This window comes from Platichthys flesus, chromosome 18 (genome assembly GCF_949316205.1).
Source record: "Platichthys flesus chromosome 18, fPlaFle2.1, whole genome shotgun sequence".
Classification (NCBI taxonomy): Eukaryota; Metazoa; Chordata; class Actinopteri; order Pleuronectiformes; family Pleuronectidae; genus Platichthys; species Platichthys flesus.
Window position 1 is genome coordinate 2096794 of NC_084962.1, and position 60948 is coordinate 2157741.

General features: G+C 42.1%; 1 protein-coding gene across 1 annotated transcript; it reads right to left on the reverse strand.

Moving 5' to 3' along the window:
- Positions 1-44464: 44464 nt before the first annotated feature.
- Positions 44465-60157, reverse strand: frk (fyn-related Src family tyrosine kinase). The gene is made up of 8 exons (XM_062411436.1): positions 59548-60157; positions 56992-57113; positions 53871-54034; positions 53560-53728; positions 52517-52675; positions 48426-48607; positions 47872-48037; positions 44465-47714 (listed from the first exon to the last, which is right to left on the reverse strand). The coding sequence occupies exons 1-8, from the start codon at positions 59934-59936 to the stop codon at positions 47506-47508; spliced, it is 1560 nt and encodes a 519-aa protein (XP_062267420.1). The 5' UTR covers positions 59937-60157; the 3' UTR covers positions 44465-47505.
- Positions 60158-60948: the final 791 nt, after the last annotated feature.

Sequence of the window (60948 nt, forward strand, 5' to 3'; positions counted from 1 at the left end):
TAATGAGAAAGGCGGGCCTAACCGCAGTCTCGAGCAGGATTGGTCAACTGAGCTACACACACACAGCCCCTGCGCTCCGTCACACACTCGCTCAGAGACACGGGCAGTGACTGAGATTGAGCTCTTCACCGTGTAACAGCCAGTTAGTGACTCTGTGGAACAGTGGAAACAGTGAAAACACAGAGAGAGAGAGCCACATGTGAGGGATCCCTCTCCCAGGACGGACAGAAGTGCAATAGATGCCACGTGCAGGAGAACATCATCAATAATCAAAGTCTCTAGCAGCATTTTTGTGCTCCTTCTGTACTAGGACTGATTTAAATTATGCACAACACTCCCAGACTCCTTTTAGAGTGCATGCATGATCATGCGTGGGCATGGACACGTTCTCTCCATCAGCGATCCCTGTACCCCACTCTTGTCTACTAATGAATACCGGTGGAATGAGGCGCTGTTATGGAATTACACTTTAATGATGTTTGCTGATTTAACGACGATAATTCATTCGAGCAGTGTAATCTCCATCTCCCAAAAATCCTTCCCCTGCGAAAAAAAACACGACCTGTCAGCATCCCACCGCCGCCTGCCACAATATAGACAGAAATGGTGGCCTACTCCCCAGACAAAGCTCTCTCCCTAAATGAAGCCAAAGCATACACGGAGGCAGCTCTGTCCCCAGATTCTCTACTGCTTGAGGTGTTGCCCATTACCCGATGTCAATATAAGTATTTTATTTACACTTCTCTACCCAGAGCTCCTGATACAGCCAGCTAAGTGCATCCCGAAGCACCTCTTGGGTTTGAGTGTTGCACACAAATCCACATTTAAATGAGGTGTCATCAAGCTTTAACTGTAGCCACATGTTGTATATTAACTGCCAGACTAACTGTTGTATGAAACACAAATGCATTCATTAAAGGTTATGGGAGGGAAGCAAGTTGTTGACTTTAGGGAGATATAAAGGAGGGTTAGATGACAGGCAGCATGGTTGTAAGCTAGGGTCTACTTTAATAAAATGCCCTTACCGACCCAAAATTCTCAATGACAAATATTTGTAATACTTTAAGGTAATTGAGCAAAAACAAGATAATTATTCCCATGTTGGAGATATTTATTGCTCCAAAGGCCAATTTTCATGTGAGATTCTTTCTCTGATAAATTTCGAATTGGAATAACTTTTTAATTTATTAAAGTAGAGGAGCTTGTTAGGTCCTTAATTAAAAGTGGAGGAATTGACTAATTTAATTGCTCTTGTGACTATTACACTGTTATATATGTGTAATTGGCATTTTTTATAGTTGATCGAAGTGAAGGGATCGGTGTGTTTGACTTCAGGCAGCAATGTGAAGCGCTGAATTAACGTGATTCATGCTGGTCCTAACACAATGCATGCTGGCTAGAATTCTTGTCCGAGTTCATCCAGCGCTGCTAAATGTTAACAGGTCACACGATCATTGTGGAAGCGTGCCGACAGTGCAGTTGCTCTCCTCCAGCTGCAGCACCTCTGTGACATGAGTCTAATGTTTTTAAGAACTTCTAATAATTATATATATATATATATAGGATTGTGGGAATTTTGTATTTCTAATCTGGTGATTTATACAGAACGAAGACATGCTCTCTGTTTATATCTCTCAGAAGAGGATGTGATTTATTCAATTTCCTGTGTATCTAGACGTCACAGGTCAGTTTACACTATATTTAATTAAGTTTAACTCAGCTGAAAGAAATTTCTAGGTTCATTGTAAAAACATGAGGATTTCCTAAACATCTGTTTAATCTGCAACGAAAAAAACAAAAATCGGTCTTCTCACTGATGCCACGAGAAGTAAAAAGTGTCAGACTGCATCATATCAAGTCATCAGATCAAGTCGGACACAGTCAGACCAAATCAGGCTAAATCCATCTCGAACGTGCATATTGTTAAGCTGCTGGATAGTTTAATCCATTAAACTCCTCATTTTAACCCTACAATTGTAAAGTATCTATAGCCATCCAGTATCTACATTTTCCTCATAAATATAGTGGAAAAACATAATTTAGAAATTCTATTTCGAAAGTTGATAACTGATTGGTTAGGGTTCATGCCCTGAGCTGTAGGTCTCTAGTTCGGCTCCCAGCCGCCTGGACTGTTTACTGCATTATTTCTTTCCCTTCTCCCTAGGTTTTATTCAATTGAAGTACCTTACATTTGGGCTTTAACGTAGGGTTGGTTATTTTTTTAAGAAACACTTTTTATCTTAATTGTTGAAATCCTCCTCATGTCCCGATAGCAGTCAATTAATAAGGTCAGCTGAAAAAGCTAAGAAAAGAAAACCTGGTGTCCGTGCTCTTCACAGGGTTATAACAAAAACGTCCAGTCATTTCTTTCGTAGTGGACATCCAGCCTGTTCCCTCACTGCGTATCACCACTGACGCAGAGACCGGTCACGGTGAAGTGGTCTTCAAGCAGTTGTCAGTCAGTGCACGTTCACATGTTTTGAGGGCCTAGCTTTGGATGAATGGAAAGCACGAGATGTATGAGTTGCATTTTTTGTTTTAATGCAGCTTGCCTTGCTGGCTTTTCTTGGATTACCAACCCTAGCTTAAAGTGCAGTGCTTTGGTATATGTACTCTGTGGAAGAAGGATTTTGATCAGAGGAATCTCAATAAATACAGGCCTTGACTATTTATTGTATCTTATTTTTATCAGCTTACATAATCCCTTTAAAGAATTAATTGTGATAAAAGGATTGATATAGCAGCATTCCTGGCAGTGAAACAGTGACTGCAGTAGTCCATGCACCGTGAATATAGCATATGCATACTGATTCCTGGTGTCCTGTTTTCAATTTGCATTTACAATGCAGCCGTCAAGTAGATGGTCACCCAGGAAAGTGAAATATTTGCCCCTCATCCATGCAATTGACATTGAGAGCGGCAGGCAGAGGCAAGTGGAAACAAACACTGCAAATGAGTCAGTCACATGGTAAGAACGACCTTGCTTTATGACTTAAGTGCTTCCCACCTTCTCCTGTATGATCTGCCACTTCCATCTATCAATCTAATGATGTGGCAAAGGCCCAGGTTAATCAAGCGCAATTACTTTTGCTCTCGTTTATGACTGACAGTGATGCAGCACTGGACCGGCTTCAGTGTCAGGATGTTGAACAAACATAAAGAAGATACAGAAACATTTGTAAAGACTTATCTTCTCCTTTTCCGACCTGGAAAATTAATTGCGGTTCTGTACCAAAGGATATTTGAACTGATTGTTTTGCTCTGATGTAGCTTCTTAAAGTCACTCAGCTGTCAGCAGTCACCTGCTGTTTAACTGCAACATCACAACACATTGCAATGAGGCTACAACTACTGTCAGTGTTACCGCTGGCAACTTTTCTGCATAGCGGCTGGCCACACCAATATCCTACAGCCATGGCCACAAAAAAAACAATCAACTTATCCAATGTCATGGTGACCGCCATCCTCCTCGCCCCTGGTGCAGTGAATGCATTATGGAGTTCATTTGGTTAATGGTACTAATAGTCTCTATTGCACTGTCATTTAACAGTGTAAAGCTTAGGTAGGTAAACAGAGCAGTTATTTAGTCAGGTTGGGAACGTGGGAGCTCTCCTTACTCTCACCTGTCCATGGTGTTAGTTTATCTCTGATCCCGGGTTTCTTCCCTTTCAGTAACAGCCTTTAGTACAGGGTTCCAGAGTTCAACCTCTTTGGTCACACTGATGCGCCTAACATTTAGCTGGTGTGTTTGTGTATTTTAGCGAGTCTTGACGCCTCTCATCTCCTCTCCTGTGAGTCTGGGAACAAGGTGGAACTTATACCCAGACACTGAACTCGGATGTCGGAGTTGTGAAATGCTTTTCCCTGAAATAACAAATGTCCTTTTTCCAGAAGAAATGTTCAAAAAGACTGGGTTTAGTGTTTAATAATGTATTTTAAAAGCTTCTTATATTATCTTTTGCTTAAAATCGTCATTTTAAAAGTAACTTAAGCTGTCAAATAAATTGAATGGGGTAGACTGAAGGCTGTCCAGGTGACAATTTGGGAAGGACAACAGCTGACCGTACCCCTCCTGCCACTCCCCTACAGCTTGGGTAATGAACAGGGGGGGAAACTGTATTCTGATTCTTCACTCCACTGGTCACACCGAGCATGGTTCCTTGCAAAAACTCACGGTTTGCGGCAGGGCGGCACAGACCTCCTTCAACCCTTTATTGATCAGTCTGGTGGACGTGATGTTGCTGTTGTCTCTCAGGGTGTCCATCGATGTTGCTGTCATCCTTATCATATGGCTCAGTTTGGTACAGCCAGCGGTTCTGAGGTTGGCTCTGACTGCAGTATTTCAGACCTCATTAAGTTATTAATGAACAGAGGTGCCTCAAACAGGAAAAATCCAGGTGTCACATTATTTTCATGTATGAAACGAAATGTCTGCCATGCCTCTATCACTGATTTGTAGAATGGGATCATTCCGGTGAGATCCATATCCTCAGATCGTAATAGGAAAAGATGCTTGTCATACCCTGAGCTATCAGATCTCTTCAGCAGCAGACAAACTGCATCACACCATCTTGGGCCACAGTTGTTAGTTGTCTATGTGCTGCCCGAAGTTGAAAAGCAGCAATTTTGGACTGGATGTCTACCAGTCCCTGCCCTCCTTCAACCACGGGCAGATAGAAGACTATTGCCTGAACCTAGTGTTTACCAGACCAGAAAAAGTCCAGTATGGCTCTTTGTATTTCATCCAGTAGTCCTATTGGTGGCGTCAGTGACGTAAGTCGAGGATACCAAGCTGCCGGCAACCAAAGCTCTTCTCCTATATGACAGCTGGGGTAGCAACCATTTATACAACTGAGCACACACTTTCTCCTTCACTCCGTCACAGTTTTTTGTTAGAAACCCTTCATTTCCCCAAAAGACACCCAAAACTTTTAATACCTCCTTCCCCCACTCAAGACCAGGCCAATGATGCTCCAGAACCTCCTTAGAAGACAATCCATTCCTGGTGCTCGTCCTGATGCCATCTGGTTTACGGCTTCTGTCAGCTCCTGTAGAGTTAGCTCAGAGTCAAGGGCATCTTTCTCCTCTTGGCTAAGCTGCGGTAGTCCCTGCAGCAGCTCCTCACAGCACTCCAAGCTGCAACTTTCCACACCAAACAGGTCGGTGTAAAAAACTGACGCACGGCTTATCTGCCCTGGGCTGGTGGTTATTCTGCCCCCTGTGAGTTATAAGGCAGTTGGCGCATCCATGTCTTTTAAATGAAGCAACTGAGACATTACCAGAGCTCCCTTAACCCTCTCCTGCAGGTATGATTTAAATTTCAACTTTTTTTTCTTTCAGTAACGTTTGACCTGTGGTGGTTTCTGCAACTAAGCCCTCGTCTATGTTTGTAATACTGGCCTCTAGTTCTTGAATGACTGCCTTAGATGTGGCAGTGGAGTAGGAGGTGTATTGTTGGCAAAACACGCAAATTTGTGCCTTGTCTATCTCCCACCCGAGCTTTGAAGAACTAAAATCAGTTTTTTTATTTTTCCACTGCTTCCACAAGAGCTCAAATGCTTGACAGAAAGCAGTGTCCTGCAACAGTTTGTTATTGAAACACCAGTAGGACTTTACTCTCTCCCCTGGTGAAATGACTAAGTCTATACTAACTAGATGATGGTCTGTAAAACCAACAGGGCTTATGCTGCTGTGACTAAGTCTGGATCTAAGGTTTTGTGATATGAGAAACATGTCCAGTCTGGCTGCAGTCCCACTGTTATCTCTGACCCTCAACCATGAATACTGTCCAGCTTGCGGATGCTTAATCCTCCAAGTGTCAATCAGATCTTGATGTGCAATGAGACTAGTAAGGGTCTGTGATGACTGGGGATGAGGTTCCTCACTGGCCTGGCCTGGAGTAAAGTTCAAAGTACAGTTGAAATCTCCAGAGGATAATTAACTGATCAAGATGATAATTAAGGTTCATTTTCTAGTAAATTAAAAAAGCAGACTCTCTCTGAACCTTGATTGGGGGCATATACGAAAACGTATTTCTGGCCAAACTATTAACAGCCGCCCCTTCACTACTTCTGAATGGATATGATGGTTGCATTTATTGTTGTTATGAAAAGGACAGCTACTCCTGCACAGAGGTTAGAGCCATGGCTAAGGGCATGACAACCCTGCCACGATAAACCCCAGTTTACTTCAACTCTAGGTGTTGTATGTGTCTCTTGCTAAAATAACACATTAATGGAGCTATTACTGCTCTTTTTTTACTGTCTCTTCCTCCTTTGATATTTAGCGATCCTGCTTTTAATTTCCTCACAGAAAAATCAGAGCAGAGAAATGGACAGGAAAAATACAGGAGTCAGTTAAGAAAGGTGAAACGACATGTGAGGCATGATCATATTGATGTACTCTTCATCTTCGGGTTGCTGTTTGTGCGGACACTAGAACCATTTTTGTCCAACATCTCCACATTCAAAACATTTAAGGCTCCCAGAGCTGGCGTACACCATGTAGTGACCGTCACAATTAGGGATGAGCGAGTACAGCATTATCTGTATCTGTATCTGTAAACCATATGAATTATCTGTATCCGTATCTGTACTCGGAGTGGGCGGGGCCTAACCCGGAAGTGGGTGTGATTTAACCCGGGAGTGTGTGTGTGAGTGTGTGTGTGAGTGTGCGTATGAGTGAGAGATTTTGATTTTTCACAAACACTTTATTTACATATTCTTAATTTTACAAACCACTTGTTTACAGCATTATTCAATAAATAGAAAAAGTGCTGCTGTTAAAAAAAACTCAGTCTGTTAAAAAGTGTGGAAAGGACAGCTCATTGTTGGTGACGGTGCAGAGGATGTCATTAAAACACCAAATTCTTTTAAAAGACTCGAGATCAGATACCATCGTGTAAAAACTGAACTCGAGTCGGAGTCTGGCCCGGAGGTTTACCACCCACACCGCCCCCGCTTCCAGCCCGTTCCTGTTTTCTACCATGTTCTTCCTACTAATATAAATGGCCATCTTGGCCTCACCTGAGAGGTGGTTCAGGAGCTGCCATTTATCTTTATTTGCTTTGTTGTAGGCAGCTCCCATGATAAAAACCTTCTCAGTAAAAGTAATGTTAAAATCACTAAAAACCGCAGTTAAAAGAGCGAAGAAACTTGTCAGTCTCTTGCACTCAGTAAAAACGTGATAAATAGTCTCACGCAGGTCGCAAAATGGACACTTGTTAAGAACGGTGGGATTAAGAATAGAAATAAAAGCGTTGGAAGCGACGGCGCCGTGTAAAATTCTCCACTGGAGGTCACCTGTTCTTTTCTTGAGGGGAGGTTTATATAAAATTCTCCACTGCGGGCTGGGTCCATGATCCCCCCACCTCCGTGACCACACAGTGGGGGGTCTGTTGCTCAGTCCACTTTCTGCTCAGCGTCTCTTTGTCCGCTCTGTGAATTGTTAGTTTGTGTGTGTTTATTTCAGTTAGTAGGGGGCCGGTCTTTTCTCCCAGGCCTGGGCTCAGGATAATTTCGGGGTAGGGGTCTGCAGCCTCTGGTGTGGTTTCCCCCCTCTGGTAGGCCCTCAGGAGGTCCTTTTCCCGGATGGAGAGCCTCTGGGTCCAGAGCTCCAGGATTCTCTGGGCCATCCGGGAAGACTGCAGCCCCAGCAGGGAGCCCAGGGCCTAGGTGTTGTTGAGTGCCGGCCCCACTGCATCCACCAGCTGCTGTAGGGTCACTGTTCCAGACCGGGTCAGCGCCGCCATAAGGCCGGGTGTTGTTGTGTCACTGACGTCCAGTCTGGCTCCATTCACGAGTGGTTCTCTCAACAACCAGTACAGAGAGTCTGCTTTTAGGCACCTTTTTTTGTTAAAAAGGGCCCATGATTTAAAAACACCTTGATAAAAAGGAGGCAATCCACTTAGTTTTAATAATTTAGAATCTGTTAAAAACAGAGCATCATCCAACCCCAGGTTATTGGCACGCCTAAGGATGCTGCTGGCCACATCTCTCCACACCAGATCTGCTGGACCTGTGAGGTATTTTTTAATGAATTGAAGTCTAAAAGTTGCAGTCCGGCTGGCCAGGTGGACGAGGCCTTGTCCCCCCTCCTCCCTGGCTAAAAACAGCACCCCCTGTGGCACCCAGTGTAGACCCCCCCCAGAAAAAAATCCACCATTTTCTTTTGTACATTGGAAAGCAAGCCAGGGGGGGGTTCCACACACATTAGGTGGTGCCACAGTTGGGATGCCACAAGATTATTTAAAACCAGTACCCTCCCTCTAAGAGACATTTTTGGGAGCAGCCATTTCATTTTAACAGTTTGTTTTCTATTTTTTCTGTGACGTTCTCCCAGTTCTTCTTATGTATGTCGTTGTTTCTTAAAAACACCCCGAGGTACTTTATGCCCTCCCTCTTCCATTTAAGGTTTAGGGGGAGAACTGGGAGACCGCCAGGCCACTCCCCGACCGCGAGGGCTTCGCTTTTTTTCCAATTGACCCTCGCGGCCGCTGCCACGCTAAAATCATTTAAGATTTTGGCTAAAACATCTACATCCGTCTGGTCTTTAATAAAAACAATAAGATCGTCGGCGTAAGCTGATAAAATCATGTTGCCACTAAAACCAGGATAAAACACACCTTGAATGCTAGAACGTATTCTGCGGAGGAGAGATTCTAAGGAGAGTGCGTAGAGCATCCCCGACAGAGCACAGCCCTGCCTGACCCCTCTACCTACCCTGAAAGGAGCACTCAGACTGCCGTTGATCTTTAACACGCTCTCAACGTCACTGTACAGCACCTTGATCTTAGCTATGAAGCCAGTGCTGAAACCAAACTTCCCCATTGCTTGCCACAGGAAGCTGTGTTCAACGCGGTCAAAAGCTTTTTCTTGGTCTAGGGAAATCAAGCCTATATCTACATCGAATGAACTGGAGACATCCAAAACGTCTCGAATGAGGTGGACATTGTCCACCATGGACCTGCCGGGCACACAGTAGGTCTGGTCCCTGTGAATGACCTGCTCCATAGCCTTCCCCAGCCTGGAAGCCAGTGTTTTGGACAGAAGTGTATAATCCACACAGAGCAATGACACAGGGCGCCAGTTCTTGATGTCCTGCAGGTTGCCCTTCTTCGGGAGCAGTTTGAGGACAGCCCTCCTGCAGGACACTGGCATGGAGCCAGACGCCAGACACTCATTAAAAACCTGTAAAAGATTGTGCAATAAAATGCCCCAGTAAGCTTTATAAAACTCCGGGGTCAGTCCGTCAATGCCAGGAGCCCGCCGTCCCTGCATGCCCTGCAGGGCGGTCAGCAGCTCCTGCATCCGGAGGGGGGCAGCGAGCTGTGAGTTGCACTCTTCCGAGATCTGATGTAGTTCTGTACAGAACTCCTCCCTGCCTGTGTTTTTTTCCTCAAGAGTACAGCGCTTCATAAAAACTCACAGCCCGCTCTCTTATCTGGCGTGGCTCCATCAGCTCTTCCCCTGTGTCTGAGAGCAGGGTGTGGATTACTCTCCTCTGCCCGTTCTTTTTCTCCAGACTGAAGAAGTAGCTAGTTGGAGCATCCATTTCAGCAATGTTCAGGAACCGAGACCTGACCAACGCGCCCTGTACTTTACGTTCTAGCAGGTCGGCTAAAGCCATTTTTTTTCCTTTGAGGCTTTCAATATAACCTTGATTTCCGGTGGACTCACTTAAATGTTCAAGTTCCACTCTGTCGGTCTCTAGATCTTTCATAGATCGGGTGGCGTCTCTTGTGACATTGAGGGTGTGTTGTTGACACAATAAGCGAATTTGTGTCTTACCGTGGTCCCACCACTGCCTAAGATTACTAAAATCGCCCTTCCTCTGTCTAAAAACACCCCAGAAATACGTAAAAACATCTGTAAAACTCTTATCGAATGTTAAAACAGAATTAAAATGCCAATAGGCGCTCTTGGGTAAAACATTCCTGATAAACACATGACATAAAAGCAGGGAATGATCACTAAAACCAGCCGGCATGATGGCGCAGCTTTTAAAAATGTTAAAATAATGTTTAAAACAATAAGTCCTGTCTAACCTGGCTGAGGAGATCCTACTCTCTCTGATGTGGGACCAGGCGTACTGTCTGCATTCTGGGTGCATCCTCCTCCACACGTCCACCATGCCATGAGAGCGGACCAGCTGCTTTAAGGCGTGCTGAGAGGCTGGATGAGGCTCTGCGTGGTTGCGGTCTAAAATCGCATCTTCAGTGCAGTTAAAATCCCCACCCAAGAATAAAAAATCCTCCATAGCACAATCATTAAGAACTTCACTTATTTTCAGTAAAAAAGGCTTCCTCTCTGCACCGGTTGCTGGAGCATAAACATTAATAAAAACAGCAGTTAAATGGTCAAACTTAGCTTTGGCTAAAAGAAGCCTCCCCTGGGTCACATGTTTGACCTCCAGCGAGTTTGGTTTAAAAGCCGTGGAGAAGAGGAAGCCCACTCCTGCGCTCAGGGAAATGTTGTGACTTAAAATGGCCTCCCCTCCCCACTCCCTCCTCCAGTCAGACTCATTATTAAAATCACTGTGCGTTTCTTGTAAAAACATGACATCAATTTTTTTTACTTTCATGGTTTCATAAATACAGGTTCTTTTCATTTGATCTCTTGCACCGTTCACGTTTAAAACCCCAACTTTAAAAACATCCATGTTGTTTAAAACAGAAAACAATAAATTAATTAAAACAACCATTGCTGTCCTTTCCATCACTGCTCAGTTGTTTCTTTGCTCTGAGCACCAGTTTTTTTACTCTAAAAACTTCCTGGTCTGTGAGGCCAGAATCCTTCCTCTGGCTCATGTGGAATCTGGCCGAGGAAATAAAAAGACAGAGATCTGGGAAGTGCTCCTCAAGTTTGAGTTGCTGATTTTTTGTGTGCTGTAAAAATGATTTAAATTTATCTACACTAAGGGTTTTCTTTTTTTGACTGCTGTTAAAAGGCGGACCTCCTACGTTTTACTGTTTTCTTTTCTTTTATTGCTCCTTCCTCCATCTCCTCCTCCTCCACCTGCTCACTCCACACCATCCTGCCCTCAGCTGCTTCTCCTCCTCTCCTTCCACTGTCCCCTCCCTCCTGCTCAACGCTTTTTTCTTCACCCGTGACCTCCTCCACCTGTTTACTAACCACACCACCCTCTTCCTCCCCTTTATCTCCCACCTCCTTTTCCTCTACCTCACACACAACATCCTCCACCAACACATCCCCCCCAACACCCGGTGTATTAACAAAACTCACCCTAAGTGATGGCTCGGTCACAGCCTCGCTTCTCCGCGGAGATGTTGGTGGAGAAGCGCGTGGGGCTGCCGTGGGCTGCTTTGATGTGACAGCCAGCCCCCGGCTACCGGCTCCTCGGGGAGACCGGCAAGCCCCGCGGCGGCCGTTTCCCCGGGGGGATTGGCCGGTGCAGCGGGCACAGCCCGCCGGGCAGCAGGTCCCCGCCGCTTCGGTACCGGAGGAGCAGCGGGGGCCCCCGTCCCAGCGCTCGTAGCCGCCTCAGGACCGGGCGGAGCCGGGTCGCTCCGCTTCGGACAGGCTCTCACCGTGTGTCCCTCCTCCCCGCACCCGAAACACTTCATCAACGATGAAGTGGCGAAAATCACGTAGTCGTAATCATCTACCTTTAACATGGAAGCAGAGGTTGAGCTCCTAGTTCCGGTTGTTCAGTATCGTATACAGTTGTCTGCGGTGGGACACTACGTGTTTCAGTAATGGAGACTTACATCCAGACAACAACTTCCTTATGGGGGACGCTACCTTCCCGTGCCTGGACAGCTCTCTACTGAGAAACTCATCGGTGATGAACGGAGGGACCACCTTGGTAGCGGGTTGGGACAAAGGCAGTACCTGTACAAAACAACCGTTCACGGTGATCCCTGTCTCGACCACAGAGTTCACCTTCTCCACGTGGTCCAAAAACACGACCACGGCGCTGTTCATCCGGGCCGCTGACACCACACAGCTGTGACCGACCTTCTCCCCCACAGCGAGCCCGATGCTCTCCACACTGCAGGGGAAACTCACACATATTTTAACACCGTGTTTGCGTGTAAGTGATTTAAAATTCCCACTGGCCATGTTGGCCACCACGCCACCAGCAAGACGCTGGTGAGGGGAAGCACCAGCGTTCTTCTTTTAAAAACACCACCACTACTTTGTTCAACCTGGAGGCAAAAACTAAATTATCATGTCCTACCTGTTCGCCCACACCCAGCAGGACCTCCTCCACACTAATGTCATTTTCTGGCAGGACTAACCTCACTCCCTCCCGGATTTACGGAGGAGGGACGCCATTCCGCCAGACACCACTGACAAAACTAGCGGTCTCCTGGTTGATACTCAAAACGATATTAAAGAGGAAAACGTACTTGTTCATGCAAAGGTGAGATGAGAAAGGACAAGGAAATACCTGTAAACGAATCAAACAATAAGTTGTGAGATTTTGGTCCCCCCCCCTTCATGATTACGGCCTTGATTAAGTGGTTTATAAGGACGAACAAAATCTCAGACAAACATTTAAGTTTTAGATCATGCCACAAGCATAAAACAGGTGCCCTGTTTCTATAATAATGCGGTTCTACATTTGTTAAACTACATAGGTACCTCACTTGTAATTGTCCAATGGCAAAGAGCAGCAAAGGAAACACTGGTTCATCCTTTATGAAAGGAAAGAAGATCAGAAAGGTATTAAGGTCTTTTCCCCAGCAATTAGAGAAGTAGACCAGTTCTTATTATGCCATCAACATCATCATCACCACTGGGTCTTTTCACTTTGTTAGGGACCTTCCTCAGCAAAATAGATTTTTAGCCACAGCCTTAACAGTTCTGTTTACATATAGTATAAGACACTGCATATAGCCCTGAAGCCCTGAACACACGTTAGCATGTTCCTTTATTGTTAAGCAATATCAGAGGTGACTGTTTAAACCCTGCATTGATAACATCCAGCTTGCAGCCTTTATCCCTGCATGTACTCACATACTGTGCATCTGCCACCGCCACATATAGATCAGTGGAATAGTTTACACAGTGTACACATTCTTATTCCATCTTGGCAACTCTATACTCAAGATCATAAACGTTTTGCCTGTTTTAAATAACTTCCCTGCTTTAACTTTACAATCGCTGTTGCAGCTAGATTTTTAATATAGATCAATGAGATGGATGAGTTACCTTGGATATCTATTCCTCTAACCCTTATAGAATCACCTAACCCAAAGTCTTTATTCCACTTTCACCTTTTCATCTATCCTCTCTCTCTCTTTTGTTCTCCTTCCATTGTCCATGGACAATAAGGCCTCATTAGTTAACTGGTGACCCTCCTAATTTCAGATTGTCTGCAAGCAGAGAGCACCCTGAGGCCCCCCATCAGCTCGCCAGATCATTAGCGAGAGACTCCTGCCTTCCTGCCCGTACACATCAAAACATGTCTGCCTATGTCCTTGAGCAAAGGGAGGCAAGACAAGGGAAACATAAGGCTCAATAAAATATTGCATTGCACTAAAGGCCTACCTTGAAACAGAAACACACTGAGCTGCAACCACCCGTGGCAGTTAACAGATGTTAGTACTTGTTAAATGTTGTACTCCAGACACAGGAAACATAAATGATTCCAATTCGACTTGTTTATATTATCATCTATTTAGGTCTTGTCTTTTGCAAAATTCACTTTTAAGTAGCCTGTGAAGTATTTTTTCTGTTGATGCCACCTGATTGTTGCTGATTTGGTCTTGCAACTGTTATGACAATGTTCTGACCATTATTTTCATCACCGTGGGTTTTTTATCTTTTTCCAAACAAACCTTTGTTGTTGCCAGAAACATGGAATCAATCAATTCTATTTAATGTTAACTTGAATTGAGGGCAGACAGGGGAGGAAATCGATTCTGGACTTTTTTTTCTAATGCATATGGGTGTATATATATATATATATATATATACAAGATGTACAAGAGAAGAGCCAACATGAGACCTGCAGACTGTCCACCCGCTAGAAAGACAGCATGAGTCCACATATAGATTTAGAAAAGCTGTTATAGTTTTGATGGGAGGAAAGAGTGAGTTGTGATGGTTTAACTCAGAAAAGAATTCCATGAAGGGAGGAAGTGGAGGTTGATGGTTGTGTCATCATAATATTAGAGCTCATGACAGATGTTAATCAAGGGCTGCCCTTCTGTTCCGTGGCTGGCCCCAGCTGGGAAGGCATGGCCTCCCTCAACTTTCAGCAGCTGCTTGTTTCCTGTACCTGGTGCCCACTCCACCAAACCCTGAGACACCAAGAACCCGAAGAATACATAAGCACAGACAACCTGCCAGTCACGGCAGAACTTGGCTGGCCAGACAAGCCTCATGCAAGCTTGTTTTCTTCCTTCATGATTGTAATATACGATGTCATTCGTTAAATTTATCACTAAATACCGGGGGACTTGACCAAGCTATTCTAAAAACTGATCAAATAGCCTTACATGGTAGGATTGAAGTGTTTATTACTCACTCTAGGTTAACAGCTGCTGTCCTCTTTGTATTTTTTGTTATCGAAATAGTTAGAAAGTTAGGATATTTGTTTCCATTGTTTTTTGGGGGGTTAATTGGTTGATTCATTGATTGTATTTATTTATTTGATTTTGGGCATCATCCTTCGGACCTTTCGTGTACAGTTTTCCTCACATTTTTATTTTTCTAATTCTTTAACTTTTGGGGAAATAAATAACTTATTTTAAAGCCTCCGAAGCTCCAGAGTTTTTGGGATGGTAGACATGCCAGATACCCAAATTAATGTGTAGAAGCATTACAAAAGTGGAATTTTCATAATATGTCCCCTTTAAAGTACATTGTAAGAATTTAACAACAACCAAGATGTCATAAGAAGTTAGCCATTAGCAGCAATTTAGGTTCTTATTAATCCTCCCAGTTTACTTGCTGCATTACAATGACTATCGTTAATGAATTGACCCACAGACCCATTAAAAACATTTTAAGTATGGGAATTGTTCAATGTTGTTGTAACTGCTGTAGTCTCTGGTTGTGTATTTCATTCCCACCCTCTCGACTGCCATCTGGTTACATTATAGTGTTGCTTGGCTCATTAAATTCTAAATCTGATGAGGATGATTTTATGCCCTGTGTGTTTGGAAGCCTTTGAAAAGACAGGTGTAAGCACACCCATGGAGATGTGTTTTTGTTTATGTATAAAGAATGCATTGGGGCGATGTCTTCATCAAAGTGTTGCCTGACTTCCTCTCCAGCCTCATTTTTGGATGGGGTCAGAAATGATTTCATGCTTATTTTGGCTAAGCCTCTATTCACACAATGGTTTGAAATACATCACTTTAAGCTTCTTCCAACAGGCAATGGAAAAAAGCCCCTTTTGAAATGTTTAAATGGATATAACAAATATAAATGAAGTTCATTAAAAATGGAAAGCGTGCCGGGGATTAGTGAGGGAGAGCTGCTTGGCGCTGGTGGGACTTCTCCATGAAAAACCCTGCTGCTTAGGATCCACACACAAAATTGTGTCAATGCTGTTAATTGCCCCAAAGTCTCTGTCCCAGCGTATTGCTCTTAGCTGACTCTACTCTCTGTCTAATCTGCACATGGTGTTATCAATGCCACTGCGATTTCCATTGCAAGGCAAACTACTCTGTAACTGTGTTTGAGAGGATTTTACATTCCGTTTGTTTCCCTTTCACCATCAGGCTGATTCATATTAGCTGTATGTTTGAGGAGCGGGTGTACAATCTTGTACGCAAGCAGAGTACTTGTGGACACGAGTTATATAAATGGAGAGTAGGCGTTTCCCTTAGAAAGACTGTTGATAATTTAACTCAACAGTTCAACAAATACACAAGAGCATCCGGGTTTAATATCTTGACATCAATGAATAAAAAAGGCTTCTGTGAGGTTGTTGTGACCGGGCCCCTCGAGGCACTGGCTTATTTTTGGTTTTGTTTGTAGGACTTCAGGTGTTATTAGCTATATATACTTACCTTTTTGGGTTATTAGGTAGAAATACCTACCTGTTAGTGCCTTTTTATTGTCATTAGGGCTTTAGGTGTTGTTATTCCATACATTGTAAATGTATAAATATGTTTGTGAAGGTTAAAATAATGTAGGAAAGGTCTGGCAGAAACAATATAAATATTCTGAGAAGCATAGGATAAGCTATCAGTTTATTATTTCTATGCACTAATATAAAGTGAATAATTTTGTGAAGAAAAGTTGAACTTAGTGTAAACATGTTGACATTTATCAGTGTTGTGCAATAGTAGTAGTAGATTTGACATTGGCTAATTATTAATAATCATGAAATCTGATTATTAAAATAAAGAATTATTTATTAAAATAATTAAAAATTATAAAGCTATTAAGAATAGTAAAATAATTAATTAAAAATTACAATTATCAATTAAGAATAGTACGATCTGTAATCATTGCTTATCTTCGCGGGGCACCACCCTGGTTACAGGGACCAACCAGTCAAACTATTATTATCAGTCTCAAGTGATATAAGTTATATCAATAATCTCAATATTTAATATTAATGATTATATAATAAACAATGAAGGGTTTTAAGTTCGAGCACAGGCTATAGTAATCCAGCTGCATTCACATACATATGCACAAATAATCACAGAAATACAAATACTTTAATTACAAAAGTATTTATTAAGGGAAATAAATTAATGTTATTTCAATGATTCTTCATTTTACAAACTCCAATATTTCAAGGATGGCAACAGCAGCAGCACTTATCACAATTAGAACCACACATGTGATACTGTGATATCTTTGTGTGTGTGTGTGTGGTCGTGTGTGTGTCTGCCTGTCTGTGTCTCTATGTGTGTGTGTCTAAGAAAGAGAAGGGGAAGTGGCTATGGCCTAGTGACGAGGTCATGTGGTAGCGCTGGTGTTGAAAAGAAAGTCTCTGACGCTCGGCCTGCTGAGTGAGCTTCCTGTTGCGGCCTTTCCAAGTTAAAACCAAAAATAGTCTTTCAAAATGAGCTTCGACTTAAGATAAAAGAAAATGAAAATTAAACAAACGAATGTTTGTAATTGCCCCCTTTTAGCAACTAAATCATCTGGAAGACCCGGAGGGGTCTGTTGACGTCTTCAGAGCAGGGTAAAATGGCGGAGATTATTTGGGTCTCAGCAGTTTTAAACCACCTGAGAGGTCCTCCTCCTTGAGGAGTTGGTCATGGCTATCAGCCAATTGAATTGTCAGAGCTGGACCCCAGTGGGAGGGGCTTGGCCCTCACTGGGCGTCTACAGACCCAGCAGAGGTTCCCTTGGTCCTGCGGGGGTCTTGAAACCTGCTAGGGGTTACTTGAAACTGCCAGGTAAAAGTACACACAGGTGGATCGGAATGTTCCACAAGGCCTTGATTTATACAGGCCTTTGTGTTAACCTCTGCCCTGTGTCTGGTGGCCGTCCTCTGGGCTCTGGCCCAACATCAGTTTTATTGGCATTACCTCCTTTTCTCCTAAGACCTAACAAAGACTTTACCAAAGGCTTAACAACTGTTAGGACTTTGGTTATGACTCTGATGGGGCTCGGAAGAACAAGCCCATGCTCCTAACCGGGCTGCTCGCGGTCAAGGGAAGAGTGGTGTTCTCATCCAAGTTCCCATGTACGCCCACCACCAATCTACATCCCAAAGAATAACTGAAGGTGGTGTCCCTGAGCTGCCGGCATGTTGAGGCCAACGTCAGTGTTCGCGAGGACGGAAAACCAGTCATTCTCCTGGACTACAACCGCAACAAAGGAGGTGTGGACAACCGACAAGGGGATCAGAAAGTACAGCTACAAGAGGATAACCGTGCAATGGCCCCTGTGGTGACGTTCAAAGCCTCGCAAGTTGGCCGTACCACGTGACTGAGTCAGGAGATGGTTCACGGATTTGTCATTTGATTTGAAATATAAGTGAAACGCGATGGATTCCCCCCTCACACATTTTGTGGACTTGATTGAGCGTTTGTACAGCAAATGAAGCACCAGTGAGCTTCAATGCTACATGAAGCTTTATCTCGTCATCACTAGCTTGAATGATATAACTGTGGCAAAAGCAGATAGAGAAACCAGTTGAGCTGAATCCAAATTGAATGACCACTGCCGCGTTGAGTTGATCAGCCGATGTCGGTGTCCGTGGGGACTGAGATGATAGGGGAGCCTTTGCCTCTGCTGAGTCTGGTTCTATGGCAGAGTCTTCCTGTAAGGATCAGTCGGGATTCGAACCTGGGTCTCCCGTGTAGTAGTCAGATTGCCTACCACTGAGCTACGAGGGGTGATGACCCAGATGCAGAGACAAGCACGCTGTTTCATCGTCTCATTCTTTATGAGACCATCTTTGTCATTCAACTGATGTTGCAGCTGCTCCACCTGCTCGTTCAGAGCCTGGATCTCCTTCTCCTTCACCACCTCACTGCTACTGCTTGTCACAGGCTGAGGTTGTTCCTGGTTCAGACTTGCCTCCATATTCTTAGCCTTGGCCTGACACTCAATGACCTCTGCCATGCAGTCATTGAAGGCTTCTCCACCTGCCCCTAAAGACCCTGGATGTCCTTCTCCACCTCCACCATTCTGCTCCAGCTTGTCACAGGCTGAGGTGGCTACTGGTGCGGATGTGCCTCCATACTCTTGGACTTTGCCTGACACTCAGTGAGCTCAGCCATGCAGTCAACATAGGCCCTGAAGCAAGCACGTCTTTTCGTGGTCTCATTCTTTATGAGACCATCTTTGTCATTCAACTGATGATGTAGCTTCTCCACCTGCTCCTTCAGAGCCTGGATCTCCTTCTCCACCTCCACCATTCTGCTCCAGCTTGTCACAGGCTGAGTTGGCGACTGGTGCAGATGAGCCTCCATACTGTTGGACTTGGCCAGCCATGCAGTCAATGAAGGCCCTGAAGCAAGCACGCCGTTTCGTGGTCTGATTCTTTATGAGACCAAATTTGTAATTCAACTGATGTTGCAGTTTCTCCACCTGCTCCTTCAGAGCCTGGATCTCCTTCTCTTTCTCCTTCTCCACCTCCACCTCACAGATTGTCACAGGCTGAGGTGGCTCCTTGTGCAGACTTGCCTTCATATTCTTGGCCTTGTCCTGACACTCAGTGACCTTGACCATTCAGTCAATGTAAGCCCTGAGGCGAGCATGCCGTTTCTTGATCTCCTTCGTTATGACATCATCTTTGTCTTTAATCTGGTTTTCAAGCTGCTCCACCTGCTCCTTCAGAGACAAGGTTCCATAAATAAGAGTCAGAATCTTCTTGTTGGCTCGGAGGAGTTCGGCTCTGAGGCTCATCACAATATCTGGTTTCTGCATGGTTTACAACAGAGAGCAGATATATTTGTTGATGAAGCTGTTGGAACAGTTGATGCTCTATTTTCAGAAGAATTTTTCGTTCTCGTCTGGATCTTGAAGTCAAATGACTTGTCTGCAGGTGACAGGATGAAATAGTGTGTACGATATCAGGGAAATTGATCTATTGACAAATATTCAATATAAAACAATGGACACAGAGAGAGACCAAGAGAGTGAGACATACAGCGAGAGAGAGACACTCCCCTCCTGCTATGTGTGTGTATCTGGTTGCCATGGAAACTCAACAGAATGAACCTGTTCTCTCCCCACTGGGAAGAGAGAAATCTTAACTCTGAGTGCAGAACTCAAACAACTATTATCAGAAACTGTAAGTCCAACTCATAAAGACACCGTGAGCATTCCAAGACTTTGCCGGACACACAGATATATTTTAGATTTGTGAGAGTTAAAAAAATGGGACCCTGGGAGCGAGTTATGCGAGTTGATGCTCCTTACAGAACGGTTTTCTCTGAAATAACATGAGACCCAATGGAGAGGGATTGGTTTTTCCTTAAAGGAGCTACACACCTCATGTCATCCACATGCCAGTTAGATCCCCTACCTACTGCCCTGGTCATATCCTGCCTCCCCTCACTGCTCCCTCTAATTGCTGCTATCATCCACTCCTCTCTCACTACTGGTTCATTTCCCGCACCCCTCAAAACGGCTGCTGTCTCCCCAATACTCAAAAAACCTGGTTCAGATCCCAACAACTTTAATAACCTCCGCCCCATCTCCAACCTATCTTTCATCTCCAAAATACTTGAGAAAATCGTTGCTTCTCAACTCCATTCCCATCTATCTCAAAACAGTTTATATGAACAGTTCCAATCTGGTTTCCGTCCCCGCCATAGCACTGAAACGGCCCTTCTGAAAATCACCAACGACCTCCTTATTGCAGCTGATTCCGGTTTACTATCCATCCTCATCCTCCTTGACCTGAGTGCGGCCTTCGACACAATCTCCCACACCATCCTCCTCAACAGATTATCCTCCATCGGCATCACTGGCATCCCCCTTGACTGGTTCCACTCCTATCTCTCAGACCGCACTCAGTTCATCCAACTCAAATCCTTCCGTTCCAAACCGTCCCCTGTCTCCTCTGGTGTCCCCCAGGGCTCTGTCCTGGGTCTCCTCCTTTTCATTACTTACCTCCTTCCCCTTGGCCTTATTTTCCGTAAATTCAATATTCTTTTTCATTGCTACGCGGATGACACCCAGCTCTACCTCTCCACTAAGCCCAACTCCATTCTTCCTCCCTCATCCTTGACAGATTGCCTTTCTGCACTTCATACCTGGTTCACCTCAAACTTCCTCAAACTTAACAGTGATAAAACCGAAATCCTCTTAGTTGGTACTAAATCCACTCTACTCAAAGTTGACAGTTTTTCCCTCTCAATTGACAGCTCCATAGTTTCCCCCTCCCCCCAGGTAAAGAGTCTGGGTGTCATCGTCGACGGCTCACTCTCCTTCAAATCTCATATCAACATCACAACCCGCACCACCTACTTCCATCTCCGTAACATCAATCGCCTCCGTCCCTCCCTCACCCCCCATACCACCTCTATTCTTGTACATAGCCTTGTCACCTCCCGTATCGACTACTGTAATTCTCTCCTCTTTGGTCTCCCCCAGAAATCCCTCCATAAGCTCCAACTGGTCCAGAACTCAGCTGCCCGTATCATCTCCCTCACCCCCTCTTTCCACCACATCACCCCCATCCTACAGCAACTCCACTGGCTTCCAATTCACTTCCGTATCAACTTTAAAATTCTTCTTCATACTTTTAAAGCCATCCACAACCTTGCCCCTCCTTACCTGTCTGACCTCCTTCACACTGCCACCTCCACCCGCTCCCTCAGATCCTCCTCTTCCATCCATCTAACTGTCCCCTCTGCCCGGCTTACCACCATGGGGAGCAGAGCTTTCAGCCGCTCTGCTCCCAAACTCTGGAACTCACTCCCACCTGACATCCGAAACATTGACTCCTTCCCTCAGTTCAAATCCTCTCTCAAAACCCACTTTTTCAGGATTGCATTCACACTGTAGTTGCCATGCTGTTTTTACTTGCACTTTTAATTTTAATTGTTTGCTCCTGTTTTAAATTGTAAAGCGTCCTTGAGTGACTTGAAAGGCGCTGTGAAATAAAATGTATTATTATTATTATGTAATGTGCTCTTAGCATTAGATTAAGCTCCCGTCTGTTACTCCAGTCCTGATTATTAAGGTTAAGTTGGCCTGATGTCTTCTGTTCTGTGTAGTTATTGTTTACTCCTCACTCCCTCCCTTGTGTGTGCTCCTCCCCGACTGTTTGCACCTGTTCATTACCTAGTGTCAAAGTGCATGGTGCAATATTCCCCCAACCCCATCTCAAGCTCCAGGGAATGAAGTCCTCTTCGTTACAGCTACTTAGCATCAAGTTATCACATATCACTCATTAAGATAAGCAGCAGAAATCACAAAATAAGCCAGCAACAATATTCCCACATGTAGCAGGTAACAGCGGCAACGTCATATTGTACAGGGGTTTCATTTCAAACTTAAATTATGAGCCTGAATTGTATTGTCATGCTGGGTAAATATTAGAAAGAAAGTTGTCACGAGTTGAGGAAAGGAGATGGACCCAGATGCAGAGATGTTTAACAAAAAACGTATTTAATGTAAAAGGAACTAAACTAAACTCTAACCAAAAACACAAGGAAGCTTACGAGAGGGGTTCAAAGCGAAGAGGCTCAGGACAAGGCATGACAGGAACACAGCACCATGGATAACACCGGGTAGATTAACAAACAATCCGACAAAGGGAAAGACAGATGCTTATATAAACAGGGAAGGCAGGGGTAATTGGCCACAGGTGCAACACATGAGTTAGACAATCACCAAGACAGGAAATGAAGACAGAAACAACCCACAAGGAACAGAGAATATAAAACAGGAAACAGAAACCGAGTGCACACATGAAAATAACTTAAAAACAAGAGATTTAACAGTTTTACAGAAAACACTTCACAAAATCTAAACTGTCAGATCGTAACAGAACCCCCCCCCAAGGGCCGGATACTAGACGGCCCAAAAAAATAACCACGAAACGAGACGGGCGGGAGGAGGGGGGAACCTGAGGAGGGAATCCGGGACTTAGACAGAGTCCCGGCAGAGTTCAGATGCTCGGGAGGGTGGCGCCGTGGCCGCTCAAGGGCAGAGTTCTGAGGCTCGGGAGGGTGGCGCCTTGGCCACTCAGGGACAGAGTTCTGAGGCCCCTGAGGGCGGAGCCGTGGCCGCACAGGGACAGAGTTCTGAGGCTCGGGAGGGCGGCGCCCTGGCCGCTCAGGGACAGAGTTCTGAGGCTCGGGAGGGCGGCGCCTTGGCCGCTCTGGGAAAAGCTTCAACCTCAGCCCCGGCCATGAAGGTCTCCGATGCCGGAACCAGAGTGGCGTCTGCCAGGACCCTCCAGCACGGGACAGGGACTGGAGCAGGCACCGCGAGGACCTCCGATTCCGGAACCAGAATGGCGTCTGCCGGGACCCTCCGGCGCGGGACAGGGACTGGCGCTGGGGCTGGAGCAGGTGCTGCAAGGACCTCTGACGCCTGCAGAGGAGAGACGCCCGCCGGAAGCCTCCGCCGCGGAGCAGGGACTGGAGCCGACGCCGGGGTGAGGACCTCTGACGTCAGAAGAGGAGAGACGTCAGACGGGAACCTCCGCCATGGACCAGGGACTGGAGCCAATGCCGGTGTGAGGATCTCTGACGCCAAAACACAGGGGACGTCAGCCGAGAGCCTCCGGCGCAGAGCAGGCACTGGAGCAGGGACTGAAGAAAGGGCTGGAGCCAACGCCGGTGTGAGGATCTACGACGCCGAAACTCAGGGGACGTCAGTCGAGAGCCTCCGGCGCGGAGCAGGCACTGGAGCCAATGCCGGTGTAAGGATCTCCGACGCCGAAACACAGGGGACGTCAGCCGAGAGCCTCCGGCGCGGAGCAGGCACTATAGATGTGGCGTCTGCCGGGGCCCTCCGGTGTGAGACAGGAGCTGCGACCCAGTTGGGGCTTGAGCCCAGTCAAAACTCAGTCAGGGCTGGAGGTGGCTGGGGCCTCTGATTAGACTGCTGAAGGGAGAGGCTCCTGCTGTGGATGCCCCCCCTCCACCGTCTACCCCCACACCAGAACCTTTTTGGAGGCTGCGGGGTCCTCCCAGAGCCAGACGGGGTCCCTCAAAAGGGTTTGAGCGTCCCCACTCCAGCTCCGACATCAAATCAAAATAATAAAGCCTTTAAAAAAATAAACTAACCTCTGCTGGGTCCATTGTTTGGTCGGATTGTACTGTCACGGGTTGAGGAAAGGAGATGGACCCAGACGCAGAGATGTTTAACAAAAAACGTATTTAATGTAAAAGGAACTAAACTAAACTCTAACTAACCAAAAACACAAGGAAGCGTATGAGAGGGGTTCAAAGTGAAGAGGCTCAGGACAGGAACACAGCACAGCACCATGGATGACAGAGGGTAGATGAACAAACAATCCGACAAGGACAAAGGGACAGACAGAGGCTTATATACACAGGGAAGGCAGGGGTAATTGGCCACAGGTGCAACACGGAGTTAGAAAGACAATCAACAAGACAGGAAGTGAAGACAGAAACAACCCACAATGAACAGAGAATACAAGATAAAACAGGAAACAGAAACCGAGTGCACACATGAAAACAACTTAAAAACCCAAAACAGAGATCTAACAGTTTTACAGAAAACACTTCACAAAATCTAAACTGTCAGATCGTTACAAAAGTGAGATATGACTTACCTCAGTCAATGTCAGAGTGCAATAGCAACTGTCTTAAACTTGAACAGTATTTAAGGCAATCAACAGCCAATCAGAGGTCTCAAAATTGTCCAATCAGATTCATCCTGTTGTCACGGCAACAATGGAGGTATTGAAGGAGTGTCACTGTCAATCCAAATCATCCTCTTTTTCAAATCTTAGATTCTGGTTGCTATGATGATAGAACCACCTACTGATGAGGAAGTTTGGTTTCTTAATATTATTCCATTTCCCCCAAATATGTTTTTATTCTCTTGTATACGTCATTGTGACCTGCCTGCTAATGTAATGTGACGCGGACGAGATTACGCGTCTCAGTTCTCGCGAGAACACACAGCAGTTGAATTTGAAAGTAGGCGGCTTCCCCGCGCGAAGCAGAGCAGAGGAGAAGAAAAGGAGAAGAACCTCTTTGAAAACAGAGTAAGTTCACTCCTCTCTGTGCAACACAATGTTTTCTTCAATGTTAGGATTTAAGAAGATGTGACGTCTCTCTGGGAAACCGTATCCCACACGACTGGTGTTGGGGTAGAGACCCAGAGTGATGACCATGGGGTAGAGTCCTAACAAAGACCAATGAAAACTGAGTCCTGGAGGCCATGCTGAAACCAGTTTTAGAGTTTTTCACATTCCAATCAACCCTATAAGTTGTCCTCTAAGCGGGGGAGCATTCTCCAACAGGTCCAGGAGGACCCCCCCATTGTGCTGTGGGGTAAAGTGAGAAAGTGTCTCACTTTACCCCACCATGAAGCACTAGTTAAGTTTAGTCTTAAACATATTTTAGTGTCAAATTACATTACATTACAATACATATTTTTAATGTCATTAACATTGTAATGTCATTAACATTATCCGTGGTTGGCAGCATATTGCAATCAGTGGTTGTGTCATCTCGATGCACAATAATTATAATTAATTTCCAAAAAAAGAGAAAAATAATTTGGAAATTCATTTCTCTTTGAAATTTTTATTTTTTCATTCCACGGTACCTTTGCCAAGCTGGTATACTATTGCCTTGTGTATCCATGGTTGGCTGCTTATTGCATATTAGTGGTTGTGTCATCCCAATGCACAATAATTATAATACATTTTTTAAAGAGAAAAATAATTTTGGAAATTTGTTTCTCTTTGACTCATTGTGTCTTCTCTCGACCACTGTCCTACCTAGAAAAGACAATCAACTCCACTTGCATCCTTCCTCCACTTGTTATATAAATAGCTTCCTACCTCAGCCCTGGGTCCCCACAGAGAAAAGGGTGGCCTGTCCTATGACACAGATAAGTACTATGAACCAGGGGGATCCGTCTATCTGAGACTATCTTTACATTTTAATTTTGCATATAGCCTATTACACTAGAAACAAGGTGTACAATTTAGGTGTAAGCAGAGAGTACTCTGCAGAGTTTAAGATGGACTATTTCCTTCTGTTGGAGCAACACGTATCACTGTAGCCTAAATAACCCAAAATTAGGAAATGTATATAGATCTGATCAATAGTGAGGAAGAAATAACCTTTTAAAAATTTAATTAAAATATATAATACAGTTAATTTATTGTTTTTAAATGTGCGATTAATGCCCACTTTTCTTCCTGTAATTTCCAAATCCGCCAGTGGGTTTACTCATTGTTGGTTCCAGCTTGCTGCTCCAGGCCAGGGGAGAACAGATGTTCTGGTCCTCATATTATAACATGGGAGAAAAGGCATGACGAGGCCACTCGTCTGAGAGGAAGCTGTTCCAAAAGTCAAATGATTCATCCGATCCAGCCCGAGCCATTTGTCTGTGTCAGAGTTTATGCGACACTTCCAAACACTTTGCCTAGCCCCCCAACTTTTGCTGTCTCCCACCCTTGAGAGGCAAATCAATCAAGCTTCGCCATGCAGGAAAGTGCTGAAATAAAGTGACAATGAAGTGGAATGAGTGAAAGCAGGATTGATAGCAATAAGAGGATTTGGGACAGCTTGTGAGGAATATTCTGGTGTGCTGTGTTTTGGGTATAGAGTCGCACACTCCAATCCACACTGCTGAATAGGAGGTATGCAGATAAATGGAGTCAAAGCAATGTAATCATATATTCGGGCCCATGGAAGCAGTCGCTGGCACTGGTCTGATGGACGATTGCCTATCTATATTTCTAGGAGCTAGAAAGACAAAGGTCTGCTGCATAACATAATCGATCATCTTTCCTCTGTGCTTTCAGGGCAAGATGGAGGTCCTGACAAACTCAGAATACAGACTGAAGTTTTGTTCTTAATCACAATCAGGGTCAAGATGACTTGAACTGACTTGTTTAATCTGTTTACATGTGGAGAAATATTAGACAAGCAGCAATACAATAAACAAGCCACAATATTACATTTTATTTAATCTCGGCATAGCTATTGTCCCTGCAGCACATGCATAAAAATATATCCGCTCTGTATGATAAACAGGCTGCTGCTGGCTTATTAGTTTTACATCAAAGCACAGATGGATGATGAAATAGTCGTAGGATGTGAAGATTATCACCCGTCATTCTGCCGATGACATGTCCTGTTCATTCAAGCAAAAGGAAAAAAAGAGGGCATCAACACTGAAGGGCACATTAGAAAATCTGTAGTAGTGCTTTCTTGGCCGGCTTTGTCAGTGGTCATGGCAGTCCTTGAACACCATTTGATAGACTTGGACATCTGGACCAATGTCAAAGAGGACTTGGCAACGTAGGTACTGTTCAAAGGTGAAACAAATACATTTCTGGCTGTTGTTCAGGCATCTAATTTCCTAGAGAAACACAAGCATCTGTTATCAAATCCATTTTTCAGATTGGTAGAAGCTGATGGGAACTTCAGAGAGTAAGTGCACTCTAAACTCTGCAGGGATGTTTTGTCAGGGTCTGAGATTTTAGCCAAGATTTTTTTCAGTAATGTTAATGATTACTTTGATGCCAACCAGAGCGGAGGGAGTAATATGAACTTGGAAGTGGGTGAAAGTGGGTAAGACATAGAACCGTCCACACCGTTTTCTACACCTTATGCACAATCTGTGTTTCTGACAAAAAAAAGCTCAGCAATCATCCGTCTCCTTCCCTCCGCTTACCGACTTCTATCTGCATGACTTTTGCCTATGATTTCAAATAGTTATTAGCAGACGGCTCCTCAATGTGAGCCTCTGAAAAAAAAAAAATGGATGAAACATATGGTATCACAGTGGGATTCTGGGTAATCTACCTGCTTTCATAGTGATCACTCTGCATGACAATGCCAGGAGAGTTGAGGAAGCTGAGATGAACACAATGTGTTGTTTAAACATAGCGATCGTTGATGAAAACTGTGACCTCTGACTAGGCCTGCCTGAGTCGGACAACTCTATGGACATCTGTAAACATAAAGTATACATCTTATTACCCTTTGCTATTAAAATCAATATTGTTCAATGTGAATAACATTTTAAAATGAAATCACCCTCTATCATACTGTAAAATGTTAGTTGTTAATTATTACCAAGTAGGTTATGTTTCTGTCCCTATCAATGTGGAAATCCAGTTGTTGAATAATCCTGCTGACAATGAACTTAAAAGCTAATGTAATGTGACGCGGACGAGATTACGCGTCTCAGTTCTCGCGAGAACACACAGCAGTTGAATTTGAAAGTAGGCGGCTTCCCCGCGCGAAGCAGAGCAGAGGAGAAGAAAAGGAGAAGAACCTCTTTGAAAACAGAGTAAGTTCACTCCTCTCTGTGCAACACAATGTTTTCTTCAATGTTAGGATTTAAGAAGATGTGACGTCTCTCTGGGAAACCGTATCCCACACGACTGGTGTTGGGGTAGAGACCCAGAGTGATGACCATGGGGTAGAGTCCTAACAAAGACCAATGAAAACTGAGTCCTGGAGGCCATGCTGAAACCAGTTTTAGAGTTTTTCACATTCCAATCAACCCTATAAGTTGTCCTCTAAGCGGGGGAGCATTCTCCAACAGGTCCAGGAGGACCCCCCCATTGTGCTGTGGGGTAAAGTGAGAAAGTGTCTCACTTTACCCCACCATGAAGCACTAGTTAAGTTTAGTCTTAAACATATTTTAGTGTCAAATTACATTACATTACAATACATATTTTTAATGTCATTAACATTGTAATGTCATTAACATTATCCGTGGTTGGCAGCATATTGCAATCAGTGGTTTTGAATAATCCTGCTGACAATGAACTTGGAAGAATGGGTCATGGACCAAGAACCAGTTTATTTCAAGCTCTTTAACATTGTAGGACTTGAGTTGGTTGTGTGACATTTCATAGGGAATAATTCATGGATCTTGATTAGAAGAATCAGGCATTTTTAGGGGCTGATATATATAGAAGTGTGTGCAATTTAAGTGGATTGTTGGTGTCCACTGACTGTTTTTATTAGTTATAAGTTACAAAAAGACAAACCATTGAATTGCTAAGGAATATGATACTATAAGGTAAGGCAAGGAATGGGTAATAAGCAATGAAAGGAAATGAGGGAATGCAGAGGGGAAGATAATCCAGAGTGGGGAAATCCAGGGGAGCGTGTCAGAGGAAAAAGGAGAATCTAGTGTGTCTAATTTGGTGGGCAGGCAGGGTTGGTAGAGAAATGGTCAGGTATTAAAAGCAAGACTTGTAAGGTTTAACTGAAGCACAGGGGAAGACAATGCTCTTGCAGAGGTGCTTACGTACCACTGCAGGTGAGCAGTTGATAGTCAGAGATGAGGATCAGGTGAGAGGAGCGATTGGTGGGATGGAGCAGGAACTGGTGGACAAAAAGTTGTCTGAATACAAACAAGTTGTACATTTGTTTGTAAAAAGTCTCCTGCAGAAAGGATCACACAGGCAAGGTGGAGGCTGTAAGTGAGATGAAATGTGAAGTGTCTGGGCTCTGTGTGGGTTACCTCCTGACCCCAAAAGTGGAGGTGTATGTGAATGTATTGTTCTGTGTCTCTAACATATCGTCTGATAAAGTGTGACTTATAGGCTGCATCCTAAATGTGTTGGATAGGAAATAGTATCATGAATGGTGAGGGTGTCAGTCAGCTGAGTTCTTCAAACAAACAACAAACACACAGTCAAACCAGAGTAGAGCAAAAGGTCACATGGTAAAGTGACATCAGTATCAACTTCTACAAGACATGAATAGACAAGGGGCTCACATGCTAGACAGTGGGTGCACCATAACGTTTGAGCTGTACCCTAGATTGAAATGTCTGCTGTAAGCATGAACTAAGAAGTTATTAAGTTAATTTCCATTACATGCTCAGAAACACACAAACAGTGTTTTGTGTCTTTAATGGAGACATACCTTCCAAAGTGCAGATTTATAGAAACTCAACATTCTCTGTAGCTACTTATTAACTTGGATCGTATAGGAAATTATGTCACGGCTCACTTAGTGACTGCCACTGCTGCTTTTTTTATAAACGGATTTGCAAAGAAACAACAGCAGTGGTGGCTATATATCAGTACCTCTAAATTTGGTCAATCCTAGTCTGAGTTTGATGGTAAATTTAGCAGTAGTGCACTAAATCATCAGCCTCGCTCAATATTGGACCACAGCGTTCTTCTCTAGCGGCCTGGCAAGCTGGCTACAACTTTAACTTTTTGCCATTCATCCTTCTGGTTTAAAGACGACTGCTGAGCCACTACTACCCCTGGCATGGAGATATTTAGTAAAATAAAAGTTGTGTGGATGGAGATTGTATTTATACACGGAATATTGGTGATTACAGGTTAAATCTTCCATGTTAAAACTGTAGTTAGTGTTTCAAACAATAAGTGACAGCCCCAGCTGCTGGAAATTACACTTTGCTCATTAGGGTTTTCACACTGATAACAAACAATGACACAAGACTAGAAGTATGACCTCCACACACTCGGCCTGTGGCTGTGCAGTGGCCTGTGAATCTGTGAATGGAGCAGCTGGGCAGTGTCATACTGAGGTAACAGCTCAACTCAGTGTGGACAATTTTTTTTTGATTTTATTTGGATAAAGATTTAATGACAAGTGGCATTACATAGGCTAATATAATTCCAATTAAAATGCATCGATTTTTATCTGTAATTTAAGACGTGTTTGAGAAGAATGTTTAAATAGAGAGATTTATTCTGCGGATGGGATGAATACAGAAAAAAGGTTTATTACGTTTTGGTCTAAGTTCATCAATCAAAGCATAAATCTTTAAAGCTCTTTAAGGCTTTAAATCACAAAGCATGGCAATAGTGCAGAGGGGATGTGTACACAGTCTATGGGTGTGTACCACAATTTTCAGAAGTGGTAAGTAACTAAATAGCCACATTTATGCATCAATACTCTGTACCGTGCAGGTTAAGATTTCCAGTACTTGTGATCACATATCTCTCAGACGATGTATTTTTGTATTTTGTATGGTCATGCAATACCATATCGACATGTAGAGACTACAGCATTGTTAAACACGTTGTTTTTGTGTTTATACCATTGTTAATTAATATGGTGCTTCATACATTCAAAAGATAACTTGCACGTGAACATAACCAGGCAAGACATTTTCAATGGTACGATGTGGTTGAGAGAAAGTGTTTGAGGACATGTACAGTAAATAAACCAAGAGATGAGGACGATGATAAAAATACACACTTTTAATTGAAAATTGTAAAACATGTTTCAAACTATGCTTAGCTTCGGAAAAATGCTTTCAGTTGCAATTAAATCCATTTAATATACTTGGGTCTTTATTCAGTATTCATTTATAAGGAATATCCCCTGTTGTTCAGGCACCTGGTCAATCTGCACAACTGAATTCCATCCGCTTGTCAACCCGGCAATACAAATTCTCCTGGTCAAAAGAAATATAAAACACAAAAAATGTTGAAATGATAAACGGGAGAGGTTGGTCACGTTGATTTGGCGGATTTTCTGTTCACACCGCACATGTCTGTTATCGGGGGGAAACAAGCAATAACCATCTGTGGCTACATTACCTGCATCAGGCTCGGGTTGGCTTACATTAAACTAAATGCCTTTTTGGTTCAGGTCAGGCTCGGTTAGCTATCTTTCAGGCTCTGTTGGGTTCAGACAAGTAAATTTGCAACCTTGGCTGCTCTCCCTGGACAGAGAGCTGGGTGCAGTGCACACACACCACGTGATCTGGTTGATCTCCTCTGTAGGCTTGTTTTCCACAGTTGATAAGCGACACTAAGATTAACATTCAAGCTGTAGCTTAAATCATTGAACACAGCAAATTATTATAAAATTGCAATAAGAAGAGTATGCTCTGAGAATTTTTTTTAACTTGTTCTTTAAGATAAAAACTAAAACATATTACGTTAATTTGATTCCTACTATGCAAATGTAGGGTTAAATACACTATAACAAATTTTCAGTAGTAAAGTTTGTGTAAATGTGGGTAAACTCTGTCCTGGCATAGGAACTAATCCCAGATAAGAAAACATTGGTGAATTTCAGAATCTTTGTAAGAATTGCATAAGTGGGTTTTAAGAGGAAATTTATTTTGTGTGCATTTGACTTCTGGGGCCTTCATACTACTGGCCTTCTTAGATTCAGTTAAGTATATTCTTTATTAAGCTTCTCTATCAAATTGCTATTGTATCTGCTGTCTTAGGTTAACTAGATTGATAGTTTCAACTGTTTGGTCTCACCTGGAATTGTATGAGACGGGTGCTTCTTTGTTTTTAAATTCTGTCTACTGCTTGTAGTTTCACTCAGGTGAGTGAGAGTTAAATAGGAACCAGCTAAGGTAAAAAAATTGCTTTGTTGTTATTCCAATTCTGTTAAAAAGCATAATTCTATTTTACTTTGTACCTGCTGAGGTAAATAGCCTTTGTCCAGAAACAGTTTCTGTCCAGATAGGACACTTAGCTGAGTGTCCCTGATTAAAGGGACAAGTCTCTCTTGTTATTTTAAACTGTGTTGATGATCTGCTGCTGGGCCATTAACACCACGTGGTGCCTGATTGGCTCATGAGCAGGGGGAGTGGTCAGCACAGCTGAAGCCAGCCATCGTCAACCCTGGTTTAAAACCAGGAATTGTTTGGAGCGTCAGCTTCAGCGTCTGTGAAGACTCATCGTATGGAGACTCGGAGGATAAAGACAAAGGAGTCTTTCGTTGGAGTCTTCGGGGAGGCTGAGTATAAAGCTGCATTTTTATTTTCAATATGTGTATAATTTCTGTGCGCATTTCTAATCGTAGTTACTATAGGCCTTGTACTCGCTCACACCAACACCGTAACCTTTCCTGTCTTATCTATCCAACCCGCTCTACACATACCCAACACCTTGTCACAGGGGGCCTATGGAACTGCCAGTCAGCTACCCGCAAGGCAGACTTCATCTCTGGCTTTGCTACACAGCAATCACTTGACTTCCTTGCTCTCACTGAGACCTGGATTACACCGGACAACACATCCACCCCAGCTGCCCTCTCCACTGCCTTTTCCTTCACCCACACACCAAGACCCACTGGTAGGGGTGGCGGTACAGGTTTACTCATTTCACACAAATGGAGTTTTTCTCTCTACACGCTTCCAATCTTTACTCCAACATCTTTTGAATTTCACGCTGTGACTGTTACTCAACCGGTACAATTAACTATTGTTGTCATCTACCGTCCACCAGGTTCTTTGGGAGATTTTCTGGAGGAATTAGACGTCCTCCTGTCAAACTTCCCAGAAAATGGCCCTGCACTTATCCTTCTGGGTGACTTTAACATCCAGACAGACAAGTCATCTGACCTTTTACTTTTACTGTCTTCTTTCGCTCTCTCACTCAGTCCTTCCCCGCCTACTCACAAAGCTGGTAACCACCTGGACTATATTTTCACCAGAAACTGCTCAACATCTAACCTCACTGTAACCCCACTTCATGTCTCCGACCACTTCTTTATCTCTTATTCTCTCCCATTATCTCGAACTGACAACCTTAACACATCAACAGAGTCGGTACCTGTCCGTCGCAACATTCGTTCCCTCTCTCCTTCCTCTCTAGCCTCCTCTGTTCTATCAGCCCTCCCTTCCACTGACTCTTTCTCACTCATGCATCCTAACTCTGCCACTGACATTCTCCTTTCTACTCTGTCCTCCTCTCTTGACTCTCTGTCCTCTTACGTCACGACAGGTCCGCAAGTCCCTCCCAGCTCCGTGGTTGTCTGACTCGGTACGTGCCGTCAGAGCCACTATGCGATCATCAGAAAGGAAATGGCGGAAATCTAAACACCTGGAGGACCTGCTATCTTATCAGTCTCTTCTCTCCTCTTTTTCTGCCTCCATTTCCACAGCCAAAAGCACTTTTTACCAAACTGCAATTCAAGCCTCATTTTCTAATCCCAAAAAACTCTTCTCCATCTTTTCCAACCTCCTCAACCCTCCCAGTCGCCCTCCTCCTTCCTCTCTTCTACCAAGCCACTTTGTCAACTACTTTACCAAAAAGATAGATGACATACGCTCTTCATTTTCTGATCCTCCTTCTATAACCACACTTCCAACAACTTCATCTTCGTCCCCTTCGCTCTCCTCTTTCACCCCCCTGTCTCCCAATCAAGTTCTGACCTTGGTAACCTCCGCCCGCCCGACCACCTGCCCCCTTGACCCCATCCCTTCTCACATTCTCCAGTCTATTGCCCCTGACCTTCTTCCTTTTCTTACCCATCTAATCAACACTTCCCTGTCAACTGGCTGTTTTCCTAATTCTCTGAAGGAGGCAAGAGTAAATCCTCTCCTGAAGAAACCCACCCTGGACCCGTCTGAAGTAAATAACTACAGACCTGTCTCTCTCCTTCCCTTTGTTTCCAAAATTCTTGAGCGTGCTATCTTTAATCAACTTTCCTCCTATCTTAACCACAATAATCTTCTTGACCCTCACCAGTCTGGTTTCAAGGCAGGTCACTCAACTGAGACTGCCCTCCTTGCTGTCTCTCAGCAGCTTCACACTGCTAGAGCAGCCTCTCTCTCCTCTGTCCTCATCCTTCTAGACCTCTCTGCTGCATTCGACACAGTGAACCACCAGATCCTTATTTCCTCCCTTCAGGACCTCGGTGTCTCAGGCTCTGCTCTCTCCCTGCTCTCTTCCTACCTCAATGAACGCACTTATAGGGTAACTTGGAGAGGGTCTGTGTCTGAACCTTGTTCCCTCACTACTGGGGTCCCTCAAGGTTCTGTCCTAGGTCCTCTCCTCTTCTCTTTGTACACCAACTCCCTCGGCTCTGTCATTCACTCACATGGCTTTTCCTACCATAGCTATGCTGATGACACCCAACTAATCCTGTCTTTTCCCCGATCAGAAACACAGGTAGCAGCACGAATCACTGCCTGTCTGACCAACATCTCTCAGTGGATGTCTCAACACCACCTGAAGATTAACCTTGACAAAACTGAACTTCTTTTCCTTCCAGGGAAAGACTCTCCCATCCACGACCTGACTATTAACTTTGACAACTCTGTGTTAACCCCCACTCCGACGGCTAGGAACCTGGGCGTAACACTCGACAGCCAACTCTCCCTTACTGCCAACATTTCTGCAACAAAACGGTCCTGTAGATTCATGCTGTACAACATCAGGAGAATACGCCCCCTTCTCACTCAGAAGGCGGTGCAGGTTCTGGTCCAGGCTTTGATCATCTCACGTCTAGATTACTGTAACTCGCTCCTGGCAGGTCTACCTGCTACTGCCATCCGACCTTTGCAGCTCATCCAGAATGCAGCAGCTCGACTGTTTTTTAACCAACCTAAATTCACTCACACTACTCCTCTCCTCCGCTCCCTTCACTGGTTACCAGTGGCTGCTCGCATCCGGTTCAAAACACTAGTACTTGCGTACCATGCTGTGAACGGATCCGGTCCAGTCTACATCCAGGACATGGTCAAACGTTACACCCCACCCCGTTCACTCCGCTCTGCTTCGGCCAATCAGCTCGTTGCTCCCTCACTGCGAGCTAAACAATCATCAAAAACACGACTGTTTTCCGTCCTGGCTCCTAAATGGTGGAATGAGCTCCCCATTGACATCCGGACATCAGAAAGTCTACACATCTTCCGCCGAAAACTAAAAACATACCTCTTCCGACTTTACCTTGAATGAAAAAAAAAAAAAAAAAAAAAAAAAAAAAAACACTAACAACTTTTTGAAACTAACACTTTACTAGCACTTAAATGGCACTTACTTATAGCACTTTGTAGTTTTGCTTTATTTGAAGAAATTGTATTTTCTTGATTCTTGTCGTCCTTGGTATGTACCCTCGGGTTTGAATGCACTTATTGTAAGTCGCTTTGGATAAAAGCGTCAGCTAAATGAAATGTAATGTAATTTTTAAGAATGGTCGGTGAACGAGGCCCGTTTGTGCTTAACAGTAAGCTACTAAAAATTCTAAAGTTCTTTTGTTTAAAGCTGGATTAATTTAGTTCATGACATGTTACCACAATGTAATGTTGTTACAACAAATGTGTACAAAAGTGTGCACTTGATAAATGTCAGTCTATTTACACATCTTTAAGATTTGTTCAGTTTTTTTAGCTGCTGAAAATCTAAAGACAGGCTAAATGCAGAAGATTTGAACAGTAAATGATCAGGGATCTTTTTGCCTGAGACACTATGCTTCCATGATGTACTGTCTCCTGTAATTTTCCAGATAAACCTCAGCGCAGGACACACATGTCCAGTCTTCTTCATTTCACCTTTTGATCACAGCAGGCTCCACCCTGTCCTGTGTTCCTGGTTTTGCTGTAACAAATCCCAGCACATTTTTCAGCCACTTCTGAACCCCTATAGAGTGCAGATAATTAAATATGGAGGGACTGATGTCAGGTCAGGGCCACTGTGGCTTTGTTAATGAACGCCGAGCTGCTGCTAGAAAGGAGCCATCTCTCCTTTTTCATCTTACGGCAACTGCGGCGAGGCATTTATCGCCGCTGCCAGTCGAAGTGTGATGAAGACGTGATGGTGCAGGCTTGGAACGAGGGGGCTCAGGACTCCAGGTATAGGTTCATTCATCTCTGAGAAGAAGCTACCATGCAGCCCCTCTCCCTGGGCCATTAGAGTCTGAGGGATCAGTGCGAGCGGCCGGGGAGTAGTCCATCCATCATGTCACCCACACGACAGCATGCTCCAACCCCAACAGAGCCGGCTTCCTGAACCTCACCGACCCCACGCCACAAACATAATTACACTTACTGTTGCTCTGCTTCAGCTTCCTCCCGCTAAAGCGACCCTAAGGACATGCTCATCTTTCAGCCAGCAGGGCCCCAGGCATGTTCACAGGTTGATTCCACAAGGACAAAGAAAGGAGAGTAGGACTCTTCTTCCAATCCTCAGCAATTAGAAAGATCCTTTAGTGCTTCTCAACTATTTTGTCTTTCTCTGTGGCTGTGGCTCAGGGGTAGAGCGGGTCATCAGAACATCAGCAGTTCGATCCTAGTCTTCCTCATTTTGCATGCCTTGGGCAAGATATTGCCATTGGCGTAGGAAACGTGCTGCCCATAGATGCACCTAGTCAATAACTGAATATGGCACAAACTGTACTGTAAAGCACTTTGAGTAGTCTAGAGAGCAATAGACTGGAAAAGTTCAAACATTTGAACTGATTTGAAAATTTATTTTTACTGTTTCTTTAAGCTTTAAGTCAGCCATTTTAAGGAAGACATTTGTGTGTGTGTGTGTGTGTGAAATGATCTAATCAGACAATTATGTAACAGCAGTCTAGAAGTGCAGATTCAGGTCAGGTGCTGTTTTTTTACCACATGGGGGCAGTCATTCTCCTGGCGGAAGGGGAAATCTTCAGAAGTAAGAGAAATGATTTGGAATAATCACCCTCACACACACACACACACGCGTGCACACACACAAAATCACACCTGTGCTTACAGGTGGTAAAAATATGTGCAGTTTAATAGTTGGCGACAGAAAGCACTTGCTGACTTGTTCTTTTGTCAGCTGGTGCATCTGTTTGTGCTCTGTTTCACATATTTTCTTCATCATATATTTTGTGTTTAAAAAATACTTAACTAGTTAGTAGAGGCGCTAGATCAAAGCAGGAGTAGAATAGTGCAGAGTTGAATAAAATGGAAACACTCAAAGAGAGTACAAGTACAACAAAACACCAGCCAAGGCTCAGGGTGGTATGTCAACAGATGCTCTAACATGTCAAACAAACGAGCCGTCTGTCAGGATAACTTCTTTCAAGGATCTTAGTTGCAGAACACCACCACCTCGCACAGAGCATGGCTGTACAGGTGTCAATATGCTGACATACAGTACAACATGTAAATCACACAGTTTAAATTGCACAACATTGCTGCAGACGTGCTCTGCATTCTCCAGACACACTGGGATTCAGTCGTGGTCCATCAATCGCAGACGCCTGCAGACATGTGGAGGAGAAGCACATCCGCAGTCCTGACATGTCTGTGTGAATAGGGGAATTAACTCTGTGCTCATAAATATGTTAGCTGCAGAAGGAATTACTCGTCCAATTCCAGACAGCGCTCTTTTTCAAAATCTCCTTTTCTCCATGCAAACAAGAGAAATTCTATTGCATAATTCTCACTAAACCTGTCTCATCCACTAGTTTTTCCCTTTTGAGAGGCAATCACCCGTTGTCTGCTTGTAATTTATGACCACAGGTAAATCTGCTGTGGTTTTACAGCATTACAGCGAGCATTAGAACACACTCTTGTTATTGTGACGCATTATGTTGAATAGGGAGAAACACACTTTTTAATGGAGAAGGACAGTTGCTTTTACAGGGTGGACAGGCTGAGATACTAAAAGGAAGATGGATTTCTTTTTGCACTGCTACCTATTCATTATCCAAATTATGGAGATACTTTATCTCAGTGAAATGTTTTTTAAAAGCTTTTGAATACTTTAGTGCAGCTTCTCCACTGAATTGATGTAGATGCACCAATAACCATGTGTTTCTGCACTGTGGCTTTCTGAACAACTTGATTATGTACCCGTGAGCATATGTCTATGCATGTGGTTTGCTTCCTGATATAATAAGTCCTACAGTGGCATTCACTTCCAATGTGTTTGAGTAAATACCATGCCTGAATTATGAGTCAGCGCAAAGGAGGCTTGTGTTTTCTAAATGGCTCTTTTGGGGTCAGTGACACTTGTGAGCGACTGGTTGTGACAACAGCTGAGAGAGAAAATCTGATTTTTATAGAATACGTGTGGCATCAGGTAGAGTTTAGGTTTGTTCTATTTACTCCTATTTCTATTCATTTGTGAATATATGACCGAACTTTAATGCTGACATCCTGCTTGCAACTTCTTCCTCTGTCATTCTTGTCAGAGAAGTTTCAGTCCGTCCAAAGCATTTCCAGCCTAGGACTAATTCCTTAAATAATCATAAATTTCTACGAGTGCTGTGCCCGTTCTAAACGTGCCTGTTCAGAATGGACTGTTTGCCTTTATTACTATTCACATGTGTAGCTCTGTAGCAATGTTACAGAGCTACAAATGTAACATTGTAATTGAAATCCGTTGCATTTCTGTGTTCATTCCATATTCAAAGAATATCTGCACAGCATGCAAAATTTGCACAAAAAAGCATTAATTTGCTAAATTTAATAATTGTACGATAAATAATGAGGATAAGCAATTTATGCATTTAAACTTATATTTAGGTTGGTTTTAGAATGATTCTGTGTTACACCTCTGTTTGTATGTAGTTGTTTCGGACACTGGATAGTGGGTTTGGTGCTATACCTGTTATTGGATAATTAAGGGAAGTGATTAGTGGAGTGCAGGTTTGAGGGTTTTTCTTTTGTGTTTGAATCAATTTAAAACTTTTATCTTTTAATGCTCTATGCACAGTTTGCAAAATGGCAGCCTTTCAAGAGAGGAGCTGATGCACTGTTAAGTTAATTACTTGGCGACAGAACGCTCTCGCTGACCTGACTTGCTGTTTTTTTGTGAGATTTTGGAGGTGAGCTACAAGACCTTACATCCCAGCGTAGTTGCTTTTTCTACATGTTGTCTTGCGTCCTGCTTCATTTTAAAATTATAAATTCATTATTATCACACTCCCACACCTGCTGATGAATGGCTTTTTATGGTGAATCATGGCACAGAGCGACGCAGCTTTTCAGAAATCGAAAAACCACTGAGGGGATAGCCAGTGTCCCTTGCAGGTTATAATAGGGAGGGAGAATACATCACGAATGGCTTCCATGGTTGATTTAGATACTAACTTAGCAAGAAGGCAGCAATCACGCCCAGCACCTGCATGTGGTCTTTCCCCCACAAGTCTCTGTGCCAGGTTAACATTGTTTATTGTGTCCACTTGTTATGGTACGTCCTCAAATCTGTTTTCCGACGGAGCCCTTTTAACAATGTGACGTAAGTCAATCGCACAGATTACATTTGGGAAACCGGACATTGATGCAAATTGCCTTTTAATGTCGGTCCTGCTCTCCCACAGTGTACAGGCACTTCAACAAATCCAAGTTTTAGATTAGAAACCCAACAGTTTTCACAGCTGACAAATTCTAAATACACATAGGCTTTTAAGTTGGGAAAACCTGATTAGAAATAGTAGCCTTTGTCTAGTTGAGAAGATATTACACAACACTGCTCTGCCTCCACTTGAGACATTTGTTGTGCAAAGAGCAGGCACTAATGACCAGTGATGATAAGAGAAGCCAATACTTATCGTTCTTTAACTGGTCAGCTAAAGAAGTTGATAATCAGATATGTGCAAGTGAGACGACCGCCTACTGGCTTTTGCTGCCTGCCTGCATTTTTTCTTGGTGGGTTTTTACCTGCTGTGCTTTGTCTCTTATGTTGTGTTGTTACTTATTGGAATGCATTGTACCTGTCTGAATAATAGTTGGTATATATTGCTTGTATGTGTTGACTATAACAAGTCACTTAATTTTAGGTTGTCATTTTAAAACCTGGTCAGGGACAACAGATGAAAATTAGCCTGCTGAGCTAACTCTGGCTCATTTACAGTATTTTTGCTGTCGATTAATGAGCCTTGTACCTGTCGAACAAATGAGAAATAAAAAATTGTCACGTAGTGCGTGAGGTTCTCTTTATTTGATACACGCAACAAAGAGTGAATGCCACTGTTAGAGAAAAGAATAACAGGAGGTTCTTTAAAACTATTTTATTCAATGCCAATAAAAGATCCGGAATAAAAACATAAGGTGTTAAGGTCAAATAAATAAAATACAGCCAAAAACTCAATGGACACATCAAAAAGGTTTAAAAAATGGATATTGAAAGGGCTAAAATCACAAAATTGTACCTGGTAGATATCAACCAGCTTTACTTTATCCACACACAATTGATTGTCCTCCAATGTCTCTGTGAGGTAATCATTTCTTAACTTTCCTTCACTTAGCTTTTTGAACTCAGTCTCGCACCGGTCCTCGTCTCGGCTTTGAATCTCTTTGCCGTCCCAATTCTCGGGAAAAACTTCCTCAGCGTCACAGTCTTACCTGTGCGGTGTGCCGAACTCTCCATTCTCGCTCACTATCCTTGTCTAATAATCATGCAGTGTAAAAAAAACAGCAAACTTAAAAACGACTAAGACCATGCAACACACCTAAAAAACAATAAAACCAAATGCAAGAGATATATATATAGCTCATAATAAAACCCAAACAGAAAAAACATTTAAAACATGAAAATACTGGGTCAAGTGAAAAGTGGCTTTAAAGAATGGCCATCCTCGACATACTCAGTTTAATAATTCCATCCAAAGCTGCAGGCCTTATTACGATCACTAGTCAGTATTTGCAGTGGATCGGGATGGCACAGTTGAATTTGGTCGGCCTCTTTAATTCTGCTCCCAGTTCAGCACATAGATCCAAGAGGACTGCTCTGGGGAATCTAAATCATCTGATAGACAGTCATCGTCAGGGGCCAAGAGGTCGTCATGGTCCCTGAACACCAATTCCTTCCTGATTCCCCTACTTGTCTTCTAACAGTGTCAGTGGTCAGCACTGGTTGATCTTACCCTAACAAACTAATCACAGCAATCACTGGTATCCAAACCTTCACACTGGGATATCAATTGGAAATAGAAGTTTCACATGTTAACATTATATATTTTTTTTTTCAGCGATTTTACACACAACTGTCCTCTGCCCTTAACCCTCAAAAAGAGTAATCATAAACTACTAATAAAAACACTTTTAACAGGGTAAAAAGAATGTACAAACCTCAGAGAGAGCCACATGTGAGGGATCCCTCTCCCAGGATGGACAGAAGTGCAATAGATGCCAGGTGTTAAGGAGAACATCAGAAAGATAAGTGTATTTGCAGCATTGAATAGATTGATTGTAAGTCATAAAACTATTAATAAAAATTATGCAACTCTGTAATGATATCTTCCGGTAGTATCTAAGTGTATTTGCTTAAAAGTGACGTACTGTATATATTTCACAATTTAAGGTTCTAATTGAACATTTATGTTGTCTGAGCACAAATAACACTGTTGGCTTAATGTTTACCTTAGTGGATTGATAATCCGCCTTTAATTCACCACCCAACGTCGGCAACGCCTTTGACTCTCCTGTCTCCAAAATGTTAGTATGCATGGTTAATGGAGTTAGAATACAAGTGTGCATATTCCCCATTCAAGTTTTGCATGAGATGTGGCGTACACACCAAATTGGGTCTGAAACAAACGTAAGCAACATTTATAAATGAGGCCCCTGCTCAGTGCACACATCACAGCTGGCTTTGTGGTAACGAGTCATGGTAGCTTTTCATGCACTGTTAAAGGGAAGTTCATGGAACTGAGGTTCGCCAGTGGCCTCTGCCTCCTCACGGCAGGCTCACGGCCCAGTCACACTTATGTAAATGTTTCAATAACAAACTTTTGCCTCCTGTTCACTTCCAGACACTCATTAGCTCGACAAAAAGTTCCACAAGCGATATTCACTTCGTACTCTAACGTTTGATGGCAGGCAGTAACTGTGTAAACAGATTTGATCGGCTAGCTCATGTGCTTGAGTATTTATTTCAACCTAACTTGACTGGCGGGTGTCTGTGATAGCAGTTCAGCAACTGAACCACAATGCAGCTCAGCAACACATTGTCACCAGTTTATGCTTGTGGGATGTCACGTAAGCCATTAATCCAAGCAATTTATATCATATAAAACTAGAAGATGGCACAGTTTGAAGCCCAGTTAAGCTGGAGTCTTTCTTAGTCTACTCTGTCTACCCCACAATAGGTGGAGCAGCAGGGTACAGCAGACAGAGGCAGGAAGTGATGTATTAACTTAGCTGCGGAGATCACATGCCTTTCTTTACAACACACAGACACCGTTGTCCGCTATTATAGCCACAAACTCTCCAGACATCTTTGTCAGTTTCTTCAACTCACACACACTCCCAGTGATTCCCTGCTTTGTTCTCACATCAGATTCTCCTGAATCGCTACGGACTTTATACTTCAGGGCCAATCTTACGGACATTTGTGTTCACACATGTGCCTCCTCCGGAGAAAATACAGAGTATCTGCATAGTTCAGTGCTTGTCTGAAAACAGCTTTAGGTGACTCTAAAGTGTCAATGGTTTTTTGTCCCTCAGCTTGGATTGGCTCCAGCTCAACCACAACACTCAAAGGATGAGATGTATAGATAAAAATCCTTGGGTCGTGCCCTTTAAAAAAAATAAATAACAATCTTATAGACGAAGATAAACAATGAAAACATAACAACCTTGGCAGAAGTAATAATACCCGGTAGGTAATGGGAAGCAGTGTTGATGCATCCAAGGTTTTCACATGTCAACAAAACAAAAACATGCTCAGACACCTCCCCTGTAATATTCAGAAACGAATCTTCAAGAAAAATCACTTCGATGCAAACAATGGCCTTTTCCCCTTAATTCAGCTGCTAAACTTTCAGACAGTATTACATGGCATGTTTGAATAATTCAGGACAATCAGGCACTAGAAGATACTTACACACACACAATTTGACGCCCTCTAAGATATGTGTCATTTCAGGGTAAGAATTTAGAAGGAAATTAAAATAACTTTGCAACACATGACAATCTGTTATAAATGTCCAACTCTAAGTAATTATGCAGAAACACAGCAGAGGAGCTTGAGTCCTCAGACTACAGCAGTTGGATTGGTGTAACAGGTTGAAGGTTAAACAGTCACTGGCAGCTGGGTAAGTGTTCAGACCCACTGCCCTGGGTTTATCTGGCTCTCGGGAAGACACAAGGCGTTAGTGTTAGCAGCAGAGTGCCAACACCACCCTGTGGCTAATTGTGAAATTACATCTCAACTATAAATACACATCAGATTCAGTTTTTAAGAATTAATTAAGAATTAAGATGCATTTATTAGTCCCAAACACATGCACAGACATGCAAAGGCACACTCATGCAGGTAGGGAAATTTAATCTCTGCTTTTGCAGTGAGCGACCATGTACGGCGCTCAGAGAGCAGATGTTGGGGGAGTAAGGTGCCTTGCTCATGGGCACTAGACAGGGTAGAGAGACTCTTGGATTTTTGGACAGATCAAAGACTTTTGAAAAAAAAACTTCTGATTGAGAAAAACTAGCCAAGAAAGTGTTGGGTAGTTATTAGACTATGAGCCTAAAATAAAAATGATGCAGTTTAAGGCAAACACATTTTTTCGTGTACTGAACAATTTTTTTGATTTCGGTCTATTTGGCTTTCTAGTGTCTTCTGTCACTCTAATGGAAAGAAAACTTCTAAAAATACACATTTAGATGGTGTTTGTTTAACCGTAAGTGTGTGTTTGCTAGCAAGACACATGTTAACTATTTGTGTTTGTCTATAGGCTAATTAGCTGTAAACCGGAGGCACTGGTAGCTTAGTCCTGTGATCCTCAGCTCCACACAAGCATCCCCTTCCAAAGGACTCTGAAAGCGACTCTGACACAGACTGGAACTTTAATGAGCGTTTGTCCAGATCATATACTGTATATAAAAAGGTCCTGATGTTATAACTATTCAGCGGCGCGTCACCCAACCTGAAATTTTGAGTAAATCAATATATTAGTTTGAAAGAGAAGCTGTGCACCAAAACATAAATAAAATTACAAAAAATTTAAAAGCACCCCAGAAAAAGGGCACTTTCTCTCGAGGAAGAAAACATTCAGGGGCTCAAGCCCCCTTCGATGTATATGTGTGCACATGTATGCAGCTCAATATAAAACATTGTAGCAACAAAACAAACATTTTGTCTTCACTTTGAAAGTTGCTGCCATGACTGAGATCTGCATTATCCCCTTTTTTCTTATGTAGCAATATACCTCATTCACAAAGACAGAGTTTAAAAACTCAGCTCTAATGAAATAACACAACCAAGATCGTGCTAAATATAAATCATTTATTTGTGATAAAAATAAAAAGGATAATTACATTAAAATACAGTATGATCATATATAAACACTGGCCTGGTTACAACATACAATTAAAGGGATGGCGTTCATGACACTGAAGACAAAATCATTAGAGCATGGTGATGGCTGGAACAACAACTGAAGTTAATGTGTCAGACATCGAACAACACGTTGTTCTTAGAAAGATTGTTGCCACAGATCTGAGAGCAGCTCTACATTTCAAACTGAATCAGTAAAAAAAGAGGGATAGATCCAGTGTTGCATAGTTCAGTCACTATGCCATTACACTGTAGGTCCCACATGAGTATGACTAAAAAAACATTTGACTGAGCGTGATAGATCATAAAAGCAGAAAGATTAGAGTTCTTTGGCTTAAGGTGTAGTAGCATGAGGGCACCATACACACCCTGGACTACCAAAAACTGTGGCCAAAACAGTGTCTAGGAGGAAAAAAAACAAATTGCTCAGTGCAATTAAAATAAGAACCTTTGCCACAATTTTAAAGAACATCATGTTAGGCTATCCTTAACATATTTTTAAGGGGGGGGGGGTCTGACGACAATGTTTGATGGGCAAAATATGAATTATATCAATGCATCTCCATCCAACATCTGAACTTCTAAGCAGCTCATTTACAGTAAATTATATCATCCAACTCTCACTGTTTCTTTCGCAATAAATTAACATTTGGTTACACTGTGATAAACGTGTGGCTAACTGATAGCAACCAAAACTATCAATAGGATAAACAATATTCAGCCTTACATCAAAACACATGTTGAAGGGACATGGATAGTAAGAAAATGGTTTTCGTTCTTTTAGGCATCTCATTACTGAAACATGACTGCTAGAAGGCCACTAACATGATGCTGGGGCACCCCCTACCTGACCAGAGAAGACACAACAACCTACCAATTCAGTCTCTGTGGCCACGGTTTAACAATCGAGTGCTTAGGTCAATGTCGTACAAGGAAAAACCTAACATACTTTTGTTTCAATTTTTTATGGAAAACTAAGGATTTAATTTGACATCCCTTAACATTACTTCGTTTAATGCTAAAGTTGTTCAACCTACAGATAATTCTTCAGTCTTTATCTCCCCTTTAGATTGACCTCATTGTTTCGGTCACAAGCTGTAGAGCTAAAGTGGAAAAATTAGGGAGTTAAAAGAGTCAGATAATTCTCAGGGATTTAAGTAGACCCAAAACAGAGCTAAAAGGATACAAACTCTACTGAAAATGAATGCTTATGTTGTTCTATATGCTGATTATGAAATTACTAACATGTTCTTCGCATCGCCTTTGTTTAATAATGTGCAATGGCCACAAGTAATAGAAAAAAAAAATATATAAATGCAGCTTAAAAATGTCTCAAAATGCTGAAATTACCTGTGGGAGATTTGTTTTCGCGTTGCCACTTGTGGTTTCTTACCAGGAGCATGTCGTGGTGATGGTCACAACTAATTCAGTACAGACTGAATGCTGCACTGACTCACTCTCACAAAGACGGGGCGTGGCTAGCTGGTTAGGATGCTAACTTCGATAGAAGCAAAGAAGTGATAAGAGTTAACATTGGGGTTTCTTTGGCAGTAAGGAATTAATTCTGATGCTGAACTCGTGTTGTTCCTTTTAAGCTACATCCACACTACTACTTTCTCATTTGAAAACAGCATTTTCAAAATAGTATTATCTCTGTCCTCACAAGCGTTTTGGCTCCGTATCAGCTTTAATCACTGTCGATACTAGCATACCAAAAGATACGTATCCTACCATGTAACAAGTTGTATCCTTGTAAAATCCAGAATTCAAATGCACAACAGTGTCAGCAATGCTTGTAATTTAGGATTCATGTTGTGTTCTACACTCAGTCTAGCTTAGGCTAATATTTCTTTTGGAACAGGGTCATGTGATAGGACCCTGACAAATCAGTGAAGCCTACATCGTGACCAAAATGACCCAAACAGCAACTGGTTGTTTCCAAACATCTCGGACTAAAATATAGCCCTGGAGTTTTCAAACTAAAACGGGGCTAGCATGGCTTCAAAACTTGGATGCCAGGTGTATCCATAGCAGAGTTCACGCATTTTCAAACAAAAGTGTAGTAATGTGGATGTAGCCTAATAAATTAAAGTAAAAAGCTGTTAACATTGACTATGTAGTGATATGAAAACTGCTACTAAGTTTATGCTCCAATCATTTGTCTGCATTCATTTTCCTCCACCCATGCACCTGCAGGGCTTCATAAAAACCTGCCAGTGTCCTTTAGCTTCTACTTCTCTTGTAACCAAAATAGAAGAGCTTCAAGAGAGGAAGTTATATTATGTAATGGAACAGAATGAAGCCATTTTTTGTACTTTGTCAATAAAGAGATTGGTAATGTGCTTTCATTAAGTGGGGCTGTAATTGGCTGCCAGGGCCAATTCCAGTTGCCTACATTGGAATAAAAAGATCAACTTGGTTGCACGCAATACATATGCAGCCACAAGTGAGCTGAAATGACAGCACCTGCGACTCACCTCACTATCTAAGACTCAAAGTACAACAGACTGAGTGACTATTAGTCACTCTCTCTAGTAGCTTCCAGTAAAGCTCTGCAGGCGGAAACAATGTGAGCTATGCTGAGTGCAAGACGAACAGGTTCATCCAGATGGACAGATTATGCTGCAAATGGTCTCTTCTATTTGAGGACTAACTTAGAGTTAGGCTCAATGTCTGAAAGTGCATTCCTTTGTCACGCAAAGCGAGGCCAGGAGTGTCGAAACTAAACACACTTGGAAGACACAGCTTCCTCACTGTGAGCCAGTTACAGTCACAGTATTTTAACACATGCATATCACACTTTTAGATCCCTCAACTGTGTGCAACAAGAGGAATTTTATATAATATTTCAATGAGTAACTTCATGAAACTTTTAGTGGAGCTCCAGATTTGTCTCCATACGAGTATGATTTTGTTTTGCAGCATTCAGTTTTTTGTTGACGTTTTGCTCAAATGTGTCCCAGACATGTTGGTTTGCTAATAACGGCTGGCATCGTCATACGAGGTCACATCCAGGTCGAAGTAATCCTCCAGCCTCCATTGCAAGGTCTCGAACGTGGGCCGGTCCTGTTCATTCTCCTTCCAGCAGTCCATCATGATGTCGTACATGATTTTGGGGCAGTGTGGGGGGCACTGCATCCTGTAGCCCTGGGGAATCCGCTGGACCACTTGGTAGTTGGTCATGGCTGGAACAGTAACAGAGGGACATGATCACTGATCAAACAAGAGATTTCTACACACAAGCACTAATTTTGAAACCAAAGAAATAAGAATAACACTTTTACTCTTTATGTTCAGTGAATGGTTTCTAAATGATTTATAATGAGGAGATAGAGATGGTACCTGGGTACGGCATTTGGCCAAATGTCATGATCTCATACAGCAAAACTCCAAAGGACCACACATCAGATTTTATAGTGAACTTGTTGTCATGAATAGCCTCTGGAGCGGTCCACTTCACTGGAAACTTTGTGCCCTCTCTGGCTTCGTACACATTCTCATTCTCTTTCTAGTAACGAAACAAGACACATAATACAGCTTTACATGCAATATATATCAACAATTTCACAAAGGTTAATTTAAGAGAAAAAAAAAAAATTGTAATAGAACCTGTGGTTTAGCTTTTTGCTATATATATATATATATATATATATATAGCAAAAACCTGTGGTTCTATTACAAAAAAAATTGTAATAGAACCACATTGTAATAGAACCACAGGTTCTATTAAAATTTTTTATATATATATATATATAAAAAAAAATTATATATATACAAAAAATTTTAATAGAACCTGTGGTTCTATTACAATGTAATAATCTATTACAATATATATATATATATATATATATATATATATATCTACATACAATTTAAACTTGCAAAGTCAAACCCACCATGAAGACCCTGGCGAGGCCAAAGTCGGCAATCTTGCAGAGGTTGTTCTCGCCCACCAAGACATTCCTGGCTGCCAGGTCTCTGTGGATGTAGTTCTGCAACTCCAGGAACGCCATACCTGATGCAACTTGCGCAGCCATCTCGATCTGGTCAGAGATCGCTAGCGTGGTGCCTTTATCCTCTGTAATCGAGGCAGAGACACACAAAATGAGTTTTGGCAGGAAATTTAACAAGAACTTTGTAACCTTGTTTAGATAAGTGCTATACAACTAAAGTTATTATCATTTTAATTTATATTGTTATTATTATTATTATTATTATTATTATTATTATTATTCACCCCAGAAATGTTTACCCCTGAAACTCCAAAGTAATGGGTGGACACACCCACCCCTTCATCTGCATAGTAGAAGCTGAAGTGGAGACAATGTGTTAAACTTGATAATTGTGACTCTGCACATGTCAAGTCAAGTTAATCTATATAGCACATTTCAAATCAACTGCATTTGCCCAAATTGCTGTATAATAGAAGACACAGAGACTAGCATAGAATAAATAAAAATGATATGATGAGGATTAAAAACAACTTGAAGCCTAGTCCTAGATATGTCGTCAGAAGGGGGGCACTCTATTGTAAATAGTTAACCCAAGGAACAGCCAAGAGCAGCTGATCAGAAGAACTAAGGGATCAGGAATGGAAAGGGGGAAAAAAAGCTGAGATATGTAATTAGGGACCCGATCAATTAGTAGCTTAAAAAGAAATAAAGCACCTTAAACTCAATACTATACTTAACCAGAAGCCAAAATGCACATATGCAAGTACAGATGAGATGCTGGCTCTCTTTCAGGTACCAGTTATCAGTCTAGTGGCAGCATTCTGCGACGGCTCCAGATGGGACCGCTGGCTGATGTCACCATTGAAGCAAAATTGAGCCTTTTGCAGCATGTTAGAGATGAGTTCTGAACTCTAGCTTTAAAATTCTTGCAAGAAGTGAAGTTGAATAATGAAATGATCTAAAAGACATTAAGGAGAGCTCAGTGCGGTTTGACTACATAATGTGGGCTCCGCATTTTAACTCACTGCAGTTAACACATTTGACGTGGGCTGCAGTTTGACTTCCTATGTTTCAGACTGCTTCAACTGAGATGAAGTTGAGCCTAAAAACTAACCTGACCTGGGAACTTAAGTGACAGAATTCAGGAAACACAATTTCCTGTTTTGATTATACTCGATATATTTGGTAAAAATATAAATCCCTATACCAAGGGACGTCTGTAATCTCATTCACGCTCCCTCTGTCGCTACATTGATTGTAGGGATGTCACCATATGACATTTTGGTGCAACGGTTATTATAAGAGGAAATATCGCAGTTTATAAGATTATCGATACTATAGAAGGAAACAGACCCCCAACAAGCCATATATAGCTAATAATATAGCTAATGAACTAAAATATGTATTATTATCATCAACTTTATCCAGTTAGTTTTTCTATTTAAAAGTAATTTGTGTAAGCTATTTAAGTTGCCTTATTGTGGAAGGTTCCGCTGCGGAGATCACCTGTTTTTGTTAACAGCATATCAAAACTGGTGCCTGCCCTTATTCTTTCTTAAATTTTTGCATCGGCCAAGTGTTAGACCAGTAGAGTCAAACTCAATCACAGAGAATTAAACACTGTTACTATGTCAGGGGCAAAACAGGGCCAACATTTATTAAAAGGGATAGACAGGATATTGGATAAAGTCCAAAAAGAAAACATATTTAGGTAGGCAACATCCTTTTTTTTATGTACATGTGCCAGAGCCAGATGTCTTGCATCTCATTTTGGCTGCCATTTCATTAATGTTTGGGTTTAGGTTCTGTGCTGTGGAAGCCCTCAAGATGGAGTGAAGGTGTGCATCACTGAGAAGACTGGGTTTTTGTTCATCTTCATCACACAGAAAAGCGCCTCAGTCCTCATACAGGTATGCAGTGAGCATACCTGGATATATTCACTGGAGTGACCGTCACGTTCAAGTTCATCCTAACTGATTCGTTCAGTTCATGGTTCACAATGCAGGCCAGTTCAGATAGACATATGATATTTTATCGTGGGATTGATATAACTGTACCACGGGCCAGAATTGGCCTTGTGTTTGACATGTCTGTGTTAGACACTTCAGAGGAACTCAGGACCCTCGGACACTGACATTTGCATTATGCGATTACTTATTATTAATACATTAAAAGGTCCTTAATGCACATTCATTTACATCAGATACAATAATATCCCCAGACAGTGAAAGTAAAATCTGTGCGTTCACATTGATGACTCTGAGAAAGCGTACCATGTTTGATACAAAGTTCAGAGATAAGGGTTATTAAGGTCTTATGGCCTCTGAGAGCTCAGTGTCACAGCCAACTACAATAACTAACAACCTGTTGAATGTTGGATGATTGTGTCCCTTTTATTAATTAATTACATCACTCCTGTCCTTCAGCAGCTTCATAGGCTCCCAGTCAAATATCGCGTTGTTTTTAAGAATCTGCACCTCACAAGGCGATCCATAATCTCACTCCTCCATACTTTTCCGAGCTCCTGCACATTGACACAAACTCAGGTCTCCCATCCACTTCACTGTACCACCTGCCCGCTTGAGAACCAAGGGATCTACACAGCCGCTCTGCTCCCCACCTCTGAAACTCCTTCCCACCAGACATCTGTAAAATCAACTCTCTGTCCATTTTCAAATCCTGCTTCAAAACCCATCTTTTTTAAATTTCATATTCAGTCTGATGTTTGGCATTTATAACCTACATAATGTTTTATTCAATGTTAATTTGTATTTATCTTTTTGATATAGTTTTCTTATCTGTTTTTAATCACTTTGTAAGGTGACCTTGAGTGCTGTGAAAGGCAGCTATGACTAAAATGTATTACTTTTATTATAATAATAATAATAATCAGTATTATCCTGGGTTTCTCCCACACACACACTTAATTTTGGCAGCTGCCATAGTACGTACGTAAACAGAGGCCAGGTGTTTATACTTTAGTCTTTTTATCTTTTCAAGAGAACAACACAGTCTACAATTGATTAACTGGTGAACAACTACCCCTCCCATACCTGTTTGTTCTGGCACAGAAAGCTTTATTGACACCCGATCTACGCCTCAGTTTTATCATGGATGTCTGCACGGAGTTCCTTGGAGTTTTGATAAGGCTTAAACCGATGCAAGTATGCAAGTTATATTATTTGTTATTTGACATGTCAAAATAAAATTGCTGACTCTGAATTAATCTTATGTTGATGGGGCACCACATATGCTATCCCTGTATTTATCCATCCAAGCAATTTATCTCATATAAAACTAGAAGGGCGCTCAGATAGTGCCAAGTGATAAAAATCAAAAGTGATAAAAATCAAAACATTGCAATTTAATGGGATACTGGGAACCTCTCAACATTATTTAAAGACATTTTGTGTTAGTTTTGGAATAATCCTGTAGACAGAGATGGATGGAAAGGCAGACAGAGACAAACAAACAGCAAGGTTTTCACATTGTATCAACAGAACAAATGCAAGCTCAGACACTTCCCCTGCAATACCCAGAACTGTCTCCTAAGAAATGAAATCACTTTGGTGCAAAATGTGCCCTTTGCTCCTCAACTCATTGGCTAAAATATGTATGGCTGCAAATAAAGTTTAGATTCAAAATTTAACCTGCTTCTCTTTCTCTGGTTTATATCACAGTATTGTATGGATTTAGGATTGGGCCTTGAAATAATATCAGTTATCGCAATATGAATGTCAGTAAAAGCAATATTACAAGATTTCCTGTTACATTGATATATTGAATATGCGTTGTATAAACACAGTGAAAATATATAACACATCATTGTTCCACCTCATATTGTTTAGCAGTTTGTCAAGTGTTTGTCATGAATTGACATGATCTTAGGCCGTACCGTTGAGCCCTTTACTGACCCTTGCCACAGGCACATAGACTGATTTCAAAGAGCCGCAGCAGGAGGGTCATTGGACTCTGATCCCGTTATAAAGCCGCAGTAAACATCACATGTGTATATTAAAACAGGGCCATCTTACTCTGGAGGTAATCAAGCAGGCTGCCGTTCTTCATCAGCTCTGTGATGATGTAGATGGGCTCCTCCATGGTGCAGACTGCATACAGCTGGATCAGCTTGGCATGCCGCAGCCTCTTCATGATCTGAGCCTCTCTCAGGAAGTCGTCGGGATCCATGGTACCTGGAAGGTGTTTTGTGATTTTGAGATCTTATTCTTTTTTGCAAATTTAGTAACAGCTTTGGTGATGCACAATATGTGGTGTCAAGTTTGAACACTAAAGCAATGGCAAGAAGGAGTGAATTATCTTCTTATATTTTGTGTGTATAAATACATTTATCATCATATATGATCAGATCTTCATCTAAATTGATATCCAGACAGGGAATAAACAGTTTAGTCTTTCTAAAACCGAAAGTGATTTTTATCAGATTTTCTCACAAGACAAGGTTCTAAATGTTATGTCATATGTCATAAATGCATAGATTCTTGTTTAGGTCAGTGCAGTTTCATCCACCTCTCAGGAAAAAACCTAACCCATCTCCATATCTTTTCGAATGCTGCAGCTAACTGGCATCAGCAAAAAGATGACGCCATATCACCACTCAGATACCCAATTAATTTTTCTGCTAATATCATCAGTGTAATCAGCTTTCAGTGTATGTTTACTTATTATTTGAGTAGCACCAATCCAAAAAAAGAGTATCCACAGTCTGATGACCCAGAGAAAGAGTGGATCTTTTGATGCTACCTGATGTTACCTGAAGTCTTAATATTTCCCTCAACGGCAAAATGATTCCAAAATCTTCTTGTGGTATCTTTCTGTTGCTTATTGGTAACAGACATTTGAGTTCAAGAATCACTCTCAATTTGGAGAAGTCACACATAAATAATAAAATAACAATTACAATTTTAAGAAACCCAAATTATCAAAAGGTGCTACTTCACCATTTTTTTCAATAGGTTTTGAGTTCTGCTCCAGAAAGTAAAGGATTTGGGACAAACAGACGCAATCGTATTATTCCCCTGTATCATTTGCAGAAAATAAAAAATATTATTTCATGTACCAGGTTTGAGGGTCTTCACTGCGACTGCTGTGGTTTCGTTCCACATGCCCTCGAAGACTTCACCAAACTGACCCGCTCCCAGCTTCCTCAGCAGCTTGATGGATTTGCGGTCAATTTCCCATTGGTCCACTGTGTTGTAGGACATACCATGAGTTTGTGGAGCCTCCATCTACAGGTACAAGAAGAGTTACCATTTACCAAGATGATAATTAATCTTTACACAGCTACAATACGTGAACAAGGTAATGATGGAATTTAGAAACATAAACAGGGTGTGTTTACTTCATGTTGTACAGCACTGTGTGCTTTACCTTTTTGCATGGTTCAGCCAGACGCACACAGAGGCCATCTGCCTGTCCGGAGTAATGTTGCACCAACTCCTTAATTGTTTGAAAGCATCTCGTCGTCGACACAAAGTATTGACCATTCTCCTTTCTTTTCAGCTTGTAATGCTTCACCTTCCCGCTGTCCAGCACTGAAAGACACATCAGCATCTAGGTTTGTACCCAAGAATCAAGTCCTGTCATGTTGAAGGCAGCTACCTGCTCTAGTTGTAAATGAGGTTGAAGAGAGTATTGAGACTGAACTAGGTCAGTAAAGTTTTGAGCCATTAAATCCAAACAGGGAATTGAAAGTATGAAGGAAGCACAGTTGGTGATAATTCTTTATGTGTTTTTCACTATGAATGGTAGCTTTCACGGTTCACATGATCATTTGATCAATTACTTATTAGAAAAAAAATTGTAAACAGTGCAGTGGTTATGGAGTTGACTTTAGATATTCATTATAGATTTACAAAAATACAGTCCCGGTAAAATGATTTGCACCTCTGATTGCAAACATGCAAAATTATTCAGAATATTCACAAAATGTCCAAGGTTACTGAAAATAAAAGAAAAAAAAGAATTTATACCAACACAGAACATAACCCAGGCACGATGACTTGTTTGCAGAAAGTTTGGCAACAAGGATGGACTCATGTTTCTTGTAGTAATCTACATTTGTGTAGTATCTCTTTGCTGTTAGTCTATCTGCTATATGCTCAAGCTCTTTTAAACTTGCAAGATTCCTATTTGATTTCAACTCTATCTAAAGGTTTATAATGCGATTTGGTCAGGACTCATCATCGGCCAGTTTTGAACAGTCCATCTTTTACTTTAGAACCAGGGTTTTGTGATGCTTGATGTGTGGTTTGGATGTTTGGTCACACTAAGACTCAAACATTGTTTCTTGACACTATAACGACATTTCACTCTAAGATGCCTTGGTAATCTTAGTTGTCATCGTTTTTTTGACACATTCAATGCCGGCCAAATCAGAATATCATGATCAAACGCCTACCATGTTTTAATGTAGGTTGACTATTCTCTCTTCATTTGTGACACATATGAACTGATGCTCTTCATTCCAAAATATCTCTAATTCAGCTTCATCTCTCCATAGAACAATAACCAACAAAAATTCTTAACATTTATTGCAAAGTTTTGCGTTCTTGTGCCTTTTTTTCCAACACTGAAGTCCTCTTACAGGCTGTGATATATATATATATATATATATATATTATTTTTTTAAATTGTATTTCTGACACCATCTTGTCTTTTTGATTTTGATAAATAACTTGCAAAGACCTTACTGATGCAGTAAGATCTATCAATCATAATCAATAATTATGTGTAGTGTACATTTTGTTTCCATATTTTTATTTTCACTATAATAAACCATTTTTTGCTGTTGAGTTACTTTGGACATTTCATGAAACATTCTTATTATACAATAAATAATAAAATAATTTACTTTAAAATAAGTTCTGTACTGGTAAGGAGGCAGAGAACATTTTGACCAGGACAGTACACAATGCTGTTTTTAGACAGGAGTCTGTTAAATCTGACAGGAAAAATTGCTAAGCCTGGTCACGGTCTGCCTTGTCCTGATGTCCACATGGCAAAAAATTCCAAGAAAAATAACATGAAAACATAATGATATGTTCTTTCCCAGTATTTCAACTGTTTTCTTCACAGATGCTGACCTAATATTTCATGCACAAAAACTGTAAATCAACCCTTGGATAATGTTTGTGAAATGAACTAGAGTGTCAGTGATTGAGCATGGAAAGAATTTGGCTGTAATGGAAAGAGCAAGGTCAGTGAAAAGACAGATTAGATGATAAAGAGATAAAGTCATCACACTGCTTTTATAGGAGCAGAGTTTTCTATTTATTTAACTTGATGACCTTCACATCATCAATCATTTAATTGAAGGGACGGAACAAATGAATCACTGAACAGTGCTTACCTTGGGAGAGGTAAAGAAGCACACAGGCAGAGGAATGCGAAAAGATACACATAGAAGATGTTCGATATTGTCAGCTAATGCTATTAATGGTTGTTTATAGGGATTTTGAATCAAAGATAATGTAAATATTACACTTGTATAAGAGTTTGTTCATGCCCTCCCACACCAACTACATATTCTGTCATCCATAGTTATTAATTAATCAGGTACATAAAAATCTTTGATCTGATTTTATTTAGCCCTCTTTTTATCTATGAATTCACACAAGATATGATGGAATGATGCAGTGTTGGTCTGGAAGGAACCCATGGAACTTTGGTATGGATCCCCAAAAATGGGTGGGTCCAGGAAATTATTAATACTTTCTCCATAGCTTTTCCCACAGAATTCATTCAATCTATTGAAGTGGCGAAGTTGCATATGCATGAATGTCGCCTTCACAATCAAAAGATTCTAAGTGACAGGTATAAATGAAGCAGTGAAAAACAAATTTCTTATGACATTTTCACCAATTTCACAGATAATAATGCATGGACCTAGATAAAAAAAAAACAGTGATATCTAGGAGACGGATATCTATAATTGTGTACGATTTGGTGTGGCTTGATTGAATTTAATCGGACTGCTATGCGTCCTTCTAGTTTTTTAATTGCCGTTTAAATGTCTCCATAGCATCTGCCATACAGTTGCCAATAACCACAATAAACATAGTCCAAAAGAATATTAAGAATCATAAAGTTGAAGTTAGAAAAGTGATTCAGCAGTGCCAGTAGAATAGCAATATCTATATAAAGTTAACAGTAGCTAGCTAATAAGCATATTGGTTATACATGTACCCAACCAAGCAAAGTTGTAGCACCAAAATCCTGACTGTATCTAATTGAGTGGGGGGGTATTATATTATTTCTTACAAATTCTCCATTCTTAGAGAAAAACGTAATTTGTTATTACAAAAGTTATGTAGCCTACAAGGTATGTGGGACAGTCCAACACCCTGATGTTTTTTCCACTTTTAGTTTGACAGCAGGTTGTGTCATCTTATTTTTTGTAGCATAATCCTGCTTTAATGTTCATATTGATGAGCACTGGTTTCAGTGGGAGGTTTATTAAAAACTGATTTAGCTTATAATCATAGCTCACCTGAGAGGGAGAATTCTCCTTTCTGGCTCTCTGAGTTTCTGATGAGGAAGGCACCATGCCGGTTCCCGCCAGCCAGCAGCATCTTGTCCGCATCCTGGCGCTTAGTGTCGGGAAAATACCATCTGGGAATCAGAAATTGGGCAAAGAAGGTGGTCAAGCACATTCCAAACATGTTTGAGTATAAATACTAATAACTTAATGATCCAAACGGTTCCCATAATGAGCAAACACTTGTGACGTGGAGAGCAAATAAAATCCCTTTTAATTTTAAGCAACCTCCAACAGACTTGTTCACTTTAAGCTCCATTGTTGTCCTCAAGCTATTACAACACATCAGTGAACCACATTGTCTAATGGAGCTAGTTCATTAACTACCATGAACATAAATAGTCAGGCTTATTAACACGGAATCCCCAAAACACCTTCTTGTTGCAGGAAATTCTCAACAGAGCCTGAAATATGGATTCATCTGCTGCTGAAAATAGTCCAAAACAAATAATTTTTATTGAAATATACACAATTCAAGCCCACTGATAAACCCTGTATGGACCTAAGGTCATGCAACAGTATAATTAGCTCAATTTGAGGGAGTGAAAAACTTGTTCCTTCTGCAAATGAATCCTTAAAAATATATGCAAACTGTTTCAACAATGTCCCAACCAGTTGTTTGTTACAAGCCCTGTTTGTACAAAGCAAGTGTTGTAAAAAAAACGGTGTTAGTACCACCTCCGATGCACAATTACTCTACAGCAGGAAGTAGTACTTTGTACTTCTACAAGACTGGTTGATCAGAGGTTCATCCTACAGCAAGCTAATAGACACAATATTAGAAGAACAGAAGCAGGCGGAGGTTTTAAGGAGCAGCACAGACTCTAGACTCACACCTCATGGATCTGGTTTGGGAAGAACTGAACAGAAGCTGAGAGCAAAGTAAACTACAAGTGTGCAACACACGAGAGGGAAAGAACTACAGTTAGTGACATTCCCACATACCTCTTACTCAAGAGCTGAAGGGTCCAGATGTGACACTTCTATTCCAATATTATTTATTTATAACCCTCTTATTTAGAATAAGCAGTAGTGCTGCCATCATTGCTGCTGTTATCATTAGTAACATTATCACGTATACGCATCACTATTGTTACACAACTGTTCTTTTTCTCCTCCACTGTAGCCAAGTTTAATACTCATTACTCACTGTTCCCACATCTGTTGGGTTACTCCATAAGATTGTAAGGTTTCAACTAGTTAAACTTTAACTGTTAAAACAAGAAATAAAATGAAATTAATCATTTCAAATGGAAACCTAAATCCCTAACACTTTAAAAGAAAAAGAGGGAAATGGAAAGAGGATGAAAAGGCTTTACCCTAAGATATGTTTGTATTTGACAAGCAGCAATAATCTTATAACACGGTGTTATGCAACACCCACTTATTTATAATGTCTCATTATCATGCCTATCCAGATTGTGACTCAAGTGAAACTATGACAAAAGTCTACCAAGACGGATTGAGGTAATGGAAAAACTATGCATCCTTGAAAACACAAACAGGAACAGCCAGAGTTCAGCTGAGCAGGAACAGGTTTGACTGAGGTGCATAGCAGGATGACAAAGCACAGAAACGGATTGCACTTTTCTGTGACATATTTTTTTCCAACATATCCACGTGTCACCAAAATGAATAGTAACCTCACGAGATCTACTATAATAGATCAACATATCAAGGTCTTGGACAAAATATTCCATTGACAACATGCAGCTTAGATGATTTGCAGAAGCAGTCATACGCATTCAACCTTCTATCTAGCAACAGTGTCCAACACAGGCAGTTTAAGTGCACTAGTTATGATATTGTGTTTCGGGGCCCTACCTTCCTAGGAATTGTTAACCTGTGAGCTTAGCCCTCCTGCTCACAGGTAATGATTAACTAGTTTAACCCATGATTGAAAACACCACAGCACTAAAGTCAGAGAAATGGGGCCTGCCAACACATGTCACAGTGGATTACCTCAGTGGGGGAAAACCTACTGTATATTTGTTAGTATAGACTAGGGGTGGGACACAATATCGATCACATAATATATATCATTGTCCTGACTCGACATGCGATTAATGATATGCTGACCCTGAATCATGATATTCAGATAGTTAGCTATAGTTTGGACTCTTGTCAGTTTATGGCTATTCTACATTGGAATGATGGTGCGTGTGGACATTGACAAGATGCACAGCGTTAAAGCCTAAAGAGACACCAAGATGAGACTTGATGCTATTTTTGGGACATTGTTTCATCTGAGCTTCTGTCAAAATCTCAGTGAATAAATATACACATCTCTCACCTTTCCTCTTCTTCTAGAGTAAGACATTGTGGCGAATCCTTATACGATTGTCTTGCAATATATAACTGACGGGAGAATAGCGGTATCTTGATAATATCATAATGCTGGCCCATGTTTGGTATCGTGAGTTATCCTCTACCATAGACGTTCCAAACTTGTCCATCATCTCAGATATAGGAAAAACAAGGAGGATGATCAAAAGCATCAATACTCACGGTTCTGCATCAATACTCTCCACAGGTGCCACATAGTTGGCGGGGATGTATCCCGTTTTGGAGGCTGACAAGCCGGTGACTGCTTTAGCAAACCACCAGTCACCAGTACTTTTGTCTAGAGCCTCTAAGATGTCCTCGGTTTGGAAGCTGAGGTCCTCCTCGGTGCGAGCGGAGTAGTCGTACAGGGCGATGTAAAAATCCCCCGAGTTGTCCGCCGGCCGCCAGCTGTTCCTCTCGGCGCCGGGCGCTACGCTGCTCTCGGCTGCGGGGTTCACTATCACCGCGATGACTTTGTCCTTAGACCCGCTCTCCCCCGCAGACTGACCCGGCTTCTTGAAACACGCCAGAAACCTCCGCCAACACGCAGACAGACTATTCTGGACCTCCATGGCCGGTCAATCACTGCGGGTCATTCTGTGTCGGGAATACAGACGGAAGTGGTTTTGGGAGGAAAATCCCTGCTCCGGGCTCATAATAAACGTTCCATTTAAAGAGGTTTGTGGATAATCCCAGAGTCAGACAGCGAGAAGCGAGCTGGGCACACGGAGGCAGGTAGAAGGAAGTGTGTGCGTTTGTGTAAGTGTGGAGTCCATAGTTCTACTTTCCTGTGGAAATCACCTGCACCTGCTCTGGAATGGGGAGCGGCCCACGTCACCATCACTCAGGTGTCCTCTGGCGGCCATGTTGGAGCATAGCACTGCTCATTAGCTATGTACTTTTACTTGAGGGTTAGAATGGGGGTTAGGTTAGGGTTATGTGTGTGTGCGCAGGTCTTTCTATAGCTATAAGGGCCAAGTTTAGTTCAATACCATCATTGTAATGATGTGATGGTTAAAGTTAGAGTAAGGGGCTAGGGAATGTGTTATGTCAATGAGTTTCCTCACAACAACCTGAGATAGATTTGAGGGTGCACATGCTTTTTCCTCTCATTCAAATAAACTGGTGCAGTCTCCATCTTAAACATGTCTGTTTGAAATGGGTTGTTTCCTTGGCCGTGTTAATGCTCGTTGCAGCTTTTATTTTGTGAAACTATAAAGTTACCTGCAGTAACTGAGCAGCAGCAATTAAAGTGAACATGCTGTTGCGATGGACAAACAACTGTTCTCAAGATATGCGATCTACGCAGACACTCTTTTAAAGAGATAGTAAAACAATGTGTAATTTATTGTTGTGTGTGTGTGTTTCTGTTGTTGGCTAAATTTGGAGACTAAAAACCCCTAATTGGGGACAAAAGCTCTGTCCCAATTCGGGAAACATTTAATATGGAACAACAACATTGCAACAAATCGTAAAAAAAAAGGCAAAGGTGCAAGACTGTGCATATAATTAAGAGTGAAGGCACTATGCATACCATAAACCATTGCAAATAATCCCTTGCCAAAGACTTCCAGCGAGCTTCTT

What these genes read in the sequence shown, in the direction of transcription:
- frk (XM_062411436.1), bottom strand. Translation starts at nt 59,936, where the DNA reads ATGGAGGTCCAGAATAGTCTGTCTGCGTGTTGGCGGAGGTTTCTGGCG. An exon ending in GAGAGTATTGATGCAGAACC is followed by an intron (nt 57,114 to 59,547) that starts GTGAGTATTGAT and finishes TCTGATTCCCAG; the next exon opens with ATGGTATTTTCCCGACACTA. An exon ending in GCCTCGCCAGGGTCTTCATG is followed by an intron (nt 48,038 to 48,425) that starts GTGGGTTTGACT and finishes TTTCGTTACTAG; the next exon opens with AAAGAGAATGAGAATGTGTA.